Source organism: Drosophila teissieri, chromosome 3L, assembly GCF_016746235.2.
Source record: "Drosophila teissieri strain GT53w chromosome 3L, Prin_Dtei_1.1, whole genome shotgun sequence".
Taxonomy (NCBI): domain Eukaryota; kingdom Metazoa; phylum Arthropoda; class Insecta; order Diptera; family Drosophilidae; genus Drosophila; species Drosophila teissieri.
Window position 1 is genome coordinate 5,383,849 of NC_053031.1, and position 60,948 is coordinate 5,444,796.

A 60,948-nucleotide genomic window follows, 5' to 3' on the forward strand; every position below is an offset into this window, starting at 1 on the left:
CGACGAACTCTTTCTGGTGAAAGGACTTTCCCAGCCTTGAGTTAGCAGCAAACTTTTCAAATTTGCCCCCAGCACCAGTACTGACAGCAATGAGTTTCCCGCTTCACTGTCCTCCGCCATTTTCCTCATGTCCAGGCCAATGTTGACAAAAGTCCAATAAGGGGCAAGGAGCATGGAGCATGGAGCACGGAGCAAGGACTCGTGTCCTAGCTAGGCCCTGGTGGTCCTGACGACAGTGTTTTATATGAAGTTGATATGGCGAGTAAATATTTGTGATTTGTTATGAGCTCGCTGTGTGCCAGCAGCTGAGGGAGATAAATGATAAGTGATTTTCTAGCCATTTTGTTTGGTCGAGAGAGCATCCGAGGTCCTTCGTCCTGGCCCGAGTATATCCATAGCTTATTGTAGATTAGATTCATATATATGCATGTAGCGCCGACTACAGCTCATAAATTGTGTCCTCGGGCAAACAAAAGTTCGACTTGCTAATGACAGCAGAAAGTCATCGATATCAGGCACAGAATTTCCATTGTATTTCCGAGTAACATTTTGATAGGTGTGTTTTTATCTTTAGCTGCCAATTGAGTGGCAGAGAAGTCTGCCATTCTGCCTGCCTGTTAGTCTGTTAGTCCTTGTGCAATTTGTGAAATTGATTTTTGACAGTGTCCGTCTCGGTTGCAAACCCCTTCATCAACTGGCCGAGGCTCAAACATGGAGCTCAGTTTACGCACGATTTATGACAGTTTCCCCAGGGTTTTGCCCACCCGAAATTTCCACTTTCTCCCCGTTTCTCACCTTATAGCCACCCAAATGCTCCACAACGCAGGGCAGATTGGCATCTCGACCCACAGCAACGGTGACGTTTGGTATCGGCTGCGCAAAACGTGGCTCATCCATCATGACTGCAAGTGAAAAGTGGCGGTGAAAGTGGGTTAGTTAATGAGAGAAAGCGTCAACTGAGTAACCTAATTCTACTTCTGGCCAAGGAAATTGAGCTTTGGCTGCAAACAAAGCTGAGTTGAGCTGATTTACGGTTTTAATAAAGCTCAAATTACAGCTGCTGAAGATTTCTGGGAAATAATTGAAGGCTTTAGAAAACTAAAATTACTCAAGCTTCATTGGATTAACTTATAAGTTGAAACCAGGCAATCCCGAAGATCCTTGTTACATAACAAAACAAAAATAATTAAGTAATAAAGCAAATAATTCTGTAGTATATTTTTGCAGCAAATGCGGTATACGTTTTTACTGAATTCTCAAGAACTTTTTTGCCAAAAAGTAGTTTGTGAAAAATTCTTAAGTACGTATGAATAATTTGTGGGCGAACGTCCCACTCGAAGCCCCATTTCTCGCCATGGAAACCATAACGAAGTCATTAAAGCCCAGCGGAGTGTGCCGGGTAATAAAAATAAAGAAGTGCAAATGTTGATGGAGGAGCAATAGCAGCTGTTGCCGGAAATCCCTGACCCACAGGCCAAATATAATCAACAGCGGCTACAGTGGCAACGGCAACGGCAACCGCAGCGTCATTATGAAATAATTAAACAAAGCAATTTTTTATCTGGCGGGGGGAGAGAGGGGTTGGGGCACGATGGGGTGGTGCGGCAATAGTGGCAGCACGTAGCTGCTGCCTGTTGAGGCTGCCTGATGCCACTTTTGTCTCCGTTTTCCTTTTCTATGCATTCAGCTCGTGTTCGTGCCGCTGTCTTTGCCGCGGAAGTGCTGCACAAAAAGCGAAAATAATATAAATGCTACAGCACTCTGAACAACGACTATGGAATACCTGATAAAAGTTTACTCCTCCTACTATTTGTATACTCTTTTAAAAATGCTTTGTTTAAAATTATTTGAATACAAAATGTTTAGACCAGAAATTTGCCTCCTATCTTTGAAAAGGTTACCAAAAATAATCACCAATAATATTTATACACCTTATTAAAATTATAAATTATTTTAAGAAATCATGATCTAAAGATGTTACAAAAAATCATTTACCTCGAAGGGCTTTCTCATTTAAGCCATACAAATGCTAAACAATTGAAATTCGCAAGCTAAAAAACTATTTGTTGAGTTTTCAAAAAATCAAAATATAATATTTTTTAAAGATATATAAAACCCAAATTGATCCTTCCAAAATAAACTGAAACAATCCTCTGTCGATCTTCAATATGCCCATTTTCACTACCAGTGTCGGTTATAAAAACATGGTCTACCTCCTGGCCAAGTTGATGGGGCCGTGTTGCCGTGTTATCTGCGTCATGCAGTCGAGACACAGCCTCCGTGCCACGCCCCTTTTGGCCGCTAGGCACCAGCATTGCACCTGTATCACGGTTCACGGCTTTCACCTGCGTTTGGGCTGTAGTTTTAGGCTCACTGCGAGGACCAGCGCGTTGCCAACGTTTTGAGGTCTCATTTTCTTAATTAAATTATGGCCCGATCTGACAGCTTCAACATGGGAAACAACACGTACTCGGTGGCGGAAATGCGAGCGTATGGAAATGCCTATTTAAGGAGCATTAAAAAAGAGAGAGTGCCCAAGGACATGCTTTCGTATAAAAAAAATATTCTTTTATTATTGTTATTTGCTTTAAATATGATGATTTTTGTATTTCAAAATGAATTAAATAAATAAAATATATGAAAAATCGTTAAATGGATTTTGCACTTAATAAGCAATATGAAATTAATCAAATTGGTTGAGCTTAAAAGCCTATAAATCCATGTTAAGTATGATGAAACGCATTAACACCAACTAATCCCAGCATTAGCGAGCTTAAATTTGGTAATTTATTTGACAAGTGCATTAAATGAGTTCAGCGTTTCTCTGGCTCTAATCAAACTATAAAATAAATCCATAAATTAATAAATATATTGGCGTGCTTACCGTGCGTCACCAGATTTGTCATGTAGATGAGGAACATAATCCGTCGATTTGTGAAGCGACTGGGAAATATATTCAATGCTATCAGCAGCAATTTAATTACCGTTAGAATAAACATTTTGTTATATTCGTTGCTGCGTTATTGTTTTTTTTATATTGATTTTTTTCTCTTCTGCTATTAATTTTATCTATGTCTGGTGCTATAAAACATTTGTTGAATTATTTACACCATGGTTGGTTATTTTTGCACAGCATTTTTATTTGCACACCGTACTATTTGGGGCTCTTATTTTGGTTTCGTTAAAATATTTATTTGATTTGCGTAATTTAATTTGCACACACAAGTGAACACTTTGCCAATTCAAATTTCATTTAGCGTAAAGCTTTAAAAATCGCTTAATTCACTTGACGCGTCGAATGGCATTTGCCCATGGATTTCTGTTCTTGTTTTTGTGTTTCCGCGGCTGTTGTTTTTCCTGTAAATGAAACAATGAAAATGAAATAATAAAAATGCAGCCCACACACACGGAGAAAGCGGCGAAAGGGCCGGAGAAATGGGCGCAGAGGAGCGGCGATTCGTGGGGATTATGGCATTTATTATTATTATGCCAGTCGTCCTGCTACTCGCCATTGCACTCCCCCCCCCCCCCTTTCACTCTGTTGTTGCCCAGGCTTTTCAATGTTGTATGTGGACAACAAGTTTTCCCAGCCAAAAAGGTTGCAAGAAATGATCGAAGTGAGGAATACCCTTTAGTTGATGCTATCATAATTGATTATGACAATTACCGAAATATAGGAGAACTAAAGTGGGAGTTTTTTGCTCCAGAAGTGTGTTTAATTCAACGGATAAAATATCATTAAAAAAAAACATTAAAAAAATACCCACAAAACAAATATATTCATTTTGTATAGAACTTCATTTAAATTCAAATATTAATTCAATTTAATTGGTTCACAGTCATCAATAAAGTATTTAAAACTATTTTAAAATAAGTATTTCAACATTTAATACAAATATTGTTGATGATGCTTATCACTCAGTTAAAAAAATATTCCAAACTCTACAGACCTAATATTTACTATTTATATATTAAATTAATTATTCGTAAATTCATTTTAAATTAATTTCTTTAGAATTAAAATGTTGTGTGACTGGAAATCCTTTTGAGTGAATCCCAGGAATTGTAGCATATTTCGAATAGCAATCATGATACCCTTTTTAGTGGTCGGGGAACAATGGGCGTACGCAATGCAGCTTGCTTTTCATTACCGGGAAATGGGAAATCCCCCAGCAATGAACGGGGTTATGACTGGTTGGCTGTTTGGCCGTTGGTTGTATTCGGCGCTCGGCTTTCGGTTTGCCAAGTTCATTTGGCCACCTCTCGCCTTCGCCCCCTGCCAAATGCAACATTTATTATTAATAGCACTTTATTCCGGTCAGTCGAGGTTCATGCGCGAATGTGCCACGTATGAATGCGTTCCATTGATGTTACTATTTTATGGCCCCAAAAATACGTATGCACGTTGTGCTGCGATGGATGGCCGGCAGTAACGGCTGTGTCATTGCAACAGTTACTTTTACGGTCAACGTCATGGTGACCGCTGATTTCTGGCGTAACTGGTGGTGTTACCATGGCTATATGACGACATAGCCATTGCACTTCAATTGCCTTGGTTGCGTTTTTACACTTTTCCGTTGGAGGAAAATGCCCTTGTAAAAGTTGTAAACACTTTTGCAACGAATTCGCAGGTATGTTTTTTTAAAAGTGGAAAAAATTTACTAATATTTTTTCATCTATTTTCTATTTAACTTTAGGATCTCATATAATTCAGTTAAATCAAAATCGGTGAATCTAAAGATTTCTCCTGTATAAGATGTGAACAAGATGTCGAAAATGTATTTTATTTATATGAGTTGTTTAAGATGTTTTAATTTGAATTGACACATTATCTGCCAATATGTTTTCAACTCCAGGATAACTTTTAAAGGTTATACCAAACTATTCCCCCGAACCCATCAGAGTTCGAGTCTTGTTTTTCCATCGAAACGCGTTTCAACTGACTGGTTAGACTGACGACTCTGCTGCACTCTTCTGACTTGGCCCCGAACAATTTCGCGAAATGAAATATGAATGAACATTCCGTATCAGCTTCCTGCATTGCCAGACTCATCCTGACTTCCTGCCCCCATCCTGGCCCCATTCTGGCCAATCCTCTCCAACGAGCGAGATGCAGTTGATCCACTTACTCAACTCAACTGAGTTGGCGCTTCAATATATAAATAATAGATGGTGCCAAAAATAAAAAATCTGTTTCTGCTGCGATATTTCGTAGTTTTTCATTCGTTGTCTGACAAAAGACTTAAATATTAATGTACATGCATTTATTAATTTCGATTTTTTCCTACACTTATGTACATATATTGTGAAACTGTTCAGAAATAGTTACAGCAATGCATATTTTTTTTGCATTTGGTTAAATGATTGATGTATAAACAAATTTAAAGTATGAAACTATTGGATTGGAATTATGGAATTTTAATCCAATTAATAAAGCCTTTTTTACACTCCCGTATTTACAAACATGTTGATGTAATTGATTGATTTAATAACTTTAGTTGGAGGCTAGAAGGTAAATGATGATATTCCATTAAAAGTTGTTTTTAGAGGGCACATAATGACTACCTGTGCTGACGAATCAACAAAAGAAATGAGAAAATAATTACAGAATTAATTTCAATTATTATTATTATAATTACACATTTGCTTTTACTTCCAGTTTAATTAAATAACAAAAATAACCCGACAGGCGTAAAAATCAATTTAAATGACACAGAAATCGCTGCCAGATCATTTACACATGTCACCAGCAAAGGACACAAAAACCAAAATCATACGCCCTGTGCGTGTGAGGGGGCGTGTCCTTTTGTCCTTCGTGTGTGTGCGTCTGTGAGTGTGTGTGATTCAGACGAAATGGGCGTTATGCTTTGGTTTTTGACATTTTATTTCGGACAACATTGTTTAGCTGGTCTGTGCCCCCCTCGCCTGCGCTTGAAGTAATTAGGTTGAAATTACAAATTATGGGGTCCATGTAGCAGATTATAACGACAGCGTTTGGAAAGCGGCTGAAAGGGAAATGACCATGACTGGTTCACTGGGGGAAAATTACGACAGAAAATCATTTTGGGGCGGGGGTGAAACAAATGTTTGAAATTTTTTGCCTCCTCCCCCCATTTCCGGCCCTTTTTCAAACGGACAACAAACAGCAACAGCAGCAACAGCAGCACCAGCAGCCAAACCGAAGAGAGCTCGTTAAAAAGCACTTAGGGGCAAAAATCAGGGACGGAGGCAGTTGGGTAATTATGATGCAATCAGTACGCCAGAAGTCCACTTTTAGGCCAGAGCGCAATCACAACTTAACAAGCTCGACATGTATATATTGTAGCTAACCCACGTTTCCGCTCGCGCAACTCGAAGAAAGCCTTTTATTCGCAAAAATTCCACAGCCTGTGACAAGTGAAACTTTCCGTTCGCCAAAGAGAACAGAATAATAGCTGAAAGCGGGAAAAACCAAACGAAAAACCCGAAGCGAGCCAGGACAAACCATAAAAGACAGCCTCAACTGCACACTCAAGTTGAAATACAATGTAAATTATGCTCGAAGGTAGCAGAAGAAATGCCATTCATGGCTGTCATCTCCTTTCGTCCGTCTCTTTCTCCGCGCAACGACTGTCTCTTTCTCCCCACTCAGGCTGTCTCTTTCTGCGACAGGAGAATTGTCGGCCAGGCAGCTGAGCAATTCCTGCAGATCTGACAGCCAGCGCAAATGGAATTGTTACCAGATGCCTGAATGTGCATACACTACACCGCCAAATTGGCAATAAAAACATATTTTAAATACAAAAAAATTTGCTAATATTCTAATCTCTTTAATGAAGACTTTTATAGACTTTTAACCATATTTTCTTTCGGCAAGTTCTTTCCAAAAACATATGTTTTAATAGTTTTTTCAAGTGCATGCTTTAAAATGTCATAATGTGCAGCTGGAAAATGCATTGAAATTCGTTTCCGTTTCGCTGCCATGAATACTTCACGCCCGCCCACGACATTTGCTACCAAGGAATCTCTGCCTTTATTTCCTTTATAATGCCACAAACAAACTAAACCAAAACAAAAGAAATGCAGTGGAAAACGATTTGATAATTTTACATTCATTGTGCAGCAGCCTGGGAGTGCTAATTAGTAAATGTTCTTGTTTTCCCCTATTATCCTTTGTGTGAGCTGAGGGAAAACTAGCAATCTAGCAGGGAGAGCCCTAGAGCAGTTAATGAGCTTGAGGCGAACATTTTCCTGTGGTCCGTTTGTGTAACTAACACAAATAGCTTATGGTTACTTTTCGCGAATTTTCAGATAGCTTTTCTGGTTGTAAGCATGTTGGCTCATTAAAAATAGTTCATGTTCTGGGTTTGAAGGAATTCGAATTACACCTTTCTGGTAAAAGCCATTTATAGAATATTATTATTTTTTTAATTAGCTTAAGGCTTAACTTTATTTTTGGATGGCACAATTTTTTATATCTTTCGTAGACTGTTTTCAATTATTTATCTGCAGTTCTCTTCTACGCACCTTTTAAATCATTTCATTTGAGGAATTTAATGTATTCAAGTATTTAACACGCAATTTTATCAGCTCCTCACCGCCTTTATCCATTTTCTTTTATAACTCTCCAAGTGAACCCAATTAGAGTTCATTTCTTGGCAAATTGCTTCGTCTGGCAGCGATTACATTTCAGATTTCCGACCTGTCTGTCAATCTCTGGAGCAAGGCGAGCTCTTTGAGATGCAAAAAACAATTGATTTATTAATGCACTCGATGGCAATAACATGGCGCTCCTTGTTATCCGCACTTTTCCACAACCCAGGGCACTGAACCAGAAAGATGATGATGTTTGAATAACGAGGCAAATAATGGAAATAGACGAACCAAAAATGAAGGAGGACTATAAAAATGCGGGGATAACCAGGAGCCGAATGCCGTGAGACTTGAGTTTGCTCTTAGTTTGCCGGCTTGAGGAGTAATTCCTTTACAAGCTGAAGGATATTAAAAACAAGAGAGGAAGGACTAGTGCAGCAGCAGGACTTGTGCTGGAAGCAGCAGGGCGAGTGTTGCATAAACTTAACATAAATAATGGAAGCAATATTTCAGCTGCAGGAGCCATGGGGCTCAGGATCCATATCCTGCAGCAGCAAAAGCAGAAAATAGAACAGAACAGGACCCAGTATCCAGATCCCAGAGCCCAGAGCCCAAGTAGCAACAAATGAAGTTTGGATGACTTGCAGCGCCGGCTGATTGCCGTGAAATTTATGTGGCACAGGGCTGAGTGAGCAAGCGTCTCTCGTCTTGAGCTTCAGCTTCAGCTGTATTTTTAATGAATTTTCCCCCGAATGCAAATTGCTGAAAAAAAGGTAATGGAAGGGAAAACTCCGCGTTCTCATTCGCTTTTTCTCCCGGCTCCAGTTGCATACAGGTAAAGCGAAATTTTAACGATACAACCGCAAAATTTATTGTCGCCTGCTGTTGCGGCACGAATTATTTTTATGGCCAACCGCACTCACACAACATTTATTTTAATTTGTTACACACGTTCGTGGTTAATTCCATTTAGATTACTTTACTTTGTATGTTTGGGTATAAGCACTTTTTTAAGATCAAGTAATTTGTAATTAACTCTTTTCTTTTTAATTGTAATTTAATGATGATTTATTTGTTGTGTTGTATTAGGAAGTCTCCCTTTCAATTGAAACTCGCGGGCTGACTTCTACTTCCGGCGCAGGTTCGAGTCAAACTGAATTCAAATCGTAGCGCTCAATGGTTCGCTTCATTGGCAAAACCAGGAGAAAAGGATTCGGCTTGCCGAAAGCCGAAGTTCCCCATTCGTATGCACTCGCTTTGCACTTCGTTTATAAGTGTGACCCAAGTTTCGTCAAGTTTCGAAAATGTTTTCGGCGCAGGCGTCGTTGTTTTTCGAACGAAACACGTGCTCGGCTTTTGCTGAGCTAGAAATTCAAGGAGAAAACGGAACCCAAATCAAAACAACATTTTGCGCCCTTTTTTTATATCAGCATTATCCCTCAAACTTTTTGCTCTTTGGGACAAAAATGTGGGTGAAAAGAGCGAAAGAAGCACAGCGGCAGTTACAGCAACTCGCAGGCAACGCATAAATCTCATTGGCCAAGAATGTGTAAGCCAAAATTAAATCCAACGAGCAAGTCGGCAAATGCTGTTCCCTCGTTTGGTTTACGCAGCGGTTTTAGGCCTCCTTAAGGGTTGGCCTGAACTTGAATGGGTATTTATGTGGGGATTGGATTTGCTTTTAGTCGGACAAAGGTAAACAAAGGTAAAGCGGGTGATTTGAAAAGGAAAAAAGATTAGGAAGAACTTTAAAGAGAAAGCTATGTCGCTAAGCCTGAATTTTCTCGTAAAACAGTTGGTTTCGGTAATACATTAAAAGTATTTCACTGTTTGCTTATTTAACATTAATAGTAACTAGAGGAACATAATTTCAATAACAGTAAATTAACGGATTAATTGGTAACTAATTTGATTGTGGTAATGTAAGATGAAAAATTCTCATCCACAAATACTTTTTCAGTACCTATTGATTGGTGTAACACTCGCTGTAATGTTTAGTAGTCGCTTCGTCACCACGTGAACTACAATGCACAGTGAAGAAAGTTGCAATATTTAAATTCGAAAGCCATATACAATGTCACACATTGCCCATCACAACACAATTTGAAATGCGCGTGCAGTCATAACGCACAAGCGAACTCACAGATACGCAGTGAATATGGTTACGCAATCTTTAGGCCAGGAAAACATTCTATTTTCCCTTCATATCTCGGGTTCTCTTACGAGCAGGGCCCAATGACTTCTTAAGTTTTAACGCAAAAATTTGCTTTGATATCCGCTGGTGCCGAGGGTTAGGATGTTGTTGAAGTTGCCGACTTCCCGGTATTGTTGTGCCCATTGCCTTTCCCACAGTTGTGTCGGAAATCCAAGTTGATGTTTTCTTTATAAGTTCTCAAGTAAACAAGGGGGCCACTTCCTTTATGCCAGGACCACCGCAGTGAAGGCCAGCTTTGCTGAGGATAAGTTGGATTTCAGGAAGTGCGCACTTATACCAGGAATTTGTTTTGTTTTCGCCATATTACAATCTTGTTTACTTTACTGGCATATTGCGGTTGACTTTTGCCAGCTGCAATAAATGAAAAAGTCAAAGAACCAGAACCAAAAGCCGAAGCCCAAGCCCGAAAAATATGAAAATCCATTGAAGTCTGACTGTAACTTTAATGGAGAAGCTCTTTGTGGTCCCTTTACAGCATTCGTGTGTACTTTTGAATCCATCACCCAACCGGGGAAAACTCATCATAAAGCGTAGTGGATGGCAGACTCCCATTCCCACGGACATTGCAGATGGAGCCGAGGAAGGATTTACAGCATCCGCATATGGGCATCATCTTTATCCGAGTGTCTGCGGCTGCTCCTTTTATATTTATTACATCATTCGATGGCATAAACTCGCATATTAAGTGGATTGATGTATTAATATTTAAACGGCGATTTGTGGTTTGCGGTAAGCTAAAGTTGCTTGGGGGTCCAAACTCGAGCCACTCTTTAACCTTTGACCCTTTCACGAACATATGGCAGGCACTTGGGCCATAATGAGGCATCTGCATATCAGAGAATCGATAAAACTAATCTTACCATTTTGTAGCGCCATTATTTTGCGAGCTTCTGGCTGCCACTTCCCCTGATCTGGTCACATTAAAAGGCGCCACATTCAACGCATTGTGAAGTCCCGTGCAAACTTTTTGTGTGTGCGTGGCTCATAAATAAAACATAAAGTCGCCCGCTTCTTATTTTTATACATTTTATATGCTGGTGCAGCCTCCGAAGTGGAGGAGAACTTTCCCGAGGTCGCCGAACATGGAACATGTTTGGAAAATGTTTATAAAATGACGCAGGCAGCGTACAAGTCATAAATAATGCGTTTCAGCTGGTGGAGACGGGGCATAAAAAGGTAAGATGTGAAAAAGGACGAGGAGGGAGAGGACGAAGTTGAAGTGTCGCAGTAATTTGAAATTAGCACGCGTTTGACATGCAAATATCGGGAAACAAGTTGAGACCGCATCTCCCATCTGGCAATTACTACTGCAGACGAGCACGCGGCGTATGCGCAATATGCCATCCATAAGTTCTTTATTGCAAAATGGAACCCACGATGAGGGTTACTGTAAGATGACCCTAATACTGACCTTTTCCGAGAATGCTCGGAATACCAATGAGTTGGGTAACTTTAAGCTGGCCCCGGTAGAGATCAATCTATACCTTACTTCCCCATCTTACTTTCGTGTCCTGCGGATGTCTTTGGCCAATAAATAAATTACAAGTGACACATGCACAATTATTTACAATTAATTACGTCTGTGACACAGTGACACCCTCTGTCCCTTGGAGGTGCCTAAGGTCAATGTCCTCCTTCCTTTTTGTTTATCTCACTCAAGTATGCAGTTCAGGAGGCGTGGCAATTATCGAACTCCCACCCACAATGCCCAAACTCCATCGATTAACATTTAATTGCATATGCGGCTGCCCGAATTTAGGGCCACAAATTCCGTAACCGAAATTATTGTTGAGGCCTCTGCGCCAGAAATCGTCGCATTATGCCCGATCCCTGGGTGTATATATATATTTGATGCGAGTTTCGGGGCAAGTGCAAAGCTCATCAGGTGCAGGCTGCCCATCAATGAACAATGAAATTAGGAGCTGCGACCTGGAAACCGGTATTTACCCACGTTCCAGGGATTCCGTCAACCAGGAGTACACTGAAAGGACCCCTGATCATAAGCCAATTTAACGCGGATGTTAAGAGCAAGGAAATCCCATCCAAGTAATTTCCAACCAAAAAGGGGAAGCCGTTTTTTGTGACTGCGGTTTTCCCTTCCCACAATTTTGTGACAACAAGCGGCAAATACTTCCGCATTTCACACGCTTTTCTGCGACTTGAACTTTCCAAGGGGAAAGTGGGTAGAATTCCACAAATGTTGCCCCAAAAATAACATTTGAATGCCGGAAAGGTTTTATTTTCAGGCTCGTCGCAGACAAAAAAGTATAAAAAAGGACTGAAAAAGGCTGAGGGGGAAATGGCAGTGAAATGGAAATGTAGACAACTCTATTTGGAGGTGTTTCTGGGAGGGAAATGCTTCTTCATTTGCGACTGAGTGAATAAGTGACACTTTTTTCGCCGTTGTTTCCAAACACAGACTACGACAAACAAACTGAACCAAAGTCCCGAATTTTTCTAAATTGGTGTGTTTGCTCTGCACTTTTTTCTGTTTGCCAGTCTCTAGGCTGATACTGATCCAATTGAATACCGTTGAAACGCGTTACAGAACATTAATATTTGATTTTGTTGTTTGTTTTTAATTTACTCGAAAGCAAATTTGCCTAGCAATGCCCATCTCACTCCCCATCTCACATGAGCAGACGAAAGTCACCCATTAGATCCCCTCAACTCCTGACTGATGCACTCCATTGATGGAAATCGATATTCGGCTGAGTCTTGCCACTGACACTGCACTCAGTTCATTACAAAATCAGAAGGGGAGTGGGAGAATATATCCTTGGCTTCTACTTCGTGCGGGTTTCTGCTTTCCTGTTCTAATGAGTTTCCTTGGAAATGAGGGGGAGTTCTCTGGTTCTATGTACAACTCCTTGCAGTGTTGATTTATAAATATCTCCTATTATTTGTGCCCTCAGCTAAGCGGCTTTCCACATGCCCATGCAAATGCGTAGATATCCTTTTCAGGCACTAGATTTATGCACTCCAGATGCTGGACTCAGTCAGAGGTTAAAGGAAGGCAAACTTCTTGGCGAGTCCGATTCAGAAAGGATTTGACCCATTCGTCTGTTTGTGCGGGAAAATTTATCTCGAAAACTTAAATTCCATTTATATTTTTCATCATCATCTGAGCTTAAGTGCTCACACGAGGAACGGACGGGAAGGGAGAATGTGCCAGCTGTTAATATTTTGACAATGATGCATAAGTCCTGGACGGCGGACACAGGACGCTCGACTCCTAATGCCAGACAGACAGTTGGCAAGATGAATGTCGACAGTCGGATGAAATCGGAATCCGAATTTCATATTCAGGCCAGGACTTCTAGGCACTCGACCCTCGAACCTCAACGCCGACGCATTCCTCGTGTTTTGCCTGTTATTGTTTTATTGTGTATTGTGGCCATCCTGCTGGTGCTGCTCGTTCCTAGTTCCTCGTTTAACTGGCACCTTCATTAGTTATTCAAAAATAGTCGAGTTCGGACGAGAGATGGCCAGTCGGAGTGAGATGCTGAGGTGGAACCCAACTGGAGGCGTGTCAGGATGGATTGGGTTGTCCTCGGCCGAGCGCAAAGTGCACATGTGAATCTCAGAAGGCAGAAGTATGACAAGGGACGGAAACTATGACCTGACCTTAAAGGATATTTTAGGTTTAGAGCTTATTTGGAAAACCACTTTTTCTTTATTTTTTAAAGATCTAATCTGTGACCCGTCCATTTTTGGTACTTCCTTTAGAGAAGAGGTTCAAACTGTTTCTAATAACTTTAATAACCTGTTATATGCCTATCTGAATACTTATCACCTCAATTGAATGGCGAAAGACAAGAGAACAGAGGACAATGACCCCTTTCCGATTAAATGTAAGTGACGTGGGTCGTACTTTCACCTTTATCCGGTTTTCGTTATCCAACAAATGAGTGAATAATTGTGCGATACAAGTGAATTACAACGTAAAAGCGCTTCAATTGCCAATGGCAATGACAGCAATTGTTGTCCTGCGCGTGTTAATGAGTTGTTAAGTTCGCCGAAAGAGTCCACCCACTCATTTAACCCCTTTGCGACTACCTTAACCCTCGACATTGTCTGGTGCTCAGCCAGCGGCGATAAATGTCAATTGCATGAGCTCGTTCTGAAACTCGGAATCTGCATTGACTGGGAGCGATGATGTAGCGGGCCTATTCAAAGTTCAAGACCCGCTGCGGCTCATTACATGTCCGAAATGCACTCCGCCCAGGAGGAGGATGATTCGGGATGATTCAGCTGGTGAGCTGCGGACAAAGGACTCGGCATGGCAAACATTTTGAAGGGAAACCGGTGGAAATCGGGGAAATGTAGAACAGAGGAGCACAGGACATGAAGGACATGGAGAGTGACTGGTCAGGATGGTCAAGTGGGGGTCATAAATCGAGAGCGGCTAATGCCGGGGTGTGTACTTCATTCTGCCGTCTGTTGGCATTCATTGGCATTGGATCTTTCCTCTGGGAGACTCAAATTCGAATTCAAATCGCAATTCGCAGTAAGTGGGATGACTTTAAAGCGCCTTTTCAGTGTGGAATGGGTCAGACAGGAGCAAATTTCCAAGCTGAACCTTGTCTGACTTTGGCCAGGATATACGATAAACGAATTGCTCTCCTTGATTCTGGTTCTACCGAAAGCGAAAGGCGATACTGACAGTTTCAGACAAAAAAGAAAAAGAGGGGAAAGTTCATTGAAATTGACAGCTTTTGACCGAAATGATGACCCTTTATCAGAGGTTCTATTTTAGGATTTCAAAGGGGACTGCAGGGATGTTTTCCTTATGATGGAACTTTCTAAAGTAGTTCTGCATGAAAGTGAGATGGAACCTATCCCAATATTTAGGGGTTAATGGCAAGTCACAATGCAAATGTTGGGCAAACAGAGCAGAGTCAAACTCACAATCCGAGGACAAACATCACGAACTAGGCAAAGTTTGGTTGGACAAGCATGCCCCTCTACCTCCACTCCTCCTCCCATTAGACACGATGTCAAGACGTCAAAGTGAATTGATTTATTGCCGCACCGAAAGCCACAGGTGTCCTTCCTCATCCTCGAGTTCCTTTGAAAATGGCTGTCCTCGCTTGTCCTTCCACTTGACAGACATTGCGGTCGCCATCTGCGGAATCCTCGCGGCCTAATTTTCACTTCGTTGTCCTTCAATGGCCTCCTATGAAGTCTTCGACCTTTGTGGTTTTTGGGAACCTCGTCCTTTTCTCTTTTATCGATACCTATAAATCTTGTGGGGTGTTAGAATTCAATTCTTCACCAAGTTCTTAGTGGAAATGGGGAAGTGGGAGACGCCTTTCTCGTTCCACCTGCTAATTCGAATTTAATGCCTCTGCTCAACATGACAAACATGGCAAGTGTCCTGTCTGCCAGGTGAATGGCGACAGGTGAGCAGGAGGCGGAGATGGGAGTCCCTGTCCCGTTGACAGTTTAATTGAATCTAAATCCCGCCAGTGCCAGTCCAGAAAATATGTTTTTAATTTCATTGTTTGTTCTGCCCCACAAGAGCTAAAGAAGGAGATTTATGAGCGTAAAGGAAACTTTCGCATATGCCAAGGATGAGCCTCATAAAAAGTGATATCAAATGGGGAAAAGTGCAGGCTGCCGCTGTTCGGCGAAATAAAATGCATGAGGATATTTGTATAAAAGAAAAGAAGGAGCATTCAAACTTCATGTTTACGCTTAGATTGGGGTGAAGTTTTGGAAGGCTCGGTTTGCTCGAATCGGATGTGGTCATCAATAACGGGGAAAAGCATAATTTATGGACATTAAAAAGGCATTTGTCTTGCGGCCAAGTGAAATATGTCAAAAGTTTTGTGGCAATGGCGGTCCAAAATGTATTTGCATACGCATTGAAATAAATCTAAATTTGCCCAAAGGTTCGCACATGTGAAATCAGCGCACGGAAGATTTATCGCGTGTCCAGGAAAATATCCAGATGTCCACTCCAAGCCACAAAGGATACGGCTTAAGTTTGGTGTGTGTGCGTGTGTAAAATGCAATATCCGTGGGTCATACGCTGCGAATGAGCGATATTAAGTACTCGTTGTACTGGCATCTTCTTTTTATTTTCTTTTTTCCGTAATTGGTAGTTTACAAGGATGTTGCACAAGGTTTGGGTATATCCATTATAAATATACTATCTGTAAGGCTTGTTGAACATATTTATGTGTTAAAGTAAATTTATAAAAGGTTAATCTTTTTCTGGCTATAGCTAACGCTTTTATTATGGTAAGAAAAATCTTTATGGAATAAATATTAATGGGTAACTCGTGATTACGAGAGATTAAGTGATAAACTCCTTTGCCATTTATTATCATGGCATGCACTTTGCAATGAAATATTGCTTCATCCTTGCGCCTTACTCATTTTAATTTGCCTTCCCCTTTTCACATTTTCCCGTATTTTCCATTTCCCGTGCGCTGAAGTTGAGGCAATTCATTAAGAAAATGAATGATTGCCGAAGTACCTGGCTCCTGTTTTCCTTGTATCCTGCACTGTACGAGTATAATACTGACATGCACACGCAAATTGATGTTCTTGCTGTTATTGTTTATTGATGTATGCCAAGAAGGAAGCTGGAGTACGGAACAACATAAACAGAACTTACTTAACTCGAATTTTCATTTTTCATTTCATACGTCCAAAACGCTGAAGGCCTCGAGCACTTGAAACGTAGCTTAATTGGAAGGCATGGAGTGGGTTTATATTCTGCATTAGGCAAAGAGCTTGTAATTAATTGCCCGATGGTAGATATCGATTATGGCGCTGTTGAAACCTAATATTCACGGCTTCTAATGGCGTTTCGATGATTTACGAGCTTAATGAGCCAACATTTAATTGATATGTGCTGCAGCCACGATCTTTTGGCTTATGAAGGTGTGAACCTATATCAAAGCCAAACAAATTATTGTGACACTGTTAAAAAATACACTTAAACATACCCATCCCTGAGATATATAACAATTATGGAACAATAAACTCTATTACATCCCTAACCATTAGGAAAATTGTGTTATTTAAAGTGCCCTGCAAAGTTATCCCTCTTGTAAAGTTAATTTCCCCTTTGTGTGCTAACTTTGCTCAACTTTAATATAGCCAACATACTCGTATTTCATAATTTGTCAGTAGGAATCTTGACTTTCAAATACACCAGTCAGCCGGCAGGACAGACAGCAAACTTATGGGAAGTTTATGACACCAGCTTAGCCTGACATGGCAAGGATATACATACATACATACGCTCATGTTTGACACGCATGTAAAGTCATTACTCAGTGGGAAGAAGTTTCTGCTGCAAGTGCAAAGTCGTTAAAGTCACAAAATAAAAGAAGAGAAGTGAAACAAAATCAATTCATGAGCTAAGGTTAAGTGAAAAAGTTTTGCCATTAAAACTGACAAGGTGACTTATATACATATTAACAACCCAGAAAAGCCATATGCATTAGAGTTTTATATTTAGAAACTAACATGTGCACCATATACTGTGGATACCATGAAGCAAGATGCAAAATCAAAAGAAATCCAAGTAAACATTCATTAAATTTGAGTTAAATCGCAAGTGAAATAAAATACTTTAGGCAAATATTCTATTTCAGTTATGTTACTAGCTATTTAGCTGACGTCGAAGAAAATATCATGAAAAGTTTGGCCATGAGGCAAATATTAAGTTCACTTCTGCTTAGATGAATAATGTTACTGACACTCGAAAGGGCAAAAACTGTCTTCAAATATTCTTTGAGCAAACTTCGTCGCTCCACACACCGCAGGACATCTGAGAAGGATTGCAACTCATAAATCACTGCGGAAAAGCTTGCAAATTTTCCACACACACACACGTACAGACTGCGCCGTGCATGAAACTTAATTAAATGAAAAACCCGTTTGTAGGTCAAGTCAACATACTCGCATATCCACTTTAGGGCAGAATAAATGTGTTGGTTTGCAGATAATGTGTCTGATTTAATGGCCAACCAGATCAGCTGCGAATTGTTGAAACCATTAATGGTTAAGCGGAAAAAATTCAGATTTAAATGTGGACGGAAAAAAAGGAATGCCTCTGTTTACACAGAAATTGTTTTCTCTTTTTTTTTATTGCACTTACATTTTTAAATGAGCTGCGGTCACATTTCCGCATGTCAACGGCCACCGCAAAATATATTAAATTAATATTGTTTTTATTACATGCTGCAACAGTTTTCACTTCTATTCAATTGAAAGTGCCCCATGGGGCAATTTAACAAATCGTTCGGGTTTATCGACCCAAAGTTGGTTCAATTTGTAGCTGCTTTAAGCCCAGAAAAGCGTTCGATTCGTGACCACAGTTCGTATCTCTTTCCCTGCATTTCTGCTCGCCAGGGCAGCGGAAAATCCCTGCACTTGGTTGCCAGCGGAAGCGCAACCAAAAACAGCAGCAACTACAACAACGGTTGCAACCACTGCAGCAACTACAACAACGGTTGCAACAACACAACAACCACAACCATCTTTCGACCATCAATAACCGACTGCAGGAACTCAGCACAAACAAACGATGAAGCGGCGAGCCCCGGCCACGTATTTATCAGATTAAGATACAAACACATGATCGACTTACTGGCAGCAGTTGGGCGGCCACGGAGGTAAAAGGGAGCAAGTTCGACCAGCTTCTAAGTTTGTGGCTAGACCTTTACACTGAGAAAAATGAATAGGATTTTAGGTCATTGGCCATACAGTCCTTTGAGGAATTTAATATGTATGTAACGTTCGCTCTGATTTGTTGTCATCCCAACCCTCGCTTCGCCGACCTAGCAAGCAAACTATGATGTTTTTTTTGCCAGTGTATTAACGTCTGTCTAGCCGCTTTTCCGGCTTTGTTCACGTGAACGGTTGCGAACCAAATGCGTCTGCGGTGTGGAGCACTCTGCGAAGCCTGCGGCCGCCTAATGAACGACGACATTAAATAAAATGTCGGTCAATTGTCGTTGCGGCCATTTTAGCGCCAGCCAGACAAGATGCGTAGGGCCTGGATCTCGGAGGGAAAATCATTAGGATCTCGGCAGGATAGTTAGGCAGCGGGAAGTGGCCACAGATTCCCGGCTATGTGTGCGGTAATTGATTTTCCGAATAACGGCAGTTCCCTGGCACTTTTTATGCCCCCGGCCCGAAGTTTTGGGCCAAAACTTTTGCCGGCCTCATGCACTTGTTAATGTTTAAGCACTGGCAAAAACTTGCTGTTGGCAGCGGCAGCAGCAGGAGCAACAAGCCGAAAGTAACCGCCAGAGATGTTGGAAATCGCAAGCCATCGAAGTCCGACGCTTCAATGCTCTAAGGTAGCTTAAAGTGTAGTTTTAGATTTAACAAAGCCGGAAGAGTAATCAATTTGAGACTTAGGCTTATCTATGTGGTTGGACATTGCTTGACTGGCTTTTAACAACTTGCAGTTGGCTATTAGCAAGCATGAGCTGAGCTGCCTCAAAGCAAACAAGCCAGCTCGATCAGGAATATGTTGAGCTTTTTAAAAACCTGGGTTCGAAGGCTTTAAAAAACCTTTAAATTTCACACAGTTTGATTGGGAATTTAATTACGAATTCAACGAGATATGACATTCTATATTTGGAACAATATTTCGAATGTTCTGATCAAAATACCGATATTTAAATCACAAAAAGACAGAAAATCAATTTTTGGCCAAAATCCAAAAATCATCATCAAAAATTGGAAAAAATTTCAAAAAAAAATTTAATTTTTTTGGTAAACACAGTTTGATTGGAAATATAATTACGAATTCAACGAGATATGACATTCTATATTTGGAACAATATTTCGAATGTTCTGATCAAAATACTGATATTTAAATCGCAAAAAAACAGAAAATCAATTTTCGGCCAAAACCCAAAAATTATCATCAAAAATTGAAAAAAAAATTGAAAAAAAATTAAATTTTTTTGGTAAACACAGTTTGATTGGAAATTTAATTACGAATTCAACGAGATATGACATTCCATATTTGGACCAATATTTCGAATGTTCTGATCAAAATACTGATATTTCAATCGCAAAAAAACAGAAAATCAATTTCGGCCAAAATCCAAAAATTATCATCAAGAATTGAAAAAATTAAAAAAAAAATAAATTTTTTTGGTAAACACAGTTTGATTAGAAATTTAATTACGAATTCAACGAGATATGACATTCCATATTTGGCCCAATATTTCGAATGTTCTGATCAAAATACTGATATTTAAATCGGAAAAAAACAGAAAATCAATTTTCGGCCAAAACTCAAAAATCCTCATTAAAAATTGACAAAAAATTTGAAAAAAAAAAACATTTTTTCTGGTAAACACAGTTTGATTGGAAATTTAATTACGAATTCAACGAGATATGACATTCCATATTTGGAACAATTTTTCGAATGTTCTGATTAAAATACTGTTCAAAAGGCTTCAGGCAGTCCAAGAAAAATTTAAGTAGGTGGACTTTGGATGGTTGGTCCAGCTTTAAGGTAAAATCGAACCCAAAAGATATTGACAAGACGAGACGCACACACAAAGTCAGTCAGTCAAAACAGACATCTAGAATAATTCAAAGCGACCCGCGCATTAAATATTTACACTTTAATCTAGCCGATGGCTGTGCTTGTGTGTGTGCGTTTGTGTTTGTACATTCCAGGACCTTTGAGTGTGTGTCTGTGTGCGGTCGGGGTCATAAAGATGGCAAACTTATACAATATCCTCTCCAGCGAAACACTCACGGACTTTTGTGCGCTGCATGCTAAACAGTTTTTGAGAAATACACAAAAGTCGGCGGCAATTGAAAAATAAAACAAACCCAAAAAGGACATAAAATCCGAAGGAGTGCGGTTCAAAATGGGAGAGCTATTCCCGGCCAGCACGCGAGTGGGTTGTCCATGGCACATAAATTGCCCAAGAAACATTGTGGAACACGCCCATTTGCAAAATAATTATACGCCTTTCGATGGGAACACCAAACTGCCGAAGCAGCCAAGTAGGAGTGGGCCGCAAATTAAATCAACAAGCACAAACGTGGCTTTTTGCCCAAAAACCGCCCACCGCAGAACGCAAATGCAAACTTTTCAACGCGGCGAAATATGAAGCATTAATATTCACGCCCATGTTAAAAGCACATAAATAGGCGTGGCATGCCAGCAGCACTTCCGTTTGGCCATCCTGCCATTTATGCTCCTCCTGCCACCGAAAAGTTGCACACAATTTTCCAGCGAAGCCCATTAACCCGGCCAATAGACAATTGGTCGAGGAACATTGCTTGCTGAACAATCTAGTGGTTCAGGATACGAAATTCAGTCGATGATCAGCTTCAAAAATAAAGTTAAATGAAATATTCATAGTAAACAAAATTTAATTTTTAAATAATACTGCATACGTTTGCAGGCTGTTTTTGTCGAACATAATTAGTCAGAAGTTTATTTTGATTAAAATCATAATAATATATACAAAACATTAAAATGCCTCAAAGCTTTGACTTTCTGGAGGGAAAACCACTTCCCTAATAGCTAATTGAAAGCATTGAATTCTCACTTGTACTGAACCTGAAACGCCAGGTACACTGAATTGTGATCTTTATTGTTATTTTTCGGCTTAACCCGCCTGACCTGGCACCCTCAAGGTGTTTTGTCTTTGCTGGTGAAAAGTTTTTCCCCAAAAAGAACACAAAATTGAGCTGGGTACTTGTTGTGTGTTTGTGTTGTTTGCCGGTTATCTGGTTTATTGGAATGGGCACTCGGTGCTTTTGTGGTTGTCTGGTTACAAGCTTAACTTGCCATGTTTATCTTTGTTGAACTGACCCAGAAATACATAAATTTTGCCCCAAAGGGAAAACTTTTTAAATCGAAATTTAACTCGCACTTAAAATGTATTTACATTTTATTAAAAAGTCCTTAGGTTTATACTATTTATGGTAAATAACAAAATGTCTTAAATCTGTTTCTAACTTTAATAAGCCACTTTTTTGAATTGCTTAGCTGTAAGATTGCCATTAGGTGCTTTCAGCTTTTAATTATTTGAAAAGGCAAATAAACCAATCTACTAAACGATTGCCCCCAATGCTGACAAGACTGTAAATTGTTTTCGGATACTGCCTGCGATTTCCTCTGCAAATCTGCGGTAAAGTAAAGCAATTTGACTGAACTTGATTCTGTTTGCTCAGCCTCCAATGAAGCACACAATCCCCGGTTGCCGTGTCAGCTAAACGGATTTTCGTTGCCTGTTTTGGCATCGCATTACAAGGCCTAACACATAAATTTGCGATGTCCCGAAAGCCCGACTTCCTTCCTTCGCTTTGTTGTCATCCTCACATATGGTGGGAAAATGCCAAAGAAATGCGATGCGGATGTGAGTAACGTGGAAACGAGGAAAATCACTTCCCACCATCACTTCGCAATTGAGTAAAATTGTTAGCCATATAATGTTATCTTTCGATCAAATGTTGTCCCACGAGATTGACAGCAGAGCTCAACCCCGATTTTTGTCCGTAATTACGCCACAAGTGGCTATAAAGATTAAGGCCCCCAGAGCCAATTTTCACACGTTCTCACATTGAACTCAAGGCCAAAGGCAAGCATTAGTTTTTATGAAAGCTTAAGCTCCTTTCTTTGGTGGACTACTTAGCCCTTTACTGATTCAATTACCACTAAGCTCGCATCTTTCATGGCTGATTTCTTGAGCTGATATTGCGTATACGCCCGGATGTACATTTTGCCGCTGGTCATGGCCACGGAAACTTTATAATTTCATCAAATTCACAACCGAAATTGCGTGCGTAATTTTATTATTTTGAAAGCACTTCAGCGAACTTTATCTAAACATGTAGAAATCAGCACCCCTTCCAGGATGTTCCAAATTTGAGGCTTTGGCCAAAAAGTTGTTTCAAACAGCAATTAAAATAAATTACATTTTGCGATTTTAATTGCGTCTAATTGCAGGTAAAAGCCGGCAAATAAGTTCAAGCACAAAACTTAAGGGTGGTGCGATGGAAAACAGTTGGGATGGAAAACTAGAGGCGTGGACCGGGGGGGCGTGGCTGAATTAATTTCCACAGTTGTCAGTTGTTATGAGCTTCCACGACAGCAAAAACAACAAACTTTTCTCGATGGCACTCACAAATGGACACTGCAACAATATTTGGAAAATGGCAGCGTGAGTGGGAGATGGACCAACATGAAGTTATAAAATGACATTCTAAAATGAATGACAATCAGAGTCCACGCTGCGTATACGTAATTGTCAACATAAAACTTTTATGAGTGACAATTTTGAAATGGTTTTCGGTTGGCTGCGGGGAAAATGGTACAGGGAAGGGGTTTCGGCATACTCAAAAGTTCATAACAATGTGCATAAATGATAATGAGAAGTGGTGCTGGTACGGTTTAAATTGAGATTTTATTGAGAAAATTGGTTATTTCTACACATGGGAAATTGGTAATTAAAAAGCACACTAAACTAATAAGTACACAACGAATATTTCTAGCATTAGTTAATATTTTTTTGTGTGATCCATTTAGATTTAATCTCAACTGAACCTTAGTTAAATCTCTCAGATAATGTTTATTTGGCTTACCAAGCTGACAGTTGGCAGATTAGTTGAACGGAAACTTATATTTCAAACTCCCAACAGGGTGCTTAAACATGCCAGACAAACAAAGTTAATGTTGTGGCTAATACCCTGAATTATGCACTAGAATTATTTCCGGAATTTAAAGTATTCGAGGTGGTCACATGTGTAAATGGAGTCCAGAGATTATGTCAAGCGATCTTGGCCATAAGTCACCCGAGACTGTCCCACTTATGCAGACGTGTATCCTACGAGTCCTGCCGGCCTGTCATCATTAGTTTACTTTGCCCGACACTCGTGTGTCAAAAATGCTGACAAAATGCTCTTCAGGTGGCTGCCTTTTCAATGTGCAAAGTGCCAGAAAGATTGAGGCTGCCAACCAAGCCTGTCTACGCAACTTCAGTGAAATGTGCTCTTTAAAGAGTTGAATATGTGCTTAATAAACGGTATGTCAGTTACCCTGCAAAACAAAGAGAAAAGAACATAAACCAGATCAAAATGTTGCAAAACCAATTAAAGCTACTTTACTTACACAAGGGAAGTATTTGTTCTACCTCTGTAATAGAATGGTTTTATTTGTTTAAATCACCTTTAGGCGGTATAAAGTGATTGCAGTTTAATTAAATGTCTGAGAACTGTCCCTTTACTTAATAGTTACAATAAATGTAAAAAATATTCTGTAAATATATTCGGATAAATATCACATGAACGTTGAGAATAATTTCAATACATGCACTTTATGTCCAGAGATCCTAAACAAAATATTTACGAGTATATGTTTCTCATAAGGAGAAGCTAGCACACAAATACCAAACAAAAATCCAAGATAAAATATTTCAAGAAATCAATTACCAAAAAGCAGAAAATTCAGGTAAAAGATGCTGGCCTGCTAATTCAACCCATCTGAACCAGTATTTGCCTTCAGGCTGCTCCGCTCAACGTGTTTTCCAGAGCCATGCACAAGCTACAGAAGAAAAATAGAAGAAAAAAAGTGGAAAATATAGAAAAATAGTGCAGAAAAAAAACACTTAAATTTACATTATTTCCAGTCCACAACACTGACGTTGCCCCTTTGAAATTGAGTCAGCCAGGTGAAAGTTTCAGCCATATTCCTCATATTTATTAGCTTAAAGGAGCAGCTGGCGAAACTAAAGCTATAATTGTTTCAAATGGAAATCTATTTTCATGGACCGCTGGCCCGACAGAGAGAGAATGGTGTCAAGTGCAGCAGGCAGCCGGGTAAAAACTAAAGTGGTCCAGACCACGCCTCCGTGAGCAGTCAACAGTTAAAAAGGGACAACGCCAGGATAACAACATTTGTATGCAAATGGCGAGAGCCGGAGTTACTTTGCCAATGTCAAACGGAGAACGAAGAATATGTACGTGCCCATGGCTCGGCAAATGAACTTGTTTGGTAGCTAATGAGATAAGCATGCAAATGCCAGTGGCAGGACGAAAAAAAAGGGTAAGAAAAATAGAAGCCCAGAATAAAGTCAAGTTCTGTCAGTGGCAGCGGTAGGACGAGTCAATTAACTGGCATTTCCGCGGCTACTTGTTGGGCGACACAAGAAAAGTAAAAAGGGTAAGCTCTTGAAAAGAAATGAGTTCATTTCGAGCAAAATAAACTGGTCAAGATGTTATCCCTAGCTCAAGTACGAATAAAGTGGGAAGCATTTTGCTTTGACTTGATATCAACAAAAAATGCGCAACTAAGGAAAATACTTTTGCATGCATAATAGCCAGTAGTTGCTTCTGTTTTTCCTTTATATCTATCATTCTCTATTTCCAAGTTTATTTAAGTTTTGTTCATAACTTTTATCAGCAAATCTTTAGCATAATGGCCACTTTTTTAAATAAGTTTATGCGAGCATCGCTTTGCATGTTTTGAACACATAATCGTAACTTAAATCACCGCAAACATTAGTTGACATTTCATAGATATCATTATAAACCAAAACTGTGTTTTGCTAATGCGTTACCCACGAAAATTGTCAACAAGTTTTATGGCCTACTCAAATTTAATCGCTTCAAGCACGCAGATCCTACTTTAACCACAACTTTAACTCATGAATTTAGTCGAAACTTAGTGGCAAGTTTGGAAATAAAATGTTTGCTGTTGGGCAAAAATTTTCCCGATCATTGTATCACAAAGTGGCTGGCACATATTGCGTATGCGTAATGTAGCAGTTTCATTTTTTTGTCGCCCTCTTCACATAAAGATGTAAGCACATTTTGTTGTATATCTTTTCACCCCTATGCTTTTCCTTTTGCCACTTTTTCTGACAAGCAAATACATGCAAATCTAGAATTTTACAAACGATAAACGCCTTGAGGCAAGCTGCTGCTCCTGAGTCTCCTGCCACACAATTGATGCCATTTTATGGTCCATGTGTGCCAGGATGTGTGAGGGACAAATCCTACTAATGCCCCAATGCGTATGCGTACACACTCAAAGCTCATTTTTCTTCTTGCTGTTAAATCCTGCACAAATCAAATGAGTAAGAGGAGAAAAACCTTTCAGCAGAAAGCATTCGGATATATGCAAAAAGGTATTGTAGCCTTCTGCTGTCCATTATCTGGTTACAAAATACGTGAACAAAAAAGTGTAAGCACAGTGTGTGGAGCCCCAAAAACCGAAACCCAATTCGAATTCATGTCAATTCCAATTACAACCTGGCAAAAGGAACCTTTGCTGCACTGTGAACTTATCTAATGCCCAACCACAAAACATGTTTCACAACCATCCCATCCCCGAAGATGAATCTATGCACATTATATTTACTACAACATTGAGCGACAAATAAAAAAGATGTACGAAAAACATCTGTTGTCCTTCAAGGAGCAGGAAGCAAACGCTGCTATACATATGCTCATAAACTGATAATAACAAATGACTTTGCTGATTTAAACTGGACTCGTTTTAGAAGTCATAAATAGTTCATACTATATATCTTATAAGATAATTTACTTTCTAAGATCACATTTAAAAAGCTTGCTTATATAATCAACCTATTCGAGTTGCTATAAATTATATATTTAACATATAAGAATATAAGCCAAACATTTTATGAAAAGCTTTCAATTTAACTGAGTGGCGCTAATGTTTTGTACCCAACTGTAGCTGCTGTTGGATAAGAAATTTGCTCCCCAAGGCAAGGCAAGATGCTGGCAACCAAGCAACAGCTGCATTTGAAATGAAAAGCATTTGTTTCTGACACAACTCGTCTTCGCCTCTGGTTGCTGGGTTAGTTTAGTCCTGCCAAAGGGCTTAGTCCATTGAGAGAACTCGCCTGAATGCGCTCACTCATTATGTTGATTATCCCAAGCGGCCCAAGATCTCAAGGCTTTCCGCAGAAATATGAATTGAAATAAATGCGCTTACGGCTTGCTTTCATTCTGTCCGAAAGATTTCATTAGAAACGTAATAAATTTTGCAGCAAGAAAGCAAGAACAGAAAGCAAAAAAAAAACAGAATGAAATAGTGGCGCCGCACCATTAACCCTTCTTTGCGGTGGCTTAGCACACACGAAGTAGGGAGCAAAAAAAAAAACATACACATGAAATGTTGGACAATTTTTTCGCTATGACCTTACCATCCAGTGGGATTTATGGCCTTTCCCCTTTCGGGTCATCTAATGCCATTTCATATGGACAACGTATCCCTCTTCTCGGCGAATTCGCCAGGATTTCCCCTAACATTCCTGTGGCAATTGATGAGCCACAAAGCCAACAAGCATGAAATGAAGTCCGGCTCCTCTTTCATTCCGCACTCCGCAAGCCCCCAATTTCCAGTACCATTCCCCAATTCATTTTGTGGTTAATGTGATAAATCAATTTTATACGAAAATCACAGAGCATAAATTTATTTAACTAGCCCATAAGTCATGGACCTAGTTTTGTAGGAGTATCTCAATTTGTCCGGCCGCTTTTGCCTTGAGTTTATCAATTAGTTGAGGGGAACAGCTAAAGTTGGGCATCCTGGCATGAGATTGGATTAAATTGGGGAAATAACATTAAGCTGTGGTTACCAACTTACACAGCGACAGAAATCAGAAAACAGAAAGGATTTGGGTAAATTTGTTAAATAAATTAAATGAATTTACATACATATGTATGAAGTGTTTATGTTAACGAATATTGTTTCTCACTGTAATTTTGTATAATTTAATTATACTTTTAATTTGATTAAATACAAATAACTGCATATGCTTTGATTGTTTTCATTTGAATTTCTCAAAGCAACCGCATACAAACAAGTGCAATATGGTACCTTTAAAATAAATACATTTTAATTACATTTTAACTGCTTACCTTTGCGTAGCGCGTTAATTAATTTTTAATCCATAATACAAATACCATTTTAATGTGTGACCATCAAAGCGAACTCTTTTTTGCTCAATAAATATACGACTGAAGTAAATGGGTGTAAGGGGCGTATGCTTAACGAGCATTTAAAATTCATTTAGACTTTTCACCTTTTATCTTTGTGTGCACAATGAATAAAATTAAAATAATCCGTGGCCAGTCGGATTATATTTTTTTCCGCCTTCTCCTGGCATTCGCATCGCTCGCTTCACCTCCGCGAGTCTTAATTTGAATAACTGAATTGTTAAGTGGACTGTCTGAATGATAGACTTGAATAGATAAGACAGGGTAGGCGGCCTCCGACCTTTTAATTAAATTTAATTGCAAATGCCGAGACCTTTTCCGTCGAAGATGAGTTTTTTGAAGGCCGGGGAATCCCCAGCAGCCACACAAGTTAAGGGTGTATTATGAGTGTATGAGTATGCGGGTGTGTGCTTACCACAGTTGAGTAGCACCCAAAAAGCGGTACTTTCATCTAATGCATTTATTTATCACGCTCGCTTGGAGACACTGGAAAATCCAGGTGCCACAGGGAAGCGGCCACGTAACCAAGGCCAGAAAGAAGCTTTTGCATTTCAATGAAAGCATTTGTAAAATATTACTGCATACTCCAAAGGGGCTAGCTATCCTATCCCACCGAATGCGAACTGGCAAACAGACAGAGCTCCGAAGTACCCACATTGGTGTCGCACACAAGTCACGTTTGCCAACTGGCAAAAGCTTCAACAAATGTTAAGCTCAAGATTTATTGAGCTACTTAAGTTGCTGTTGATGATGTTCCCTGCCTTTGCCGGCTACTCAGGAACACCCACGCGATGTTCAGAAAAGGTTAACAGTCGGCATCCGTCTAAAAATATATATTTGTACTTCTTTCATATACATGCTGCATGACAGTGCACACCCACAGCAGTTGGGTCATAAAAGATTCACATTGCCATTGAAAAGTATTTTTAAAAACTCTCATAAACATCGAGAGTCACAAACGCCAAGCTTCCAAAGTCCAAAGTCCTGCTTAATGAGTTCGCAACAAATTTTAACAGAACTTTAGTACACGGAAAAATAAAGAACAAATTATTAAAAATTCATTTGTTTATTAATAAAGGTTCAGTATTATCGATATATATGTGTACAAGTCTAGTTGCTACAAGTTAATGTTTGAAGGCGACGTCAGTTATTAATTATAAAATATATAACAAATGCATTTTCTCAAGTGTAAATGGTTCCTGTGCCCCAATGCAACTTTTGCACCTTCAAAGCATAAATGCTTATACATACGTATGGCAACCAAACGTTTTGGCCATAAATATTGCCTTCGAGCTGTGCAAGCACATAAAAATGTATAAAACCAACATCAAAGCCAAGCTGCGTGCCAAACATTTCGAAATAAGCTTCAGGTAATTTTCCAGTCAATGCTGGTATATGGCAGTCCGTTTCAGTTAATGGCCAGTTTTCGGGCTTATCTGTCTAATGTGTTTCATATGCAAATAACTCCACAGATATTGCTTATCGGTGGCTGCCAAGGAAAATATAACGAAATTTCACCGCACCACATGGCGTATGAGCAATGTGCAGCAATTGCTCACAGTTTGTTCTATTTCTCGCATTTCACCGCAAAGCATTTTCCATTTCTCTTGATTTTTTTCTTTTGGCAATTTTACAATTCAATTGAATTGTTGCAAACTGTCCAGAAAAATGTACATTTTTTTCGGGGGTCATGGGATTGCCTCAGGCAAATTTGAATTGTCAAAATTGCAACAAGCATTTCGGTGTCTTTCCCATTCAAGTGGACATTTTCAACCCGTTTCGCTGACATAAACTGCATTGAAATGTCATAAAAATTGAAACACGTTCCTCGTTGTGTTACGCCGCCGTTCCCCGAATCCCAATCCCCAATCCTCAGCCTTTTTGGGCTGACTTTGAATGACAGTTGTGGATGGTAGCACTGGCCTTCAGCTTGAATTGTATTATTATTCGTTTGGACCCGATGCTTTGCATACAAATAGCGCTATTCTTCAGCTGGCCAAGACCATTTCTTCTACCTGTAACTTTACCTCTACCTAACTCTAACCCAATCTTCATCTCTATCCTTTGACCATTTCGCTGATGCTGCAATTTTGCACTTTACACGTGTCCTTCTGGTGGGCGGCATAAGTGTGGGCGTGGCACACACGTGTGGGTGCTGCAGGATATTATGAAAATTTATTGTTTTACGTGTCTGTAATTTTTTTGAAAGACTGCGCCAAAGGTCTAAATCAAAGCGCAGTGAGGAACATTTGTCAGATTAATCATCTGCCCAATAATCATTTACGATGCTGTAATTGGATAAATTAATAAGCTTTCTCATTTTCTGACACAATAATTTTCAATTTATTAAACTGATTAAAGCGATAAGTCACCGCTTTCCTCTGGGATTAATACAAATTCAAATTAATTGGTCAAGAGAACTTACAATTCTGAAATTCTAATAACACTTAATATTATATATAGTTAGTAGCTTAAATGAAATCTTTATAATATTTCGACCCCATGGCAATTATATTTTATGTATTTTAAAACAAATATGCGAGTAGATACAACACTCAAAGATAGCAAATATCCGAGTTGAAAAACAAAACTTTCATATTCATGCAGAAAAAGACTATTTTATTAGTTCAGCCTGCATTATACAGCACGATGACACCCACACAAATTGAAGGATTTCGGGTGGGCGTGCCAGGTCTTCTGACACCCGAAATACAAACAAAATCGATTTGCATTTAATTGCATCTGTGGCTGCACAAATTTCCAGAGATATTGAGATACAGAGATTGGGGGTGGCTACCAGCAGAGAACAAGGACGAGCAAATTCTGTAATCAGAATTATTGTTCAAATTGTCGTAATGTTTATCCAATTTGTTTTGTTGGTTTAGTTGCGTACATGTGTGCGTATGCGCATGTGGGTGTATGTGTGTGAGAGTGCCTAGTACTTGTGTGCGCATTTGTGTGAGTGTGTGTGTTTTATGGCCATAATCGGATTAGAGTGTGTTAAGTGCTGTGCAGAACTTGGCCAACACCTTTTGTTAATTACGTAATTGTTTGGGGTAAATATTGTCAACAATTTACTAAATCCATGCGTGTGTGTGTGTGTGTGCAACCACTTTTGTCCACTCAATCAACTATTCCAAAGCCTCCAACCAATTTCGAAATGGACCTAAATCAACGTATTTTGGAATTTCAATCAAACATGAATTACTGAACACTCCATTGATTTACATAGTGCTGAAAATTTCAATAAATAACATAATCAATTTACAATGTAACGATTAGGAAGTTTTATTTGTTGGATTTTAATTATTAAGGGTAGTAAATTAGAAGAAAGATGCTGACAAGTTTAAGGCACACCTTTATCATTCAGATTTAAGTTTATGAATTCAACAAAACTATTTTAAGCAGTTGGACTCTGCTTTGTTCCTTTAGTAGATAATAATTTGCCTGAAGTGCCTCAAAGCAATTTGTGCTGTCCTTTTGCCTCACTCCATTTATAACTTCATCCTTCTGTACTTGCATATCGAATTGCCGATCCCAGAGGCACCTCTCTCGCTCCCACTCTATTGCCATCTCACCTACTCCTTGGACCCCTAGTTGTTATGCATTCGCTTGTCGGCACTTTTTTCATGGCGATTGTTCTGCCATGTTGCTGACAATGTCGTTAGCTATTCAAGTTTGTCAATTAAAAACATAATCCCCAATCAGAAGCCAATAATACCAGGCTGTTGCCAGACAGTGAAGACCCTCAGTCTCCCAGTTTGGCCTTCTCTACTTCTCCAGTTCTCTAGTTCTCCAGTTCTCCAGTTCCCCAGCTTCTCATATCTGTATCTACATCCGCCTGTGGTCGTGGCTCAGATAATCTGGAATGGAGTCTCGCACACGCCATCGAAAAGTTTGCCTCGCTGGAGTCACTGTAAGGACATTGTCAGGGCAAAAGTAAATATTATTTTCCTTTTTTTACCGACTCTTGCTATTTGACTCCCTATTTTCCCATATTCCTATGATTTTTTCCAATGATTTTTGTTTCAATCGGTAGCCAGACGGGATCAGAAAGCTGAATATTGGGGGAGTCTTTGTGGACGCTGCCGGATAATTGCTACGATTTCCATGACTTTGCTGGTAAAGACTTTTTGATTTCTTTTTTCAGTCATTAGGATATGCGTGGAGTGGAAAAAAGAAGCGAAGAAGTTTTGACCAGTTCCTAAGTGGATTACATAATTTGCAATTGATCTGAAAAGTTTACGCACAACTTTTCCTTATTTCACAGTGATTAATGTTTGGGGATTAAAGGAAATTATTTTTACAAATTTGTAAACTCATTTTAAAAATGTTTGAGGTATACAAAATACCTAAAAAAAAACTTCATTTAAATATTTTCCCTTGAACCCCGACTTTTGATTTAATTTCACCCTCATCCCAGGATGAGGATATGCATTGCATCAAACGATTTGCCCTGGCTAAACACTTTTCAATTACGCCCTTTGATCCAAAATAAACTCCATTCATAAAAAGCAACAAAATCTGGACAGAGTTTGGCCTTAGAATGCATTGAATGTTTGATTACGTTGGCTCACTTGTTTGTTTTTAATTTGCGCGCTGGTAAATATATTCAAAGGAAAATATGTATATGCTATACATATGTGCTAGTATTAGCTGTCTATTAGGCGACTTAAGCCGTTCTATGAATAAAATAATGAGAATTTTGTGATTTGCATTTGGTAAGAGGACATATGGGCACCGTATCTAGTGCATCAATCTAAATCCTGCCAATATTTGCCGGCTAAACTTGCACACCAAGTTGAAGTTTAGCTGCGTCAACTGGAAGTTTGTGCGTAAGTCCTGGCAAACAATCTGCTCCTTTCCATTCTGGTGCCCAGTCCACAGATACACCGCACATTTGTTGTGCATTTCTGCTTGGAATTTCAGCGGAAATGGAACCCAATGTTTACTATTCCTGCCCCAGCTTGTCTGCGGTTGACTTCTGACCATCCGTTCATAGACCTCAAACTTGCAACTCTGATCATTACTCAAGTCTTGTCTTGCTGGCTTTACAGTGGCATAAGCAAAGCAGTATTCTTCGCTAGATAATGTAACTAATTGCGTTTTCGCTTATACCTTTAGTCATGGAGATTTGCCAGAGAAATCGCAGAATTAATTTGTCAGCTGACAAAACAGCTATAGAACCCCGCGGCACAAGAACTCGCAAAATGCGAAACAACGCACAAAATAATCAGATTTGGCTGGAATGAAAAGTGAAAAGCTTTTAATGGCATTTGCGTAAATTAAATGCTATCAAAATTATTTTCATAGCTGCTGCTGCTGCCGCTGCCGCTGCTGCTGACGGCACACACAAACTGGAAAAGCTGTCGGGGAAAACTATCAGTCTTTAAGTGCCGGGCACTGAAAAGTGGCGGGGAGCTGCATAAACAGTTATGCAATTGAAATAATAATAATTTGGCTTGGCATTTAAATTAAAGCGCCAAAACAACGAGCATCAGCTAAAAGCCATCACATGCAGAGTTGGAAAAGTTAATGGGCTAAAACAGAAGGGGGTGAAATTATTTCGGGAAGCGAAAAGAGGCTTAAAGCAGTAAATTTGGCTAAGCATATAATTATTAAATAGATAAATATGAGCACAGAGAATGTGAATAAATATATCCAGATTTATTTATGTAGTGTAACAAATATCTATCCATCTTTAAAATACATCCTTAAATAGACAGCAGTATTCTTCCAACTCTTTCAAATATCTTAAAGTGATAAGTCCAAGATATCTAATCCCTTTAAATAACTCTATGCTATTATTCACTTGCAGTTTATTCACATTTCATTCTTAGTGTCAAGCGAAGTTCACACCACTTTGTAAACAATAATTTAATGGAGCTCAACTTGCTAAAGCATGAAGAATTCAAATAAAATGAATGAAGATTTGTTGAGACCAATAAATTTGTCTGCATGTCTAATTTTCGCACACACACACCGACTGGAATCTGAAGGGGCATCACCATAAATTATTCTTATCTACTTCGTCATCGGGACTGCGACGAGCGAATTTTACCTTGTGGTCAGCATGTGCGGTCAGCATGTGTAAATTTAACCGCAAACTTTTGTCCGAGTGCAACACATGCGACCGAAAGGGGGGTGGGGTGAAAATTCGGGGGGGTAAATGCACTCGGAAATATTGGCTTACTTCTATAACTCATAGAACACTGAACTAATCAAAAATACAGAAGAACTACAGAACTTGGTAGTGTCTAACTCATAAGTTGAGCATTTTAAAAATGGATACTATCCTTTAAGTTCCTTCAGGAAACTCCATTCAATAATAAAAATAATATTGATCCCATAAATAACTACTTAATCGGTAATGCATTACATTGATGCTTTTTTCAATATTAAATTGCTATATTTTTTGCAAGTGTGGGGTTAGAGGATTGTGGGTCCAGGCGGGGCCAACGTCCATATTGTCGAAAGTACAGACGCATTTATCTGAAATGGCTCTGCGACCAGAGCGCAGTTGGGTAATAAATTAAATCAACGGGGTGGGGTTATTGGGGAGGGCCAAAAAGGAAAAGGGTTACTCAGTGGGATATATAGGGGGGGGTCACCACTGCAATTGCAGTCGAAAGCTGCAGCATCGATAGATAGTTAGCCAAATCGATGGGGAGATAGGTGGGTAGATAGATAGACAGTCTATCGACTGTCCGCAGACAAGACAATGGACTCGTGTTCTGGCGCCCCCACTTCTCCTCTCTGCCATCTGCAACTGGAATGCTTTAGGACTACTTACAACCTACAAATGTCAGAGACAGTTGGCAATCTGTGGGTAATCCCCTTTTTGCATTGTGTATGTGGCTTCGAGCCTGGGCTTTCGATTCCACTCCAATTAAGATGTATGCCAGGTGAAATGAATTGTTGTCGTCATTTGGTAGAGCTTCAATGCGAATAAGAGTCACTTGCAGGCGAACGCCGTAAAACGAAACCGAAAACATTTTTCATTATTAATATATATCCCCATTTCCATTAGAGCCTGTGGGCTTAGGGTGCGTTAAAACTTTGACACTTGGCCTGACCGACTCAAACGATTTGTTTGGTTGCCCAACATGACCGAACAACAACAGCAACTACAACGTGGAAAACCCTGAAGACCCAAAAACACAAATGCTTTGGCAGAGGAGTGAAGAAGAGACAGATACTTTAAATGACTGCCAAAGCCTCAAATGGGTGTATAAATCCCCTGCAAAGAACATCAACACAAAACCAGATATCGGTCAGAGGGACTGCAAAAGGGTTTTGCCTTGTTTTTTTCCCTGTAAGCCCACAAAATCCCCAACTAAATCCGTGTGTAAACTTTAAGGACGCTTTTCTCAGGCTTTTGAATATTTAATTCGGTACCAAACAAATGTATTTACCCCTGTGATATTTGAGACGAATTTCGGGCACTGGAGAATTTAGTAATTCCAGATAAATACTTTAAGTTTTAGCACTTTTGGGCGAGAGTAGTTAAAGTTTTTCAATTACGAAATGAAAATAGTGCTTAAACTTTACTAAGTCGTTTTTAATATAATTCATTAAAGAACACATTTCTTTCATCCTTTCACTCTTTGCCAGTTAAAAATTTGATAGGACTTCCGTTTGACACATTTTTTCGGAACATCGTCTTAAATCCGAAAACCAAGCACAAACTACACAAAAGATGGCTTTGGTGGGCATCACAATTTAATTTCAGTTTTAACCCATTGCAGGCCAGCCAGGAAAGGAAAAGGATATGTGTGCTACCAACACAATGGAGCTAACAATTTTGAAGCTCTTTGTTATTTTGGGCAAATCTGGCAGAACACAGAGAAATAAGCTCGAAAAAAAAGAAATTGGCAGAATAAAATGCATGAGAATTTTATATGCAATCCATTTTAAATGGCAGGAAGTGCAAGAAATGCTCAAATAATTGCAGCAACGAATGCCCATTTTTGTAACAAAAGAACTCAAGGACGAGTCCTTTTTTGCGAATCCTTTCCGTATGCGAATGTCTGCGTGCAAATTGAATGTGCAAATATTAACATTCAAGACGATGTGCCAGGCACACTTGTGGCTTTTTTGCCATCATGTCCTTGCTGCCACTCAATCAGCAGGACTCGTGCGCCTGAACAGGACCAAGACTGATGCGAACAGGACAACAGCTGTTGACAAGGACGAGTCCTAGAGCATGGAGCATGGCACATGTGTGTATTAGTTGTGCCTGGTTCTGCTTTCTGGGCAAAACTTTAATTAAATTGTATATGTTTTTTGGCCTGGACAAAGGCAAATTCCATTTACCTTTCATATTTCTTGTGACCCCTTCAGGGGTGTGCATAAATTTATTAAAGTGATTTTCTCTCGCAAAATAAAGCTCGACGAAAGCCCTTTTGCCATTTCCTCGGCCACGACTAGCCAAAGTCTTAAATATTAATAATGTCAAATGCAAAGCACACAGGAACATTCAAGGGGCGAAATTCTGGGGACAGCAGATTCACCAGCACATAATTGTTTTGAATGCCTCATTAAGTGTTTGAGAACTTAAGCCCAACTTCGTGCATGTGTGTGCCCAGGAGCAGGAGGAGGAGCAGGAGTAGCGGCAGGAACAGGACCAAAACCAGGACCCAGCGGGAGACTATTACGATTATTATTAACTTTAATGAAATTCACGGAGTGTGTGTGCACCGAAAGAAAATTGTACCAAAGCTGAGATTATAAGGGATGTTTTAAATCCTTAATACTTCTTAAATTTACGTTTAGTTTTAAGCAAATATTACAATTATTTGAAACTTATTTTAGGTTAGCTAGGATTTTTTCCAGTGTCTGATTTAGTTCTGGTGCAAATGTTTTTAGCTGCGATTCCTTAAAGCCACTTCATTGCTGTGTTGACGCTAACGTTGGCCTTCTGTTTCCAATTATCTAACTGGCTGCCATAATTGCCAGTTCGGTGTACTGAACCCTCCCTCTCTTTCACGCTCCAGCTGCCCTCTCTTTCTGCCGCTTTGTGACCTCTCTTTCTATATATTCCTTTCGGCATGTGTGTGTGTATTTTTAGGCAAAGCCAATCATTTGGGCGTTTCATTGTCATTATGTCAATCTTGGCGCCGCCATTCGAAACGGTCACGTGTATGGGATTGTGTGGGATTGTGTGTGCCTGCGTAGGGCATATCCTTCAATTTGTGTGGGTGTATTAGTATGTGGGTGTGTGTGCAGAATGATAATGAGACAGTCGTTATCTTTTCCATGAGGTTCTGCTTCTGGTAGTTCATTTCGATGTCGTTAAATACACGTTTCAAGTTAATTGGTAAGGGCTGAAGGATAGAAGTTTTAAGACCCACACAAAAAACCCCACTCATTCTCCCATTTTCTTAGTTCTAATAGTATTTAATTACTATTTAGCTGCAAATTTGATATATTTGAAAAACATATTTAAAATTAACCTTAAGTGATCTACTTCATGATACCACTTCATATAGAGTAAGTATTATTCTGTTTTTGTTTTGGCTTCTGCAGTCAATTATCAAGTATGGTAAAAACCAAAACAAAAACCGTCCATACTCTAATTTGGCCAAGAGCACAAACACATGCATGTATCTAGAGTATGCTCAATTAGAAGTTGCACGAAACTCAACAAAAACCATTGAAAGCAACTGAGAGTAGAACATCTTTTATGGATTATTTTCAACGAATAATAAACCGCTTTTTGTGCCATTGTTTTCCATGAGTATTGATCAACTTTTTCTGGTAAACTCGCTCTGTTTGCTGAACAGATCCTTAAAGTCTGTTAAAAAGAGCTTAAATTCCAAATAAAGGGTTCTTGGCTTTTCCTTGCTGGCACCATTATAATAACTCAGGCCGTGCAAATCGCGAGCATTAAATATTTACACTTTAATCTACTCAATGGCAGGAGCAAAGAGGCAGACAGTCTCCGTTTCCCTCTGGGGGAAACGCAAAGGGGCCGGATTCCTGTGGCCATAAAAAATAGGAAAATATCTGGGAAATCAGACAATCCGACAGGCCAAGGAAGTGGAAGGGGAACCAACCTCCCGTCGAGTCTGTCTGAATGCTAAGAACGTGTTTAGAGCTCAACACACAAATATATATAGTACTGAATTTGCAAGTGCCGCAAGAAAGAGTCCTGGCTGCAGGCTCCAGCGATGAAGTTATCCTTGAATTGGCAATCGAAACATGTCTGCCACAGGATTAAAGCCTCAAAGTCTACAAGTTGCACATAATTAAATGCTTCGAGGGCTCGAAAAATCAACAGCATTCACGCCTCACACAATCGCATTAAAAGCTGAACGGCACGAGAAACCGAGCTGCGAAATAAAATATAAGACATTAATATTCACACCCAAAACGGGAACTGACCTTTTTGCTGGTTAGGGCGACGACCAGGACGACGTACTTCCTGACGCCTCAAATTATGCCATAAAATGTTGCCCAAGGGATGAATTCATTTGCACACACACACACACACGTTCACGTGCATACACACACACTCACCCCCCAGCCATTAAATCACCCAAAAACAATGGACACGAAGATTCAGGGCTGATCCTGGCTGGTCCTTCGCCTGGCGTTTACCTTGCGAAATTAATTTCATTTGAATTAAGCACAGGCAATAATGCCGAAATTATTCACAGACACCCAGGTCCTGACCAAAATCTGAGGCCCATGCAATCAACGCTCGGTGCCCGTTCCTTGGCACCAAATTGTTTACCAGTCAACTCGACAGCAGTGACCCCCATACCAAACCATACCAAACCATACCAAACCATACCAAACCATACCATCCAAAACCCATTTGGGGTGGCGGGGGCTCTTTGTCGATGCTTAAGGGTTGCTGATTGTGTGGTTTCAATGGGGGTGGAGGGTGTGGGTGTGTGTGTGTGTGTTTGGGTGCAGTGTGATGTGAACCAAAGGCATTGGGGCGAAGAACAACTTCTGACAGCTAATTGAAAACATTAAATTTTATTTAGCCCCCAAGCCTGTGTGTTCTTGGCAGCGTTCCACTTTTGTGGCTTATAAATTTCATTTATCTGCAATTGAAAACGACCCAAAAAATCTTTGTTAATCCACACTTGTGCACACAATGAAAACTTGACGAGATTTGGGGAAAAACAAAGCAGTACATACCTCAAAATTTTTGAATGTTGAAAGCAGATTTGTCTGTTTAGTTAATTTTGTGATACCTATGATTAGGTTATCTTATAGCTTGTTTGAAAATATGGCCAAAATGATTTTCCTGAAACAGAATTTTTGCAAATACCCCAAATATTTGTATAGCTTCATACCCCATCAAAGAGTAGTGAAGTCAAAAAAAATTCGTATGAATTTTGATGATTTTTGCTGGCTACGCAATTGCCGACAGCTGTCCAAGCATTTGAACATTTTGCTGTCCATTCGGCTGGTGAGTCCAGTCAGTTGAGCTGCTGCCCGTTGCCCAGGGGTCAGTCGCTCGAATAAAGCGCTGCCCTTGCATATTTAATGCCACAAACGGGCGATTCCCTCTCAAGGGATAAATAATACGAAATATTTACACGCCCCCTTAATCGCAGTAAAATCTGCATGAACAACTGACACTTGTATGGGCATACCAAAATATATATGTTACAATAATAACAATAATGAAGCATTATTGTTGTCTTAACGCTCCCAATGGCATTCAGGCGAAAGCAAATAAGTTACACAACAATTTGTTTTGACAGTTGTTACAACTTTTATTCTGTATTTAGCTCAACGTTTAATGAATTATATCGTATTTGAATCCAATTAAACGATACTTTCCGGGGTTTTTTACTTTAGATCTGTAACAGACGCAAAATTTACAAAATATATCTTTGCTTAGCTGCCTAACTAAAATCGATTGTAATACATAGTAATACCGATACCTATTGTTCTTTTGTGGGAAAACAATAATGCATTATGCATTTAACTTGTATGTACAATTTTCATGCTGCCGAAACTTTTGTTCCTTTATTGTTGCGCTCCTTTTTATTATCCTTTAACAATGAAAGTCTGTTTTGCCAGCAGGACTGTTTCCAGGTGGTTTTGTTGTTCCGCATCCTTTGGCAATCGCATTGGATGGATGAATGCAGGAGAAGGAACTACTAGTAGTGGCATTCCATAGCCCTTATACCATTTTCCTGCAAAATATTTCGCCTCAAGTTGATTGCATTTTTCAGTCCAGAAGATGGAAAGCAGCAGCAAGAGAAGGCAAAAAAGAAAATGGGGGGGCGCTTGTCAACTTTCGCACATAAGGAAAACAATCCGTTTGAAGTCAGCTTTTGTATGCATCGCACGTTCGCTTTTGGTTGATTTCTTGCATTTCTCATAGCTGTGGGATCGACTGCGCTCCGAACGCTCTGCATTTATAAATCCCGGCAACGCGGGTCAATTTCATGCAACAGCGACAGCGAACCTGGACGAACTTCAGAAGTGCACTGCAAAAAACCGGATTAAATATTAAAATCACATTTAAATAACAATATGTTCACTAAATAACTATGTTTAACTTGGTTATAAGTCCCACGTCTATTTATCCTGACGTCGAAAATTTCTAAATAATTCTTATAAGATTACCGAAGATGTGTTATTATATACTCGTATTATACAAAATCGAATATACTTGTAATTTGTATTATTTTAAATAAGCTATTCAGATATTTACTAAGCGAGTGGTCGCAGTTGTTCATTTTTCTTCGCTTTATGACTACATTAATTTCAAGTGCACTTGCAGAAACCTGGACAACGGCACGTATGCGCGTTTTTCTTCATGCCACTCAGCCTCACCTTTGCTCTGCGTCCTTCGTCCTTGGTCCTTCGCCTTGTGGGCTTGGCTCGCCAAGTGGGCGGTGTGAGAGGTGTGGGCGTGGCGACTGGCAGCACGTAATTGATTGTTCAATCTGTTCCAGATCAAACGAAGTAGCAGGCAAGCAGGGGAATAGAGTTCCTCAACCTCTAACCTCTGCGAAAGAGAAATTTCTCCGCGTATCTAAAAAATTCCTTGAGTTACCCTTCGTAACAGACTCAAATGAACTGTGAGCTGTTTGGGCACTCAGTTGATTGAGTCACCTTCCAATCCCTGGCCCTTTCGTAAAGTGCAAATGAGTGACTTTAAGTGCCGCGGCAGGCAGGTCGCAAGGGCTTACAATTGTATTGGTATGTTTTCTGCCCTTTGACGATCTTCATTGACCAGCTTTGACCTCATTGGTATTCAAAGATGGTTTCAAATTATTGCAGGACGGTGACGGGGATATTTAGAAGCAATTCTACACTGCAGCTGTCACTGATTGCCCACTAAATCAGCATTTCGATGGCTTACATTTGTTTGCAAATTGAACTTTGAGGTTCTGGATGCCAAATCGCCGCTTCGAAAGGCCAGCCAGTTGGCAACTGGCCAGCGCAAATACTTGAACATATCCTTACTTCCAGCCAAACAGATGGCAATCGTTGCATTCGGGGCTATTAGCTCATAAATAAACTCGAAATCGTCCAAAGGGGCGTATACTTAATGGTGATGAGCAAAGCATTAAGCTTAGAAGTTGCGGGCGGTACAGTTCATTTTATTTTATTTATATAACGAAAAAAGTATTCCATAAACTTATATTCTATACATCTTCTTTAATCTTTAATCATCTTCTAAAACCTGCAAATAAAATTTTAAAAGTTACAAAATGTTTGTTAAAGAGATTTCAATTTCCATAGTGCTCAACCTAAAACGTTTTCATGTTCCATTGTATCGATTGCTTTGTCAACTTAATCGATTGAATGGCAAAAACTAACTGTTGTTAATTTTCACTTTTCGTTCCGGAAAACCCATACGATTCCAGTCGAATCAAAATCATTCAATTACGTTTTATAATTCACGAGTGGAGCTCTGTGATATTTTCAGGATTTGCTTCACAATGAATATGCATGTAAGTCTGTGCCACAGACTGTTTGTTTTCCGAATTTTTTCGTACCATTTTGCAAATCTTTTTGCCTTTTTTATGCTGATTGTCCATTGGGCATTCATTGGATTTTTGTGTGTGATTTCTCTGTTGCTGCTGAAGCTGCTCCCATGTCAAAAATTTGGACAGTTTGTCACTTTAATTGAATTTCCATGCAGAGCCAAACGAGCCAAATAAAAAGTTCGGTAGTTTGTTCATGCGATTTATGGCAAATAGGAGTGAAACAAAAGCAAAGCACAATCGAACTTTTGAATCAATTTTTATGCGGCAAAATGTTTAATTCAGACCATATGGTATGTGTGTGTGGCGAATGCAAAACATTCCTTTCTAGCCAGATGTTACCCTCCATCCTTTCAGTTTTCTGCTTCGATACAATAGTGAGGAGTGTAAACTGTAAAAAAAATATGTACAAACAAGGAAAGGTATTTAGAAATTACTTAATTAAGCTATGAACCAAGCAACTTATTTAAGTCAAGCTTAAAATCACAATTAAAATCATTTATATATGACGCTGATGAATAAAGTTTGTATCTAAAATTTTTTATCAACAACTAGTTCAAGTAACTCTCACTTTTTTGTCAGTGTGTCTGTGACCAATGCAACAATTCACGCTTCTTAGACATTGCGGTGACGATTTCCGGCATTTGCCGTATTGTTGAAGGCTTCGGCTTCACCTTAAGCACCCAGGACACCCAGGACACCCCACTTCCTTCCAACGCTCGTTACCTCAAAAGCCGCTAACAATGCTGTGAAATTTCCTACGCAGCTCGCGGCGTTGTATCCTGCATCCTTCAACGCGAAAATGCGAAAATTCTAAAATGCTGAAGTCGTCACTCCTGTCGAGTTTGCGGAATGTTCTATAAGCTATGCAAGGCATCTTACGCCTTGTAGTAGTTGCTGCCAAAGTATCTGCTGATGATAATGGCGATGCTGTTGTTTTGATTGAAAACATCACTGTGCGCCCTTTCCAAAGGAATCCATATCTAATAAACGAAATCAGTGAGACGAAGAAAACACCTAAACTGTTATGAAAGCCAACACAATACAATGTGACAAGTATCATTTGAGTTAAAAGTTTTCAACGCACTGGGGATACGCCTGATATGCCCCAAATCGTGTCTCGCCCACACTCTATTTAACCATTAATGCTCAAGTTTATCAGCACGTTAAAAAGTTTTGAGTCTGACAAATAAACAATTTGAAGATCTACAAAATCGCTTTCAATTTGCATGGAAGGATACACAGAGATGTTGATGATGGCTTTGCCGGATGTAGACAGTTTTTATTGACAAGGAAATGCTTTCTTCACAGCGGAAACCAACTGCGGATGCTGTCAAATGTTGCCATTTCCTCGCTTGACCTTTTGCAGGCTGTATGAAATATATGAGAAGTGGTAGAGGCCTGGTTTTTTTCTTTTGTTTATATAAACTGGGATGGCAAAAGAATTACGGAAGAGAAAAGTCGAAGTGCCGCACACAAATTGTCGCCTTAACACCTTGTAAATTATGGCACAGGCAGAAACTTTGGACAGGACGTAAAACGGGCACTCAAAGTAACCACAGACAAACACTCATAAACACTTTATGACACTGCCGCATCGGATGAGCCAAGGAGTTAAGGGAGCGATACGGGGACAGTTCGTTTCCACTCCATGGCCCAAGCACTGGGGAAATCAAACGGACACGGGCTGGGATCAAATTGCCTCCCCAGCAAATCCCTCATGTTCCCAATCGGACAACGGAGATGTGACAATGAAATCAAACCGAGAACTGGGCGAACGCTCGGTGGATACATCTGTGACCCGCTGCGGGCTATTGCCCAAGCAAAGACCAAAGAGAAATATTGGTTCATTTCGGGTATAGACCGGTGAGATACCCTCAATTTAATAGTCATTCCTTATAGATTCTTAAAAAATATTAACTCTAATCTGTTGCAAGTCTGTCAAACAGATTATAGCTGAAATAGTAGAATGGTTTAATTCCTAATGATTTCTTTCATTTTACTGCAGACTTGTAGACAGCTTTAGAAGTGATGTTAGGCCCAAATAAGATCTTTCGTGATAGGTCAGTTCTAGAAAGTAAGTTTACCTTCAGCAAGCGTATAAAGGAACCCGCAAAGAGATATATTGATGAAGATCTAGAGTTAGGGGCAAAACCACAGCAGCAAGAGCTCATGACCCACGACCCCTTCGATTGCCTCACGCACGAGTGTCTTCATTGTGGGCCAATTTGTGGACCATCATCAAGTGAGAAATTTCCAATTTCCGAAATGTTCAATTGGCCAGTAAAACGGCCCGCAGCCACAGGACAAGACGACTATTGTCGTACCCCCGTAATTTCACCTCCAGCAGCAGTCCCACTTCTCTGCCCACAATTTCTGTTTGTATTTACATTTAGCGAGGTATTTTTATCAGTTGCCATTTGCCAGATGCTTTGTATCTTCCATTCGACAGATAAATATACATATATATGTATATATGTATAGACGGAAGATGAAAATGGACTGGTTTCTACACCAACTATTTGTTTGTTTTTTGCTTGCCCCTGCACAATTTCACATGCAGTTCAATTATTTGCGTTGACCTCTGTATCCGTTTGACTTTGTGTTTTAATTGTTTGGCTCCGATTGTCCTGGGGCCTCAATTGTCTCCTCGTTTATTGGGTAAGCAACTTTCTGACCTTCCCTATCATTTTTCGACTAAATAATGCAAATTGCTTTGGGGGACGCCGGCAGTGTGAATGTCGCATAAGCTGTGGCCTGTGTGTGCGGCTTCATTTGAATAATTGAATGTTGAACGCCGAAATTAGAGGGCGCTGGGCGAAAAGCCTGTAATATCCTCAGATATAGTTCAGCACATAATTACATTCCATGGCACTCTGGAAATTGGTTTAAGGGGAAGCTTTATTAAAAAAGTAGGTAATATTAGGGGAGTTGTTGATAATGACATTATAATGATTGTGCATTCAAGTTAGTTTCAAAATTTAAAAAAATATACAGATTAAATTTATTCTTTTAAAAGTATTCCTTTTAAAATAGTCTGCTGAGCATTTAAACATTATACACACATTGATCAAGATGAATAAGAATTATTGCTGAGTTGAGAATACTTCAAACCGACGAACAAGTGTCACTTGACAACTGAATCCCTGCAACATTATCCTCATGATAATTATCAACGCATCCTCATCATCGAGGGCCAAGTCAACGACCCTCACTTTGGATCAAAAATATAAGCGAGCTGTGTCAACAGTATTTATTTTTATTGACGTTTTGTTATCCGCCCACCTTCAGCAGTGTCCCCGGAAAAGCAAAAAAAAAATAAAATCAGAAGTGCGACCGCTGGGAAAAGCGGGAAAAGCGGGAAAACCTCTCAGTGAAAAAGCACGTGACGAGACCGCCGCGGCCATTTAATGCCGCCCACTCCCCGCCATTTTCCTGTCGTTCCAACAGCCCCAACCACTTACACACTTTTCACCAGCTAAAAGAGAAACGGAAAAACGCGGTGAGCACAAAGAAAAACGCCATTTTCCATGTTGGTCATAATGAATGCGTAAAAGTTTATTGCGCCAGCGGGGTGTGGAATGTAAAGGAATGGAGTGAGTTGGATGGGGTGGGGAAAATCGGCGGAAATGTGGGCTGGTCGAGTGTAAATGGAAATGGCAAAGGAGCCGTGGACAGGTGTGAGTGCCAAGCACAAACACAAAATGATTTATTCCTGTCAAAGAACTTAAAGGTAGCGAGAGGCGATTGTCCTGGTCAATCAGCTCAACTTAAGTGACGGAATCCCAGAATCTCCTTGGGAATGGAAAATTCCATCTGGCAGATGGATAATGACGGAACCGGAAACAAGGAATGTCCGTTCCGTTAAGAATAAGTGCGCAGATCTTGAAATCTCTAAGGGTCGACTTAATATTAATGAAAAATGCAAGTTAGATGTCATAGATTCCTTATCTCCATTAACTCCAATAAATAGGAACTCTTTCTACATAGTTTCGTGGATGGAACTTTAATTTTGTATGTCTTTGCAGAGTGTTGCAACTCGTTCTGTTGGTTGGATTTTTGGGTGTTTTGAGCCATAAAACATAACCCAACGCTTGGCGATATCCATAAAATGGACTTCTTTTTCTGCACTTTTCCTTCGGGCTGGGCTTGGGCTCCCTTTTCTTCCACGTTTCCGTTTCCCTTTTTTATTGTTGTTTGATTTCAGCATAAAGGACGGATTTGGCAACAAACGTTATGCATTTGGTTCGGTTTCGGTTTGGGTTTGCGTTTGGGGCTTTTTATGGTGTGGGGGGTATTAGTAGGATTTGGCCTTTGCTTGTGACCCAGGGATTGCTGTTGTTCGGTTTGTTTTGGGTTGCTCTCGAGGCGTTTATCGTTTTCCTTACAGGACCAACAGCAACAGCAACACCACCGCCTCGATTTGCATGTCGAAGTGCGAAACCAAAAAAAAAAAGAGCTGGAGGCCAAAGCTTGTTTTGCCCCCTCAACGAGTGCCAGATTACGCATACGCAGTGTGTGCTGCCATTGTGTTACATTGTGTTATGTTTGTTTGGACAAATTATGCAAATCGCACGAAAATATATACAAGTGGCAAAAAGCATTTTGTCCCATGGAATGTCTTCTCACTTTCCTTTGCTGTTGGCCCCAAAAAAAACAAGAGAGAACGCTATAGTCGAGTTCCCCGACTATCTGATACCCGTTACTCAGCTAGTGGAAGTGCGAAGGCGAGTGTTGAAGACTGACAGTTTTTTTCGGTTTGTGGGCGTTAGAGTGGGCGTGGCAAAAAGTTTTTTGGCAAATCGATAGAATATTACAAGACTAATACAAAAATGAAAAAATATCAAAACATTTTTCAAAAGTGTGGGCGTGGCAGTTTTGGGCGGTTTGTGGGCGTTAGAGTGGGCGTGGCAACAAGTTTTTTGGCAAATCGATAGAAATTTACAAGACTAATACAAAAATGAAAAAATATCAAAACATTTTTCAAAAGTGTGGGCGTGGCAGTTTTATGCGGTTTGTGGGCGTTAGAGTGGGCGTGGCAACATGAATCAACAAACTTGCGCTGCGTCTATGTCTCTGGAGTCCGTATGTTTAATCTCAACTTTCTAGCTTTTGTAGTTCCTGAGATCTCGACGTTCATACGGACAGACGGACAGACGGACGGACAGACGGACAGACGGACAGACGGACGGACAGACGGACGGACAGACGGACATGGCCAGATCGACTCGGCTACTGATCCTGATCAAGAATATATATACTTAATATGGTCGGAAACGCTTCCTTCTGCCTGTTACATACTTTTCAACGAATCTAGTATACCCTTTTACTCTACGAGTAACGGGTATAAAAAGCGATTTCCTGGACATTTTTCGATTCGGATTTCTCCATTCGCCCAGACAATTCATTTAAACACGCCCACGTTTTTATGACTTAATTTGGTTTGCGTGTTTGCCTAAGGCTTTTGCCACCCCATCAAATGTTCGCCGCATAAACAGCTTCACACAATAAACTTGTTGACATTGGCGCTGCTAGTCTGAAAAACTCGAACAGCACTTCATTAGTAGCCGCATTTTGCCGTATTTGTTTATAACTTAATCTACCCAAAATGTCAACACGAAGCGCGCCTGGAAAATTTCAATGAGTCCTGGTCACGCACAGGACGAGAAAATTAGGTGGCAGAGAGCTAAAAAGAGAAGAACGAAGTATTAATAGAAAATGTTTAGACAAGGCTCAATTAATTCGTCTGTCACATTAAATTTTGCCGACTTCGTTTTAAAGCTGATCTCGAATCGGAGGTCGTAAAACCAGGTTAGCGGCCATATATATATGCAGGCGACAACTCGGCAGTTTATTGCAGGTACGTGTCTTGAATTATTGTCCGCACTTTGCCAGGTTGGAGATTAACAAACGTTCACGCCCGACGTTTGACTGCCTCTCCCCATTTTGCCGCATTTTCCTAGACACCTATAGGACTTCCCTATGTGGTGTGCTGGCACAATTTCCCTCACCGGGCGTTTTATATGCCTGGAAAAATTGATGAGCGTGTAAACATGTGTCTGTGCGCTTTTATTTATGGATTTCCATAACAATCCCGCGTAACATATGTGTCTGAGCCGTTTGATTGAAGCACTTTTCCGCCACTCCGCCAAGGGGCCAAGGATGTTTGCCAAGCTGTGAATATGGGTATAAACTGGGTCACACCACCGCGTTTACTTGGTTTTTGGTGTGGTACTTCCTTAAAGCAAAGCTCAGGAAGTTACAAAATCCACATGCAGCTTGGGCTCAGACAAAGGTGTTACGTGTTTACGTGAGTTTGTTTACCTGCGGTTCATTTTCTCACTCCGGGTTAAGTAAACTTATTTGCTCCTTAAGCTACTTTGCCATAGTAAACCATTTCGAAAGTTGTGCACGATCTTTGCTTTGATAAACAAAACAAGAGCTTTAAACATAATCAAGTGAGAATAAATATTACAAGGATATTAATTACTAAAAAAGCAATAGAGTTCTAACCCTTTTTTTATTTAAAATAATATAATAGGTCAACGTATATCCATTGATTTTATTTTAATTTAATTTACCTAAAAGGCACAAAGCAAATTTTTAACTCGTTTTAAATCACATTTATGTCGCATTCCCTCCACTTTTGCGCCACATTTAACCCGACATATTTTTGCCCCTGTGGTTCTTGAAAACTTACCTTGCTCTTTTTTTCCTGACTTCCGGGGGATCCAAAGTTTTTCTTGCCTTTTGTCAAAAGCCATGGATCGCATAGTCTGCGTGGAATTAACATGGCCCGGTCCGTTGTCAACACGGCAAATGGTTCGGGTTCAGGTGTCAAAATTGTTTTGGCGAAAGTTTGTGGCTGCTTTTACGGCCACGCTTATTTTTGTTAAGCATTTCAAGCACAGGCTTGAGATGTGGCCAACAAACCCACTTCCCTGGGGACTACCTGCTACACATGGAAAAATGAATTCAAGGTATAGCGAAATATCTACAGGTTTTAGCCCTTTGAAAATGGATGCCTTTTTCTGTCCAAAACATGCTGAAGAAGCACACATTTAGACACTTTTTAATATAGTTCAATATCATTGAGGATAAAATTATTAGCTTCTTTCTTTTAAGTTTGTTTCTTTTAAGTAATGTCAATAAATTATCACATTTTACTAGGTTAGAAAACTACAAATTTCAATGATCTAATAAAAGTAAGTGGTATTTTGCTGAGTGCACTTATCTTGGCTAAGTGTTGCAGGCGCCGCCGCTGTCGTTTTGGATGGAAAACTTGTGTGCTGCAACAAAAGCATAACAAAAACGCAAAGGAAAATATGGTGGAAATTTTTTGACGCTTCCAAGTTTGCACGCCGCCGACAGCTTGGCCATGGAAGGGAGAAGGGAGAACGGGGCAAAGTGGAAAATGGAAAGCTGCGGATAAGGCAAACTATTACATAACACGCATTATACAAAAAGGTGCCAAGGCAGGTTGGTGAGGCGTTTGCCCGGGAGGAAAATGCATAAAGAGCGCATTTTATTATTTCGCTCGAAACTTGTTTACGGTTCGCTTTCTGCTCGTCGCGCTCTTTCATTATGATGTAATATGGTTTTAATATTATTTTTATTATAAATCAAAAAAATGCACTCAACGCGACTTTCTCAGTTGACGCCAAGAACTTTTCCCCCAAGTGAAAGGCCAAGGAAAAGCGTAAGCGGCAATAAAAGCAAAAAGAGCACGCCAGATTGGACTGTGATTTATTTAATACTATTATAGTTATGGCTTTATTACAGAGAAGGGTTCAGCCGACAGGGGGGATAAGAACGGTGTCAGAAGCCAGAGAAATATTTTTCTTTCAGGAATTAAAGGAATTTTTCTTCTCGGACAAGAAAGAATTAAGTATAGTTATATATACATAAGTACTATACCATTTAATTTAATTAAAAACTTTTCAAGATATAATAAATATTGTCTCAAGTAGAATTTTCCAAAATATATGTATTAAAGTTTAATAAAATCTAGGGAAATTTTATTTGAATACTGCTACTATAACTTTATCCATGGCATCTTCCACTTTCCTTATAACCTATATATAAATGGGTTTTCTAACCACTTGTCAGGAGCAAGAAAGTACAGAGACCACATTTATCTTTCGGCAATGCGAAACAACAAATGTCACAGCTGTCTGTCAAGTCAGTTGAACCAAATGGAATATCTCCGGGCCACAGAACGCAGCTGCAATTTTTCGTCTATGCTGCGTTTCAAGGATAAAAGTCGTTGGAAGTTTTTACCGCCTCACACTTATTAATATTTTTGTTGCTTGAATGTCAGCGGAATTTGTCAACTTCATCGCAATGCTGTAAAAATGTTGAGAGACAGCGAAGGTAAAAGTTTCAGCGATGAAAGTGAAATCGCACTCATTAAGAATCTTTGGGTTATGCGAAATTTTGAACTCCAATTTGAAATTGTGAAAGCAGTTTATCTATATGCTAACATGATATGATATGTTAATATAATATAGTATAATACTGCAGCATCTTATAAGGAGCCTTGATTACTCTGATTTCTTTAAACATTCTAAACACATTCTCCTTCCAATTTGTTTTCAGTGACTAACACCTAAGAGCTTTTGCCTGTTGATTAATGCGACTTGTCATAATATTCACCGATTGTGTGTGCTGTGAATTCCGAATAAGACGCATTGGCATGACCCATTATCCTTACACTTCTTGCACTGCAATTTCCTGTCCTTAGCTAGCGATTTGCATGCTGATCTCATTAGCACAAAACAAGTTCATCTGCTGCTCCCAGAGAAGCGAATCGCTGGAAAGTGCATCATTTGCATGCAAATGTCGTCGGTGGTAGGCCACTTCCCACTGCATTCCCCTTCCCACTCCCTCTCCCTTTCCCCTTGGCCTTCGACCCCCTGGATGGTTGTTCATTTTGCACTTTGGCTCTCCTTTGTTGTGGCTTCTCGTCCTGCAGGACGAAACTTGGCTTTTCTGCAGGGGCACAGGGGCACAGGCTCATAAAGCAGAGCCGCACTTGCAACTGCCGTTGACACTTTGGCCAATATTCAGGACACGCAAAAAGAAAACAGAAAAAACATTTGCTAGCTCCAGAGACTAGCCCGAGGAAACGAGTGCTTTATGAAAAGTTTCTTTTGGCCGGTTGCAAAACTTCCTGTTTGGCAATTGTCGTCCCTGTTGTCGGCTTTATTGCCAAGCAAACGAGGTCTTTACCCACTCATTATGACAGCTTAGTTGCACTTTTGGTGGGGGCTCCCAAAGGCCGAAATGAGTGTGCACATTACCTTAATTTCATTTCGGAAATATTGCGTCTAAAGATATTAACTTAAATTTCAAACAAAAGCACACACTTATTGCCCAACTATTGGCCAAAAGCAAACCGCTTACGAGAAGCACTTACACAATATCACCCATACGCCCTGTTTGACCTACCACTCATTGCTTTTGAGGGCATTTTCCAGCATTTTCCACTGCTGCCACTTAAAGACCAAATAAATAATGCCAAAGGTAGTGGAAGCATCCACAAGTACCGACGACCATTAAAGCTATGCGCTTCAACGCGTTGAAGTACAATTAAGTATTTCAACGAACGCCAAAAGCCATACGCCAAAATATATTGTGGCCAGCAAACAATAAACAAAAAAAAATGAAATGGAAGTCAACGGAAGCAAGAGCAACCTTTTGCAGCTATAAGTAGGGCCAAAAATTGGGAGCTGAAGGCCAAGTTAAGGGAAAAATAAACAAAAATGTAATTTGCGCCACTTAGCAGAGAGCGAATGGACAGTGCCATAAATAATTCCATTTTTTTCGTTTTTTTTTATTTCGGGGTATTACCGCGTTGGCCCAGATAATAAGGAAATATGACTTTGTTCTCGGTCTCCTCACTTGACCACAAAAATAAAATGTTAAATGAAAAGCCGGCAGGAAAAGGCACGGAAATGAGAGCGAACGAAAATTCAGAAGTAGAAACCACAGAAGTTGGCAGATGTTCGAAATCAACAGCAAACGTTAAAGTCAGAAATGCTATTGAAAATCAGTTTATTAACAAATTATACTAATTTAAATCAAATAAGAATTATTATGAATGCATAAACCTTGATTACCTCTACTAGATTATATCACCGCTTAGCCAAAATTAATTCACAATATATTTTCAGATATATATCCCGCTTTGTTACCCCTATGGGTAAGGAAATTCAATTAAGGTGACAAACTGTCCGAATTTATGACATGGGAAGCGTTAAGCCCCAAAGGACGAAAGGAGTTTGAGTGCGATTGAGACGCACACTTGGGACGACCCTTGTATCCTTTATGCATATTCATGGGCTAGACGGGCGTGGATCATGAATTATGAAATGTAATTGAACGAAATTGAATAATGACGGTGAACGGTGAGCGGTGTCAGTTGACAAGAAAAGTGAATTCCAATGAGCGATTTATGGGCCAATTTCAATTCGATTTTGACAGCCGCCAAATGTCAAAGCCAAAACCAAATGAATAATTTACGCACAAAGGCGGTGATATATATACAGGCGAAATTTGCATGTAAACTTATTGTTAGAAAGCACAATGCACTGGTGGCTACTCCTATTTTTGCCATTATCCTGCCAAGGATTGCCGGAACGTGAGCTGCTGGAGCTGGAGTTGGATTATGGCCTGGCGGAACCGCAGCGCACTTCGCTGCTGCAGAGCAGCCTGATATTGCGTTTCTCGCAGGACTATAAGCACATACCCAGGATAACGTACTTCACGTGCCAGAAGCCACATCTCCAGGCCCCAAACCAAATCCCCAACGCTGCAGAACTTCATGACGCCTTCGCGGCGAAGAATTTTCAGCTGATTAAGAGTCTCTACGACAGCGAGCTCTTTGTGCGGATTGTCCTCCTCGATGTCCTGGCCCAGGCGGCACCATCGAGTGGGCGACCCAACCGACCGGGCAGCGGACCAACCGGCGGATACAGCCAGACGCCCAGCCAGGCGCAGAGCAATTCCGAGTGGCTGGAGGGCGTCCTGCGGATGGAAGCCCTCAGGCAAATTGCGGTCGTGGATCTGGCATGCGGCGTCCTTAGTCGACGATTTCTCGAACTGGTAAGGTGGGGGTATGGGAACTGGAATGGAAACTGGAGAATCTGGTTGGGGTTTCTCCACAGGACACTGGAAGAATACCTCTGAAGATATTTATGAAAGGCTTGCTAAGAACCAAAAATAATTAACTTGAAGAAACAAGTACATTTTGTTGTCCGCTAATTCGACTAAACACATAAACCTTACTTAATTGTATAAATCCAAACGTAGTGCAATTTGTTCCAAGTGCTGGCGCTCATCGCCTCGTCTAGTTGTAGACTCCTTATTAAGTACTCAAGTGCAATCATTTCAAAGGCTTCCGCCAAGATGCTCTACAGCGAGAAGTTTCACTGGCTATTGATGGAGGATTTCGCCTGGCATGGAAGTACGCAGACAGCCGGAGGATCGGCGAAAAGTGATGAGGGGGGCATGGAGGAGAAGGAGGAGCCGCCGGGGCAGCAAATTCAGGCGACCGACGATGAGGAGCTGCCCTCCATCGAGAGCTTCTTGGGGGGCATGAACCTGTACATGAACACCGAACTCACTCTGGCCAAGCGAATGTCCGAGGCAGCGCACTACACTCTGTTCGATGTTTGGTGAGTGATTAACTGGCCAGGTCATCAACTTCAGAATCACCGCAAGCAGCAATCTTAACTTGAATTGAAGTGCATTGTCCTTTAGCGAAAATACTTCATGCAATGTTTGTCCCTTTATTGTTTATTGTTGACTGAGCACTTCAAGGGACTTGTTGTATGTCGATTGATTAGGATCATTGATTAGCAAACTAAATAGCAGACTTTGCCTGCTTATTTCAGCATTCGATGAGCTTTAGAATTTATTTAGCTCATTCAACCGTATAATTTTGTTTATTTGTACATTTAATATATTTCATTTGCTGTTTCAGTCAGCAATGTGTGGTTACTTCAAATAAACCTGGCCATTGCGGTTTTAGAGCCATTTAATTATAGTCATTAAATGGCAGTTGTAATACCTAACTATTAACTAACTTTATGTACATTCCATATACGTGGTACCAAGTTATTCGCCTGTTTAATTAGGCAATGGAATCCACATCAATGTATCTCAGATCTCTGTTCAACCATATTGACCTCAAACACCTCCAAAGCTTCCTTAGCTGCATAATAGGATATTAATTAGCTGCAGTCAAAGGACAAACTATCATTTCGCCAACACTTGACCACAAAACCAATCATTCCCCTGAAATACCAGAGCGCAGCATTCCATCTGCCTGGTTGCCATCAACACATCAGCTATAATTTCCCAACTGTCGACTTCCCGACTACTAATTCCCACAACGACTTGCACCCATTTTCGGACCATCGCTCAGGAACCCCGGACTCAACTACGGCGGCCACGTCAATCTGACCGAAATTGGCAGCTTCACGCCGTCAGAGGGAATCCAGTTGCATACATGGTTTCGGACCACGTCCACAGTCCGTCGCCGGATGGACATGCAGCACGCCAGGGTGCGATGCATGGTTGTGGTGAGTACTGGGAGATTGGGTGGAATGCATAGATCCATCATCATGCGAGAGAGGTGGTGGTACAATCAAGAAAAATATAGGAAAACCGCAGAAATCACTTGGGTTTTTCTATCAATTATAAAAGTCTCTAAGAGTGACGTTGAATTTTAGAATGAATTGGATGGCAAATCCAATGCATACTTTCAGACAAATTTAAAGGAGTGTTTAAGTTTATAGTATGTTGTGTTTTACTTTCTCTACATCCATGTCACATATGTATTTTTAATTAGTTTAGTAGTTTATTCCAGTGCAACAATATTTCGATATCCGTTCCCCTTGGCAGGTGACCAACAAGAACATGACTGGCACCCTGATGTACTACCTCACGCACACGGTGTCCGGTCACATCGACACGATGAACCGCTTCAACTTCAATCTGCTGATGGCGGTGCGGGACATGTTCAACTGGACGTTCGTCCTGTCCAGGACGACGTCGTGGGGATATGTGAAGAACGGCCGGTTCGATGGCATGATTGGTGCCCTCATACGCAACGAGACGGATATTGGCGGAGCACCCATATTCTACTGGCTGGAGCGGCACAAGTGGATCGATGTGGCCGGGCGCAGTTGGTCGAGTCGTCCTTGTTTCATTTTCCGCCATCCGAGAAGCACCCAAAAGGATCGTATTGTATTCCTGCAACCATTTACCAACGATGTTTGGGTTTTAATTGTGGGCTGCGGCGTTCTGACGGTATTTATTCTTTGGTTTCTCACCACCATCGAGTGGAAACTGGTGCCACACGATGGCTCGGCTTTAATAAAACCCAAAGGTGGAGCGCCTCCGAGGCATCATTACCATCAGCAACAACACCAGCAGCCAGTGGAAGCTCCAGTACGTCCCATCACTGCGGTTTCAGTGGTGGTCAGCAAGGAAAAAGTTGAGGAAAAACAGGAAGAATATGAAGATGCCACACCGATCGATGCGGGAACCCTTTGGCAACGCTGCTATCAGAAGCTAAACAAATACATCAAGGATCGAAAGGCCAAGCAGAAGAAGGCGCCTGAAAGAGTGGGTCTTTTCCTGGAATCCGTGCTGTTCTTCGTGGGAATCATATGCCAACAGGGCTTGGGATTCTCCACCAGTTTTGTTTCGGGTCGCTGTATTGTAATCACCAGCTTACTCTTCTCATTTTGCATCTATCAGTTTTATTCGGCTAGTATTGTGGGCACTCTGCTGATGGAGAAACCCAAAACCATCAAAACTCTGAGCGATCTGGTGCACAGTTCATTGAAGGTGGGCATGGAGGATATACTCTACAACAGGGATTACTTTCTGGTAAACGATTTAATAAGTTTGCATTGCAATTTTAAGTTTCAAAATCTCCTTTACAATCAGCACACTAAAGATCCTGTGTCCATGGAGCTGTATGCCAAAAAGATTACCAGTTTGCCTACGACCAAGGAAAACGAAGCCGATGAAGACGAACCAGTGGATCCAAATCCAGCCTCTGCAGATTCTGCTAAATCCTATCGGGACATCGTTCACAGCCATGAAACTGGGGCTCATGCCAAGGATAATTCAGCCAGCAATTGGCTGGATCCAGAAACGGGCTTACTCAGGGTCAAACATGAACGTTAGTAATTCATTAACCCATATAAGTACCCATTAATATTCAAGTATTTAGGTTTTGCTTTTCATGTGGATGTGGCTGCTGCTTACAAGATCATTGCTGAAACCTTTAGTGAACAGGATATTTGCGATCTGACCGAAGTCAGCATGTTTCCGCCGCAAAAAACTGTGAGCATAATGCAAAAGAATTCTCCCATGCGAAAGGTGATTTCCTATGGGTGAGTAAGGATATGTAATGTTGCTAAATTACAATTATTAATTCTTAAATCTCATTAGATTGAGACGTGTCACCGAAACGGGAATACTCACATATCATTTCAATGTCTGGCACTCGAGGAAACCGCCTTGTGTGAAGAAAATCGAAACCTCAGACCTGCATGTGAGTTCCTAAAACTTGCCCCTTTTCAACTATAAAAGCATCCTTGATTCCAGGTTGACATGGATACCGTGAGTTCGGCCCTGTTGATACTACTTTTCAGCTACGGCATTACCCTTATGATACTGGCCATCGAGATTGTATACTCCAAATGGCATAATCGGATTCAATTAAAGTGGGTGGGCGGCACGGGAATGTGATTCAATAAAATGTAAACTCAGATAGAGAGTTTGAGCTCTGACACTTGAGCTCAACTGGAATTAATTGTCGTAGATGAAGTTTTCAGTTCATTTTGAATGCGCGTTTTCCGATTCATTAGCTCGCCACAAAGGGAAAATTCGATTTTCGCGCAGGCGACCTAAAAGCGTCAAAAGGTAAAAGTTTAATTAAATTAACTTGGCTGCGCAGCAAATCAATTGCATAATTAAATTAGCTAATGGGGTCAAACTTGAATATTTAGAAGACAGAGATGGATTTCGTTCTATTACTAGAAGTATTTTCATTTGGGTAGCCTAATCTTAAGTTGAATGTTTGCAAGATGTTATAAATATTTTTTCGTTTTGTCTCGAGTAGCAAATGGCTTACAGCGGGTGGAGAAGAAGTGAGTGAGTCAATTTCGGCCACAAACGAACTACAAAATATCCATTAAGATAACAAGTTTTTCAGTAGTTGTAACACAGTTTTCCTTCCCTCTATTCCTTCATATTTTTCATTCTTTTTTATTTTGTATCTTAGCCTTTTACCGGGAGCCTTCTTGTCAGCGCTCACACAAAAACACAAAAGTTCTCCTCCTGGCCCAATGTTTTTTTGGCTTCTTGCCAAAGTGCCGCTCTTAGGCATTTATTTTCCTCCTTCAAACAGCGCCTTGTGTTTGTTTGTGAAATGGGAAAAGGACTTGGTCCGCCTTCTAGGCTGAAAAGCCACAACAACGGAGCCCCAAGTCGAGGCAAATCAATTACAAGTAGTGAGAATCTGTAAAGCGCCACGAAAACATGTTGCCCGAAAAGTTGTCAACATTTTTCATTTAATGTCCTTGCTCATTAGTAGTGACCCAAAACAAAGACAAAAAACCCAATACAAGTGGCAAATGTTCGATGGGCGGGTGCTATGTTGAAAAACTAAGTGAGTTTTTGCGATACACGCTTTTTGTCGAGTACACGACTGATTGAAAAAGTTTGCCAGACATATGGGTTTTGCCTTGGTTTCGGTTTAATCCGTACACTTTGAGCTATTTATCCACGCGCGCGATAAGATGCAATTTGGTTGCCTCACTTCGTCGACTGTGACAATTAAATTGTTTTGGCTTTGTTTGAGCAGCAAATTGTGCAACAAAACTTTGGCGGTTGCCAACAAAAATAAACAGCCAAAAGAAAGTGGCAGCGCAGTGAGGAAACCTGCAGGAGCCGTGGCATAATTAACAAAAGCGCTCAGCGGGGCGAATAATGTTGCCCGCTTTGCCAGCATGCAGCTGCACTGAGAAAAAATTCTTAATAATAGGTTACACTTTAAAAATGTATCACTATATTTTGGGACATTTTAAATGCACTAAAGTAAGCATTCTAATGCGTCATTTACAAAAATTCTTTATGCACGGATTTTAGAGTGTAAAAATCTGCCCAATTGATATGTAATATTTTTCCAAAAACCTTTTTCTTTTTCCAAGGAACACATTTTTTATGTTATTTTTATATACCGAATCAAACGTTTTTTGATTATCCTGCACTCATAGTTATATTCCGAATTTCTTCTGATATAGGAGTACATTAATACAGACTTTTTATACTATGTGTAGTGTTTCTTGTTGATTGTTCTCGATATAAGGATATGCAAAGCGTAACCATTTAAATATTTTTATCCGTGTTTCAGCGAAATGAGGTGCCCCCTCTCCTTCAGCTCTGTGCTTGGCCAGAACCCAAAAGTTTCCGCGCAAAGCCAAACTAAAGTAGTTTCCCTTAAGACGGCGCCGGGCAAGATCGGGTCGAGATTGGACCAGGCTAAAACCAGGGAAGGAGGAGGAACAGGGGGAGCCGGAGGAGCATATGCTTTGGGGCCTGTGTCAAAGTGTGAAAAACTTTATGCGTCTTAATTAAATTTTATATACAGCGCAGGGAAGGAATTATGCGCCAAAATATTGCAACAGCTCCCGCAGAAATCCCTCAACTCCACGGCGAGGGCAACTTTTCAAAAGTGACAGCTGCCTGGGAGGAAGTCGAAGGTCTGCCCGCTACTTGACTTTAAGCCAACCAATTAGTGAAAACTTAGGGGATAATTGAGTGCCTGATTATCAAGTTCACTTTGCTTGCGTTTTTATCTTCACCTTGTGGGATCTTTTTTACGGCAAGTTGAAGGAAAGTGAGTTGCTAAAAAAAGGGAATGCAAACTACACCCCTTTTATTAATAAGTATTTTGGTTTCAGTATCTTGGCGTGCAGTTAACCACTTTAAATTAATTTTAAAACAGTAAAAAATATTTGAAGAATTTTTTACACAACTACTAACTGCATACAAATATATACATTTAAATACTGCAAAATCTACTATTTATTAATAAGTATTTTGGTTTCAGTATCTTGGCGTGCAGCTAACCACTTTAAAATTAATTTTAGAACAGTAAAAAATAGTTGAAGAATTTTTTACACAACTACTAACTGCAAATGTATACATTTAAATACTGCAAAATCTACTATGCAAAACCACAATATAATAATCCAACTTTTCATTATGCGCACACCACTTTCCTTTATGCATGAAATTCAATTATCTCCACTTGCATTTCATATTCAATATTTACCTCTTCTAATTAACTTTCTTCGTGTGCCAAATGAACAAAGCAAATTTGCAGGGAATTCGAGGCATTCCTGGTTTCTCATTACAATTCCGAGCATATACGAAAGAATGTGTGTGACACACATTTTGGGGAGCAGGCCGAGATTTGGGTTGGGAAAAAATCCAGACACGTGGCGAATTTCGAGTGTCACAGCACGGATTCCGTTTTGTCTGTCTGATGAGTTGGAAAAGCAAAGAATATACGCGTTTTCCGAGCAAGTAAACACCTCCTTTAAGAAAATTAAAGCCTGATTACAGGCTAATGAAAACGTTTCAAATATTTCATTATAAAATATTTTGAAAATTACTTTACCTTAAAGTTTGTTAGTTAAATGTACATAGATAATAAATAATTCAGGACACAAATGGCGGTTATTGAGCTCCATTCATGTGTTCATGTTTAATTGAATGTATCTGCCCTTGTTTTTTGCTAGATTCACTTCTGCTGTAAATTATTCCCAAAACAAGTTGTAAACTTTAATGGCATTTTGTTGCCCATTTTTGCTATTTTTGTTTTTTGCCCTTTTCGATTAGCTCACTTGTTTTGCCCTCATAATAGTTGACAACTGTAATTTATGATCCTTTTTTGCTGTGCTGGCGGTTTGGCCAGTTGCCAAACTAGTTTTTCCATAAACTATTTTTATTATCAACTCTGCAGGTGAATATAAAAGGTTAAAAGTTAGGCATGGAATTGTTAACTAATGTACAAATGCATTGAGTGCAACAATATCATTCCAAGGATGATAGATATTGTAGTTTAAATGCTTTAAAATAAAATTTAAATGTTAGCAGCAACTTTTTTAGACAGAAGTCAGTCGCAGATAAAGAAAAGTATTAATACGTATTATGTACATTTCTCAAAAGTTTAAAATCGATCAATTGTCGTTTATTTGCTATCAAGTCGCTTTTTTTCATCTGTGAAAGTTGCTTCGCCTTGGAAAATTTTCTTTTTCCGCCAGTTTTCTCCTTTTTCCAGCAACATTCTGTCTAGCTGGTGGCACCGGAAGTCGCCTAGAAGCAAACCGGAAAGAAAACCCTGGGAAAATCGAAAGTTTTGATTTATAATCGGACAAGTTTAGAGCTGCCTTCAATTCAGTGCAGTTGCACTTCTCGGGTTTTCCCAGCTTGCCCATTGACTTGGAATCGGATTTGTCATGGCTGATGAATGGAAATGGAAAACTTTTTCCACTGCCGTTGTGTATTATTTAATTTATTTACAATATCCGCTCGCTATTCGTGCGTTTGTCAGCTGTGTACAGGTGCTGAATGCAGGCAATTCAGTTAAATGACCAAACAACGGCCTTTCTTAGGCCCAATAAATTTCAATTAAAATGTCAACAATTTGCGGAGTATCGACAAGATATCTGTTCCACAACCAGCAGCCGGGCTATATATGTTAAATGTGTATATTGGCTGGGGAGGATTTATCGCTGCCATTTGCTTATTGACAGCTGGGGAAAGTGAGCGTGACATGATGGAAAGTAATCTAATGGAGAGCATAGACCAGCTGACTCAGGTAATTCATCATAAATATGCTGAGCTCCAAATATAGCCCAGCTACACCTGTGGCTGTCGTCGCTGGAAGTCATCAATCTTCTGAAAGGGAAGTTGGCTTCCCCTTTTTATTTTGCGAGGAGGGGTACAATTTAAATAAATTATATTGTCAGGAAGTAGAAGACTACGTCGTTGAGTTGTTAACTAAACTTTGGCCTTCGATGGGAATGAAAAATGTTTGAACACAACAGCTAAATGGATTTAAATGTGCATTTGGCTATAAATTATTTGCAAAATGTAACAATTTCCAAGGTACACAGC

At 40.1% G+C, this 60,948-nt stretch overlaps 2 protein-coding genes and 1 long non-coding RNA gene across 3 annotated transcripts in view; 2 read left to right on the forward strand and 1 right to left on the reverse strand.

Moving 5' to 3' along the window:
- Positions 1–3,036, reverse strand: part of LOC122617430 (lachesin) — a 10,769-nt gene extending 7,733 nt beyond the window's left edge. Inside the window, exons 1-2 of the mRNA XM_043793284.1 lie at positions 2,885–3,036; positions 796–902 (exon numbers count right to left, since the gene is read on the reverse strand). Coding sequence (XP_043649219.1) covers positions 796–902; positions 2,885–2,999 — 222 coding nt within the window. The 5' untranslated portion in view covers positions 3,000–3,036. The remainder of the gene's footprint in view (positions 1–795; positions 903–2,884) is intronic.
- Positions 3,037–24,107: 21,071 nt separating this feature from the next.
- On the forward strand, positions 24,108–36,155 carry LOC122615728. The gene is made up of 3 exons (XR_006325870.1): positions 24,108–24,248; positions 24,303–24,959; positions 35,515–36,155. It is a non-coding gene; the product is annotated as an uncharacterized LOC122615728 (long non-coding RNA).
- Positions 36,156–52,323: 16,168 nt separating this feature from the next.
- Positions 52,324–56,508, forward strand: LOC122616438. The gene is made up of 8 exons (XM_043791890.1): positions 52,324–52,842; positions 53,134–53,414; positions 54,167–54,323; positions 54,646–55,638; positions 55,699–55,936; positions 55,988–56,150; positions 56,209–56,311; positions 56,365–56,508. The coding sequence occupies exons 1-8, from the start codon at positions 52,324–52,326 to the stop codon at positions 56,506–56,508; spliced, it is 2,598 nt and encodes an 865-aa protein (XP_043647825.1).
- The last annotated feature ends 4,440 nt before the right edge of the window (positions 56,509–60,948 follow it).

Excerpts from the sequence above, each read along its gene's own strand:
- LOC122616438 (XM_043791890.1), top strand. The coding sequence starts at position 52,324 with ATGCACTGGTGGCTACTCCTATTTTTGCCATTATCCTGCCAAGGATTG. Across the intron at positions 55,639-55,698 it reads ACAACAGGGATTACTTTCTG|CACACTAAAGATCCTGTGTC; the intron begins GTAAACGATTTA and ends CTTTACAATCAG. Across the intron at positions 56,151-56,208 it reads CGAAAGGTGATTTCCTATGG|ATTGAGACGTGTCACCGAAA; the intron begins GTGAGTAAGGAT and ends AAATCTCATTAG.